At 43.6% G+C, this 60,948-nt stretch overlaps 5 protein-coding genes and 1 non-coding gene across 9 annotated transcripts in view; 4 read left to right on the top strand and 2 right to left on the bottom strand.

Moving 5' to 3' along the window:
• The first annotated feature begins 2,493 nt into the window (after window positions 1–2,493).
• ACAT2 (acetyl-CoA acetyltransferase 2) lies at window positions 2,494–9,989 on the top strand. The gene is made up of 9 exons (XM_048067897.2): window positions 2,494–2,652; window positions 2,768–2,902; window positions 3,942–4,123; window positions 5,102–5,219; window positions 6,028–6,171; window positions 6,832–6,954; window positions 7,199–7,353; window positions 9,109–9,219; window positions 9,758–9,989. The coding sequence occupies exons 1-9, from the start codon at window positions 2,604–2,606 to the stop codon at window positions 9,923–9,925; spliced, it is 1,185 nt and encodes a 394-aa protein (XP_047923854.1). The 5' UTR covers window positions 2,494–2,603; the 3' UTR covers window positions 9,926–9,989.
• Window positions 9,990–10,179: 190 nt separating this feature from the next.
• Window positions 10,180–18,372, bottom strand: TCP1 (t-complex 1). Its single transcript, XM_048067890.2, has 12 exons — window positions 18,184–18,372; window positions 17,064–17,149; window positions 16,190–16,318; window positions 15,724–15,821; window positions 15,314–15,424; window positions 14,483–14,664; window positions 13,725–13,851; window positions 13,368–13,543; window positions 12,530–12,653; window positions 11,178–11,370; window positions 10,713–10,876; window positions 10,180–10,478 (listed from the first exon to the last, which is right to left on the bottom strand). The coding sequence occupies exons 1-12, from the start codon at window positions 18,254–18,256 to the stop codon at window positions 10,265–10,267; spliced, it is 1,677 nt and encodes a 558-aa protein (XP_047923847.1). The 5' UTR covers window positions 18,257–18,372; the 3' UTR covers window positions 10,180–10,264.
• LOC125183223 (small nucleolar RNA SNORA29) lies at window positions 17,504–17,639 on the bottom strand. Its single transcript, XR_007164852.2, has one exon. It is a non-coding gene; the product is annotated as a small nucleolar RNA SNORA29 (small nucleolar RNA).
• A 238-nt stretch (window positions 18,373–18,610) lies between the features above and the next one.
• MRPL18 (mitochondrial ribosomal protein L18) lies at window positions 18,611–20,967 on the top strand. The gene is made up of 4 exons (XM_048067899.2): window positions 18,611–18,860; window positions 19,275–19,455; window positions 20,274–20,508; window positions 20,759–20,967. The coding sequence occupies exons 1-4, from the start codon at window positions 18,797–18,799 to the stop codon at window positions 20,828–20,830; spliced, it is 552 nt and encodes a 183-aa protein (XP_047923856.1). The 5' UTR covers window positions 18,611–18,796; the 3' UTR covers window positions 20,831–20,967.
• A 142-nt stretch (window positions 20,968–21,109) lies between these two features.
• PNLDC1 (PARN like ribonuclease domain containing exonuclease 1) lies at window positions 21,110–34,629 on the top strand. 4 transcript variants are annotated; one of them, XM_048067896.2, is made up of 19 exons: window positions 21,110–21,612; window positions 22,193–22,250; window positions 22,382–22,455; window positions 23,355–23,388; window positions 23,537–23,660; window positions 24,334–24,422; window positions 24,945–25,045; window positions 26,402–26,481; window positions 27,520–27,657; window positions 28,586–28,655; window positions 28,913–28,998; window positions 29,194–29,249; window positions 30,466–30,530; window positions 31,290–31,343; window positions 31,571–31,613; window positions 32,162–32,267; window positions 33,434–33,609; window positions 33,782–33,880; window positions 34,437–34,629. In XM_048067896.2, the coding sequence occupies exons 1-19, from the start codon at window positions 21,537–21,539 to the stop codon at window positions 34,504–34,506; spliced, it is 1,599 nt and encodes a 532-aa protein (XP_047923853.1). In that variant the 5' UTR covers window positions 21,110–21,536; the 3' UTR covers window positions 34,507–34,629. The 4 variants fall into 4 exon arrangements, 3 of the variants coding, with proteins under 3 accessions (XP_047923853.1, XP_066850259.1, XP_047923851.1); XM_066994158.1 differs by having other exon boundaries at window positions 30,463–30,530; window positions 32,162–32,234; XM_048067894.2 differs by having other exon boundaries at window positions 30,463–30,530.
• Window positions 34,630–55,544: 20,915 nt separating this feature from the next.
• MAS1 (MAS1 proto-oncogene, G protein-coupled receptor) overlaps window positions 55,545–60,948 on the top strand; it is a 5,552-nt gene continuing 148 nt past the window's right edge. The window contains exon 1 of the mRNA XM_013186754.3: window positions 55,545–60,948. This exon is cut by the window's right edge and continues 148 nt beyond it. Coding sequence (XP_013042208.1) covers window positions 57,575–58,564 — 990 coding nt within the window. The 5' untranslated portion in view covers window positions 55,545–57,574 and the 3' untranslated portion in view covers window positions 58,565–60,948.

The following is a 60,948-nucleotide window of genomic DNA, read 5'->3' as shown; positions in this document are numbered from 1 at the left end:
GGATGTCAATAACGCTACATCTCCACAGGTGACCAGAGGAGCACACCAGTTTCTTATCACTGTATAATACAGAATGATGCAAGACAACATGCATGGGGAAGGAGAGGAGACACATCTTCCCAGAGGAATCCCATATAGGTAAATAGGCATTTTTTTTCCTGTAAGGAACCCAGCAAAGTTAATATTAGCACCATTACTTGGGAAGGAGATTTTAAAAACTAGAGATCTTCATATAACAGTAAAGTTGTAAAATTATTAAAAAAGAAAAAAAAAAGTTTTTTCTATCCTCCTTTCAAGATTTACGAATTTAAATTATTTTTTTTTTCCTGTAAAAGATGTGGCTTTTTTTTTTTTTTTTAACTCACATCCTCAACAAAAGTATTGCTGTAAATATTCACCAACCAAATGTCAGATTTATGGTAGAAAGCAAAGGTTTCATATTTTGGTAACAACACTGATATCTGGACAGGCTAAATTTAGAAAACATTTTTTAGCAAAAGAGTAAATCAGTGAACACTGAACTGCTCTAAGTTTTAGCCTATTCCTAATAAAACTGAGCAACCATTACCAAAGGAAAATGCCCAAATCTTTGAGTATTTTACACAAGGCACGAGTCCATTTCATTGTGTTCATGGGAAGATAACACGTAAACTTTGTGCAACATAGCCTTACTTTTTGAATGTTAGTGGGTTAAGTTCATTGTTCCAAACTGATGTCCTAATTTTTCCTGACTGAATTTCCCAGAGCCTAGATTTCCAAGAAACGTGAAAATGTACCGGCATTGGGCAGTAGGTTGCTATTGGTTATTATGCTGCTCATTAACTACACTGCATTCAAAGCACAGCTGCCTACTAATGTTTAGTCATTTTTTGGTATGTTTAAATAACTTAACTTTGATCTGCACCATACAAGTTTCCTAATTATTTGTCTTGTGCAATTGCTGTTGTTTTGTTCCTTTACACATTCCTGTTATGCATTTGGATCTCATCCTGGACACTGTCCAAGCAGAGTTAAACAGTATAACGAAAGTCAGACAAAAATACCTGGATAAAACTTGTTTGATTCTGCCATTTTGGGCTGGCCCAGCATTACAGGCTGGTCCCTCACTCCTCTTGAGCTGGAAAACAATTCAGCTGTTTGTGGTTGAGGACAAAATAGCAGCAAGTCAGCTCATTGGCCTGAGCTGTCATGAATTCACTAGGCCCCCTTCAAATTCAAACTCTTTCCATCTGTTGGCAGATTAAAGATCAAGTGTGGAGAGGATGCTGATATTTGGAAAAAGCTTTAAATAAAAGGCAATCCTGTCTGTAAGACTTACTTCAGATGTACTGTCATTTTTGGACTTTGCACACCTGCTGACATTTAACGTTTTCTGGGCTCTTCTTACATTATTGATTTTGTATTTGCATTGATGACTTCAAACTGTAATCAGTCAAATATTGCATTAAGAATGACGTATAGGTATACAGGACAGTTGATAAACTAGGTTACTTGGTGCTGCCTCCGTATGAGTCAGTCTCTACTGAATTTTGAAAAGATGCAGAGACTACTTTCAGTCGTAGAGGGTTGCCCAGGAACTGCATGATGTTCTTCTAAAACAACCACTTTTTTATAGCTTAAAATCACATATTCGGGAGTTTTGCTTGTATGGTAGATCTACTAATTGCTTACTGATGAGTCTTTTGAAAAGGCTCCAGACATGGTTTTGTCACCCAGGTTTAATCTGAGGTCTCCGTTAGCATTACCAGCTGCCCTGGCCACACAGCATTGGTGAAGACAAGCTGTGGTGCATGCCTGTTGCTGTTTAATGCATCCTGAGGTGACTGGTAGATTAGTCCACCTAAGGATTTGGCTGCCCACAGGATTTACCACAGATTTCTGCGCCTGAAGACATCTGAGATAATTCTTTTTTCTGTTTCACTTATGCCAACGATGTTGTTGTAACGGTGAAATCTAGATTAACGGTCTTGCTTTCCGAAGTTGTGTTACTTTCCTACGTAGTAACGCTGTAGGTTTTTACATTTAAAGTAAGATTAGAGTCTGATGTGAATCCAGTTTGGGAATTGCACTGCTTCTGTCACTCGGCGTTTCCATACAGAGGACTCAAATGCATTTTATGCATGCAGATGTAACCCCAGCAGCTTCAGATCAGTCAGAACACGCGGGGTGTGATTACAGGTGCACTGTTGCTGCATACGCCGTCACGTACATTCGTCATCACACAGTATTTGCTTTTTTAGGACGTAATTTGTCCCTCGTTTTTTTTTTTTTTTTTCTAAAAGCCCTGCCAAACCGCGCTGCTGGCACTCAAGCTAATGTCAGGCTGCACCCTCGGGCACCGCCCGGGCTGGCGGGTCCCTTGGGCCGTGACTCAGCACAGGAGGGGCAGGCTGCAGGGCACCCCTCGGCTCCCCCCTGTTCTCCCCTCAGCGGGTCCCGCCCCGCCCGCGGCCCGGCCCCGCCCGGCACCACGCGAGGGGCGGCGCCGGCACCACGCGAGGGGCGGTCCCGGTGCCGGCCCCGCTCCCGTGCCGTGCCGTGCCGTGCCGTGCAGGATCCGGCTCCGGCTCCGCTCACCGGCCTCGGCTCGGCTCGGCTCAGCCATGAGCGCAGACCCCGTGGTGTTCGTGTCGGCCGTCAGGACCGCCGTCGGTGAGGGGCCGGGCGGCGGGCGGCCCCCAGCCCCCAGGGCGCGGTGTCGCAGGGGCTGCGGGCGGGCGGTGACCGCTCTCCTTCCTCCCTCTTCCCCTCCCTGTGTCTCCTCCAGGCTCCTTCAACGGCGCCCTGTCCGCGCTGCCGGCACACGAGCTGGGCGCCGCCGCCATCCGTGAGGCGCTGCGGCGGGCCGGGCTGGCCCCCGAGGAGGTGTCGGAGGTGGTCCTGGGCCAGGTGCTGGCCGCAGGTAGGGCCGGGGGCCCTGGGGCGGCGGGGGGGGACACCGCGGCTGGGTCCCCGCAGCGCTGTGCGTGCCGGGGGCTGCTTCTGAGGGGGTCTTGGGGCGGGGCGGGGACGGGGGGTGCTGGCATTCCGGGGGCTGGCAGCGTTCCCTTTGTCACAGCGCTTCTCTGACAGCGACAGGGCTCCAGGGCTTGGATGGAGACGCAGCCCGCTTCTCTGTTCGGCTGGGAGACCCACCTGCGGGGTCTGCCGTGCCGCTTGCTTACACACAACCGGCTCGGTTTCGTGGGAATGCGGATACAGGGAATTGTTCGCTTTGACACGGCCATGTGCTTTTTGCAGGGTAATGTTTGATCAGCAGAGCCGCAGGGCAGACCAGCCCCTCTTCTAAAGAGGGAGGAAGAAAATAAAAGAAATACTTTCATATTTAAAGCTGATTCAGATTTCTGTGAATCTAGCTCATGGTGAGAGAGCATGCTGTGCTCTCCTTATCTCCACCTTTACATACAAAAGAGCTGGCCTCGCTTTGGCCTGGGGAGATGCAGATGAAGAATATTGCCTTTGTATGTAGTGCTCCTATTCTCTCTACAGCAGATTGCAAGCAAGAATGAATGGAAGCTTTCATTTGCACAAATGTGCTTATGGTTTCCAGGGGAATTTTTGGGGAAAGTTGTCTATTCACAGTGTACAGAAGATATCAGAAATAAACCCTTCAGCTAGCAGCAATTTAAATCAACTCATATCTTATATATGTGCAACAGGTTAGTGCCAATTTGAAACTGAATAAATGGTGTTTAATCTCACCAGCAGTCAACAGCAGAGTTGCAAATACAAAATTATGAGTAGCAAGTGGCTGAAGTCACTGATCTTACTATTGATCAATAAACCATATGTATAAATGAGAGAGGTAACAGCTGCTGGGAATTTCTTTGTCTACCAACTAAAAACAGGAACAAGCTCTAAAGGTTGGTGGAATTGGAAAGTGACAAGGCCTGTTTTGCTTTTGGAGAGTAGACAAGGAAAACCCCTGTGTGTTCTTGCAGGTGCTGGTCAGAACCCTGTTCGGCAGGCAAGTGTTGGTGCAGGAATCCCTTACTCTGTGCCTGCATGGAGCTGCCAGATGATCTGTGGGTCTGGCTTGAAAGCGGTATGTCTGGGTGCCCAGTCCATAATGACAGAAGAGGCCAGCATTGTGGTTGCAGGAGGAATGGAAAGTATGAGCAAGGTAAATCAAAAGATTGCACTCTCATTTTCTGTCTTAAGGGGAACAAACAGCAATGAAGTTGAATGTTGAAACCATGTATTTCAAGGCTAATGCTTTGGAGGCAGTTTCTGCACTTGGAAATTAATTTACACATGCAAAAATGGTCTTTTATAGCTTTTTTTTTTTTTGATGATACTGTAGCTACTTAAAAAATGCTGTTGCAAACACACATCACATTTAAAATACGATTTTAATTCCTATCTAGCCCTCTGGTGATGAATTATTTGCTTGAGACAGCTGGCAATAGCAAGGGTTGCTTTTGTGCTGCAAGAGGCCCAAAGCATGAATAACTGGAAATGTTATTCTTTTGCAGAATAATTGTTCAGTAATTAGAGCCTGGAGAGGAAGCAAAGTGCTTTCATTTCAAGGTTTTCAGCCCAAGGCTGTGTCATGGGTTGGCACTGGGCAAATGGTCTGATGCCTGGCAAGGGTGGGGCCTTCTGCCAGGGCTCGCTGGCTGTCAGTGCCGAGGGTGGTGTTGGCGTTGCCTGGTAGTGCAGTGGGAACTGTTTGAAGGGACCCACGGGCTGCATCGCCCCACAGAACCATTTGATTCGATCTGTGCAGAGAAAACATTTGCTGCTTGGTGACCTGCTGCCTGGGAAGTGTGGAGGCCAAACAGCACGCCAGCTATCAGACCCTGGAGGGAGAGACAGATCAGACAGATGGAGAAACTCATGTTTTGACTGGCCAAGGACCCTAATTTTCCCCTTACCATGACGCTCATTCTATCCTGCAGTGGGGAAAAAGGAATTAGGGTGGTTGGGGCAAGAGGGGTATGTGTGTGAGGGGGGCTGCAAGAAAGAGAGGTGAGCTGGGATCTGGGGTTGCTACCTGCAGCCCCAAGGTAGGGATCTGCCTCGAGCTGTGCAGCTGTCTTGGCTGTATTGTGTACCACAGGTAGGAAAGGCATAACTCCTTTTGAAATACTTCCTGCAGGCACCTCATGTAATTCACATGCGAGCTGGGGTGAAAATGGGAGAGGCTTCCCTGCAAGATAGCATAATCCGTGATGGCCTCACAGATGCTTTTTATCAGTATCACATGGGTATAACAGGTAAGTGGTGGCAGTCCTGAAAATGACATGGTTAACTGTGAAGGGGGGAAGAACTCACTGTGAGTGCATTTCAGAAATCTGAATTTTCAAGTAAGATGTTTCAAGCCATCCCTAAGTTGTAGTCATGAAAAAGAGAGCAAACCCTAATATTGAAAGGTGTTGAAGGCATTTTCTGCTTTGTGTGTAAAACTTTATTTTTTCCCCTAACTGAGATAATGCAGTGTTGACCTGCAAAAAGAGGTGTTTGAACTCCTTGGCTTGGGCCTCTTTGTACCATGTCTCACTGCATCTTTTTTTCATTTGAGCAGTTTAAATTAATTTCAGGAAAAGTAACCAAAACAATTCCTATCTGTAACTGAAGTGTTCAGCAGCACAGATTTACGATGGGAAGGAGTTAGGTAAAGAGTAGCGTGGATGCACATGGTTCTGCGACCTCAGGTTATTGCATCCTAGATGGCATAGGCAACTGCTTTTTCAATTGCTGCGTATGAAACAGAGTAACTTCAGAATTGTTCTCTCCTCTTAAATAGCTGTTGGGAGATCTGAGCATCATAATTCAGAAAAGAAAATACAAAAGCTTGTTGATGTTTGTATTTAACTTGATATATCATCTGGAAGGAAATCATATACAGTGAAGTTCACTCTCAAAACAAAATCTTCTGGAGGATCACGAGCAAACAAAACAAGAAATCAGAATGAAAACTGTTCAATGAGCTTAGCTGCTTGCTGCAGCAAACATTAATGACTACCTTTGTACTTACAATTTTAGCAGTTATTTTTGTTAATTTGTGTGTTGTTCTCGTTTCAGCTGAAAATGTGGCCAATCAGTGGCAAATTAGCAGAGGGGAACAGGACCAGTTTGCTGTACAGTCACAAAACAGGGCAGAGGCAGCACAGAAAGCTGGCTATTTTACAAAAGAAATTGTTCCTGTTCTTGTACCTTCTAAAAAAGGTAGGTGTGAAAGGATAATGAGCCAATTTTAAATAGAAGCTTGTTTGCTACTACGACTCGTATCGTCAGGGCTTTCCCAGTTATGCAGCCTGTTATGTAAGCTGTTCTGTAAGTCTGTAACCTGTTGCTCTCTTTTTTGATTTCCAGTGGTTAATTTTGAATCACCCTCTTGTGATGTGGGTGCAAAACCTGAATTTTTCAAGAAGTCATACATCAGTTGTTTAGCGTTTGCATTGAATAGATCCTGTGGGAAAAGTTCTGGCATTAGGCCTTTGATGAACTAGTGGAGGGCTTTCCTGAAACCAATTTAGGTTTCATGTCACTTGACTACCAATTCCAATGACATTCCTACAACTAACTTGGAAGGTACCATTCTGCTTAGACGAGAAGCTGTTTTCTTAGGAAGAGCAAGAACAAGATCTGCTTTTGTACAACTAGACAGTATTTTATCTGTTAGTGTTTCAGAAAACCCAGCTGTCTGTTCTGCTAGAAGCTGCTGGAGGGAGCATTAATTCACACTGATTTGGCTCAGTCAGAATGGCTTGTTGGTAAAAAGAACATGGCATAGATTCCCAATCAACCTGTTGGTTGTGCCAGCTTTCTGTTCTAGACAAGCGTGTGCGATTAGACCCTCGGTGAGTTTAACGCTCCATTTTGCAGGTCCCATAGAAGTTAAAACAGACGAACACCCTCGGCATGGGAGCAACTTGGAAACAATGGCAAAGTTAAAGCCCTGTTTTCTGACAGATGGAACTGGGACGGTAACAGCAGCTAATGCTTCAGGTGGGTCAGTCAGGCTGAAAACAGAATGGAAAAGCTGAATGTTACTGCTGAGTACACCTTAAAGGAAGCAACAGCATGTCTGACAGCACAGATGTAACTCATAACATATAGGGGAGGAGGACTTTTTTGCAGATGAGATGTCTTTGCTTGCTTTCTGTGAAGCAATACAAGTATTTGGACAGTAGTAACAATAGTTGATTGCAGTTACCCAGCAAATACATAGCAGCTGTTTGTCATTCCACAGGTATAAACGACGGAGCTGCAGTTGTAATTCTAATGAAGAAATCAGAAGCTGCTAGGAGAGGTCTTATGCCTTTGGCTCGGGTTGTGTCCTGGGCTCAGACAGGTATAGATCCATCTGTAATGGGAGTAGGGCCCATTTCAGCAATAAGGAAAGCTGTAAGTAATTGTTTTTTTATGTATCTATTATTTAAAAAAAACTTTGTAATCTCTTTTCATTTTCTGGCCATATATTCTTTTTTCTGTGTTATAGGGAAAACTTAGTAGAAAAAAGGAAGTGAAAACAAGACTTAAAATAACGGAGAGTATATTAGATTTCTTGTGCTACCAGGCCAGTACCTACCTACTCACTGAAAAAGATTTTATAGTTGTAGGAACAGAGTTCAGAAAATACACTAGTCAAGTTTATAGATGGCCTCATAGATAACGTAGGTGGCTAAAGATCAAATTTAATGGAAGTGTATACTAACCGAATTTGGGGACGATCATGTGACTCTGATGCTCTGGTGAGGTTAATTTTCATATCAGTGCCTAATTGTATTTGCAATAACATAACAGTGAGAAGGGTCAGCACGTGCATCTGTGGCGGTGCCCTTTGTGTTTTTGTTTGCCCTGCAAAATGGTTGGCATGTACAAGCCTGACTCCTCTTAGTTGAAACTAAACAAGAAGGTGCACTCCAGAACCACAACCAGTGTGCTCATACTGGTACTGCATGCAGTGATGCACCGTGTCCAGTCCGCAGGACAAGATTTCCAACTAAAATGCCCTGAGGGCAAGTATTATGAGCAGCTCCTATGGTACCGTATTGCTTGCTAACACAGAAGTAGCCCATGGCAACTCCTCGTGATTTGCGTAAACTGCCACGAAGCTGTATGAAAAGAGCTCTTTTACAACAGGGACAGATCTGTTCTAGTATTCCTTTCTAGTTCTGTTTGCACCATGTAGACTTTAGTTTGTTCATCGCTGAAATGTCCCAGCAATGTAGAAGCGTAACGTGGTCACCCAACCTGTGGCTTTTAATGTGAAAACTGGAATCATAAAGCTGAAGCTTTTCCTAATCTGACCTCAAACTGTTCTTCTATATCAATACCATAAATATTCATTTTTGTACATAAAACACACATTTCTAGTTTAAATTGTGGAATAAACAATCAGTATCTAGCACTACCTAAAATCTTATAGGTACTCCGAAAAAGTTCACTTAGTATGAACTCTGTATGTGCATTATCACATACTTCACACCCTCCAGATCAGTTAATTGCTTCAGAATTTCGTAACAACAGTTTCTAGAGAGATTGACTAGACCATGCATTTTACTGTTGCAACATAACAAATCTTAGATACTTTTTCATATTGTTGTTAGAAACTGAGTGGAAGCAAAAACATGCCTAAGCCTGTACCTAAGCAGGCAACTGTACAAGTTTCTCATGTGAAAACATTAGCCAAATTGTCTTCTAAAATAACACTATGGAAAAGCTTTGTGACAACTTCCAAATAAATGCAGGAGAGACCAGAGCAATTCCATTCCACCTGTGACTACTGGTCACTTCACTACTTCCTGTACTAAAAATTGTATTAAGCATTCAGAATCTGTAACAAAATCTGACTTACGTCCTGACAAACTTCCTTTTAATCAGTTAAAACCTAGTTTTGAAAACTTTTGACTCCCTGGAATTTTAGCAGTACCAATAGGTATAAAAAAATTAACCTTGATATTATAAAAGCAGCCAGCACGTTTTAGCATGCTGTACTTACTTCTGCAGACACCATGAAATTCTTTGTTTTCAAAAGTTATCAACCATGGCTATGGGAAATGATGTGTTTTTTTTTTCATGTAATGTGTCTTATGAACAGCTGCCTTGGGTGCTGAGGAAAACATAAAAGCTAATAAAGCCTCTGTTTTGTTCCACCAGATTGACAAAGCTGGGTGGACTCTGGACCAAGTTGACTTGTTTGAAATTAACGAAGCCTTTGCATCACTGTCTGTTGCAATAGTAAAAGAATTGAAAGTAAACCCAGAAAAGGTAATGAATATACTTAAGGTGGTTCTGTGCAGCTGCATTGCATTCAGAGTAGGCAGAAATGATGCGAACCACATGAGGCATTTCCTTAAGTTACTCAGCTGTGGGCTTGCTTTGCTAGCAGGCAAATTGTTTCTTAACAGAACAAGCTGTAGCTTTATTATGGCAGATTTTTATGCAAATATAGGTAACTGCATGAGCATAGTTACAATTAGCTTGTTTGAACTTGTTCCTGGAAGCAGATTTGTAATTTACTTCTATTGATGGCAAAAAACAGACATTACTCTCCAGTCCCTAAATTCACCTCACCTACAGCTTTTAACAGCTGCAGAGAATAATAAAGGTACATGACTAGATGGCCCCCTTTGGAAAAGAATGCCCTTTCTAACAGCTTTTACAGATCCTGATCTAATTTTCCTTGAAGTGTCTGTAAAGGATTCAGGCTTATTCATATGCAGGGACTATACCCAGTAGTCATTCACATTGAATTTCAATGAAGTTAAATGACTTCATCTTCTGTATTGTCTTCTTTTCCCCTCAGGTCAACATCCATGGTGGAGCTATTGCTCTTGGCCACCCTCTTGGTGCCTCGGGTTGTCGCATCCTTGTTACTCTTCTACATGCCCTGGAAAGAACAGGTGGAAAGCGTGGCATTGCTGCTCTCTGTATAGGAGGAGGAATGGGAATAGCTATGTGCGTTGAGAGATGAATATAAGCTGTAGTATGCTGAGTGACGTTGAAAGAGTTCACTAATAAACTTGTCCTGCAGCTTACTTTTTTTAATTTTCCTTAAACAGTAAAGAAACTTCTACTGCTTTTTGCCGCTCATTAATATCATAGCCTTGACAACTAGCATTAATGTTAACTACAGGTGCTCTAGCTTTTAAAACACAGAGCCCAGAAGGACCAACCACTGGACCAGCCTCCCTCTCACTGCTGAAAATGAATTTGTTCACAAAAAAATAGCAGCATTCAACCACTTGTTTTATTAACATTGTACGTACAAGAGTGGGAAGTGTAATTTAGACAAACATAAATAAAACCTAAGTTATTCTTCAAGTGCTCCAGAGTGAACTGCATCCTCATAGCACCCTCTGTCTTCTTTAGTTTCAGGGTGCAGTTTGATAAGATCATCAATTCGAAGAATAGTAATTGCAGCTTCTGTTGCAAACTTTAGGCTCTTAGTTTTGACCATGGTTGGCTCAAAGACACCGGCTTGTTTGTTATCGCGAGGTTTTCCATTGACCAAGTCGAGACCAATCCTAGAAAGAAGAATTATCATCAGAAGGAGAGGTAGAAAGAGTGAAAATAAGTTTGGAGTGTCTCATTTAATTCTAGGTCTCAGTGACACACATGTAATACTGAAGGACAGAGGGGGAAGGTTTCAGAGTTAACCTACACCTTTTTCAGAAGCAAATCATGCCTCAGTAAGCCAGCACAACAATTTTACATCCAAGTCACCAACACATTTCACTTTGAAGACTTCTGATACTTGCCATTTCAGATTTTTGCGATCAGGGTTAACTTGAGCCTCATTATGGAATGCTCTTAACTTCGCCACAAGATCTGTTGCATCTTGAGCAGCGTTTACTGCCAATGTATTTGGAATTATTAAGAGGGATCTTGCAAATTCTGCTATTGCAAGTTGTTCACGCGATCCCTATAAAGAGAAAGAAGTTTAAAAACCAACTGCTGCACCACTAGATGAAGAAAAAACAGTTTCAATAGTATGTAGGAGTTTTCATAAGCAAAACATATTTAGGCCAAAAAAAAAAAGATGTAGTCTAATTATCAGAGAGAGTAATTCATACCCCCCCCCCCCCCCCCCCCCCAAAGAGCATCTTACAGTTCTGTAAGATCATTACAGTTCCACGAATCATGAAACTGACTTCTGGAAGAAGAAAAATACTTCAGAATTCACACTGTCCTAGTGAAATTGTTCCTTCTCTTGCAAGACTTACCATACTGGTTGCATAATTTTCAAGATATATGGAAAGTGCTGCCTCTACAGCACCACCACCTGGAACAACAGACTTGGATTCCAACACCCTCTTAACCACGCAGAGAGCATCATGTATAGACCGCTCCATTTCATCACACATGAAGTCATTAGCACCTCGTAAAATAATTGATGCTGAAGTACGAGCCTTTGTACTATGGAAAAAAGCAATCAGAAGTCAGTTCTGTTGGACAGAATATGAATTCAAATTCTTCTTGCTAAAAACTTTAAGAAAAGTTCAGTGGAGCCATGTTTCCAACATTTGAAAGAAGTATCTTAAGAATGTCACACTTCCTCAGAGGATACATCACTGTGACATAGGAAGTCAGTATTTATTTTAAATTCTATTATGTAAGAACCTAATTTGAGTTCTAGCCTTTTAGAGAAAGATACAAGAGAAAAGTATGACAGACGAGATATTTTTACATCATATTAGTTGGAGAATATATTTAAATACCAGGAAAAATAGAAAACTTTATCAATTTAGTTGTTTTAGTCTCAGGACAGTTGCGGAATGGAAGGGAGACAGCGAAGTGGCCATTGAGTGAACTCATGCCTGCTAGCAGTACAGTATGAGCCCTCATGTAAGGGATACCAGAAGCAGTGGAGAAGTTAATATGCAAGTATGTCCTTCTGAAAGAAACTATGATTCTCAAGTCTTCCAGTAGTTGACAGCAACAGTGTGCTAAAACTTGCAGGGAGAATAACCTGCAGACCAGGATTTTGCTCAGGTTTTTAACAGTTTTTGCTCCTCCTACCCTAGAACAACCCTAAATAACACCCTTTTAACTGTACTCCATTTGCTACTACCACCTGGATGACTGAATCAATGAAACCAGTGCAAATGAACACTGTCTTCCCTTATAAAGGATGAGATTCAGCTTGTACCTCCTTAATCAGATGAAATGACTCAGCCAGAACCTACTTGCCTTCACTGCCTGTAAAGGGAACCCAGGGTGACTATGCTGCTAAAACCTAGCTAAAGGAACACGATGTGAATGCTGTAATGCCTCCAGGAATTTCCTTAGATTTTAGCACACATTTTAGAGTGTTTTTTTTTTTTTTAATTTACCAACAATTTTCAGTAAGGCCTATCTAGCAATCTGACTGTTACAATCTAACTGATACATTATGGTTGATGAGACAGTTGTCCAGCCCCAGCAGGTGAGATGAAATACTAGTAGATTTGCAGTGGACTTATATGCTCTTTCCCATGTTTATAACTACTCATACCACTGACTTAGCATAGAAGCAAATAAATGGGATTTTATCTCAAATGTACACAAAACTGAGTATTTTAAATGGGGTACTTACTTCTTGATTAAGATCAACTCATCATCACAGATGCGCTCTTGAATCACCTCTTCTGCCTGTCCCAGCATTAATGCCTCAAAACTCTCCTCACCTTCAAGGTTTGCAAGGGTTGAACATACAGTTGCTTTAACAGACAAACAAAGAAGTGAAATTAGCATTCAGTTCCAACGTTCTTTGCAAACTTCCCAGAAGGGACATACAGTTAAAAAACCCAACATCAAACAAAAAAGCAGAATACGCAGATTAATTAATTCTCAGTTAGCAAACTCAATATTCTCCAGTTTATAATCAACATTACTGGTTTTACTCCATTTTCATACCACTTTTCCACAACTAGTTCAACTTCCTGTGCTTTACCACAATGAAAATGCTTTCTTGCAAATTTCAAGCTCAACAGATAAAATCTGTGTGGGAACAGATTTTATTTTCATTATGTATTTAAAACGTTTTAGTTTAAGACAAATGAAGAATTCCTATCCATGCAAGGTTATGTAACACAAAAATAACTCTCTAAACAGTGGATTTTGAAGGTATGCTTAACAAAGACCTCTAAATTAGTACTGATTCTGGTTTCCACTTGCAGAAAAAAAAATCTTTCCAATGCCAGGCAACATTTTTGCCACCCACTGTGAATTTTCAGCAGTCAACTCCTACAGTACTCAAATACTCTGACACAGTGCTCACTTAAAAGCAAAGTGAAGTTATAAACTAACAAGAGTGGCTCAACTCTACTCATCCTCTACTTGCATGGCCTGCACGTTAACAAGCTGTATTTTCAAAATCAGTTCCTAATACCTTAACAGCAGTTTTTATGTTAAAAAAATCCATATACACATACCTCCTGATGCCTTCGCAATCCGCTTAAGATCCTTTTTTACAACTCTTCGTACTGCCATGGCTCCAGCATCAACGAAGTATTTCAGACACATGTCATCAATACCTCCAGTGGTGAGAATAACATTGGCACCAGTGGCCAAAATCTTCTGGATCCTTTCTTTTGTAATATCTGATTCCCTGCAAGGAGAGAAGTTATGAAAGACTTTTACAATTAATATTTGGTATATTTGGGAAATGTTAACATTTAAAATGTTTTTGCTTCTTGCCTTCAGTCAAAATGACATCAAGCCACCCCACCTGAAGAGACCAAACAAGCCTATGAAACCCCGCTGGCTCAGTCAGTCAAGCTTCCACAAACCTCTGTCTTATCTGGTCCAGCTTCTCAGGGTCCGAGATAACAACCTGCACACCAAGCTTCATTTTTGCTTTCTGCAGGCTGAAGTCAAGGCACGCGATCTTTGCGTTAACTATTCTCTTGGTCATACCTGAGGAGAGGGAGTAAGCAAAAAAAAAAAAAAAAAAAGGATGTCAAACTGGGTTAGCAGATCCTCAAGCTAGCATTAGAGAATAAAATTTAATGCTTTCATTTTTCAGATACCTGTTTTTCAATACCAGTTTGTTTCTGCCTCCAGTTCTGCCCTAGTATTGGAAAATACTGATAAGACTTTCAACGAGATAAATACATTTTTAAGTCTCTACTATAACCCTGTTACCTTTTTATGGACTCACATCCCCAAAATGTTAATGACTGTGAAAAGCTGACCTACCAGTTTCACATTCTTCAAGTTACCTAATCACAAACAGAACAGTTCTCTGTAAAACTGACACTGGCGCCCCGTAAGGGAGGTGCTTATGGCCCAGAAGACTGCAGCGTTACCATGCCAATACTGATCAAGGTAAGCTACAGTTACTTACATTTGTGGGATCTCTACTAGTGAACAAGCCCCAGTCTGAGAACCACTGGTGAAATGCTTTTTTTTGTTGTTGTTCTTGCTTAATCATTCCACAGCTGGCTACCCCAATTTTTACAACTTACACACTCAGTAGTCACATCCATGCAAAAAGACTAAGAGGTGTGAGTTCACACAAGAACTTTATGAAACAGTGTGTTCTTACCCTGTGAGCCCACCACGCAGTTCAGAGCATAACCATTCACGAGAATGCTCTCTTTTTGGCTGCGGCCATGTGCCTTCAAAACATTAACCGAGTTGATTGGATACCGAGCCTGACCCTTCTGGTCTGTGTATTTAACTGCCTGTGCAGCATCCACCACCATATTGGCAAAGAAATCACCATCACTGAAGCGCTAAGTTAAGGTTAAAACCGAAAATGAAAACTAATATTATGTTTAAGGAACGGAGGGAGAAAAAACAAACACCACACTATGGAAGTGCTACCTTTCTTCTGTAAAACAGTTTACTATTCCTTTAAAGGAATTTGTCATTCTTAAAACTGAAACATTCATAAGAAAAAAAGGACAGGCTACTGAGATACTTGCATTTTACCCACCTTTGGAATAAAAACACCTACCCTATGGGCAGTCTGCATCCCCTCGTAAGCGCAAAGATGACTTTTTTTTTTCCTGTGGCTACCAAAATGCAACCTTCTTTCCTACAGTTTCACTCCCCTGGGTACTTGTCTGTAATGCATTCTTCCATTCACACAATTCCTTTTCCTGAATCACTAACGTGCGTTAGTGGTAAGGAAACAAACAAATACACTGATAAACCCGTTATGGTGTTCCTATCCAGGTTCAGGTAATTTGTGAAGGTCTGAACATATTTTCCATGCCAGACTGAAATGCTTCTCAAACCCTTGTTAAGAATGGGAGAAACAGTATTCAATCAGTCATTTTATAAGAAGTGCTGCAAAAGGAAACCAGCCTAGCTGCCCAAGCTGTGGAAAAAAACACTCTTACTCAAGTCCACTAATCAAGTTAAAGGATACATTCCTATAATCTTGGAGGACATTGATGTTTTAGCAGCATTAATTAGGCATTCCCTGCCCAATTCATCCGTGTTAATAGTAAGATTTTCATTGATGTAGCGAACTGCTTCCCTGTAGAATAAGACAAACACTAGTGAAGAATGCCACTCCCACAAAAGAGAAAAGTCACATTTCTCAGCCTTCCAAATGTGAACATAGGAACCAGATAAATTCATCTTCCAGGACATTAAGATGACATTTTTATGCAACACTGTATGAGTTCCAAATTAAAACTACAAACAAAAACAAACTTATCTACTTGGCACCTAAGAAATCTTTATTAATGCAGTCATAAACACAGAAATAAACAAAAAGCATGCAGTTATTGTACCTTGAAAATGCAAAATACTTCAATTGTATCAGTTTCTTACTTGCAAGCAAGTCGGTATCCACCAATAATGGAGGTAGGATGAATTTTCTGTTTGACTAGTTCATCTGCATTTTTTAGAAGTTCTGCAGCAATGATTACCTGTTTGAAAATACAAATATCAAATACGGATATCCCACATGAGCAAAACAACTACTTATTGTATTCAAAAGCAGAATCACTGGCTTTCAGAAAGGAAAAAAAAAAGATGAAAAAACGGCAGTGAGTGAATTCTGCTCCAGAGCCCCAGATGCGTATGGACACTGGTATCTCTTAACACAAACAAACCACACACCCCATCTTATTATATAACCTACTGTAAGAAAACTCTGTTTGGACATCTCCAGGTTTTTTCATTCTGTATACTTAATCCACACTGCATCAAGATTCGTAACAGATAAATCAAAAGCTGCATTGTCAACATGAAACACTGCCTTTTGGTGTATCTGTGTGTAAAACTTTTTACATACCACTGAGGTTGTCCCGTCACCAACTTCTTTGTCTTGTAGGTCTGCCAGCTCACAAAGGACTTTTGCAGCAGGATGTTCCACTTCCAGCAGTTTCAGAATGGTTGCACCATCATTAGTAATGGTCACATCCTGGTTTTTAGAAAGCAAACGTTATAACAAAGTACACATCTATAGCTTTTACTGTTGTTTTTCACTGTATTTATGAAATAGAAGAGTAATTATTCTTTGCAACTATCCATAAAATAATTATTTACAAAAAAATACTGCTTCTTGGTTAAAAAGAGCGCCAGTGACACCACTGCAATATCTGTACTTTATTTTCATCAGTAAATTCTTTGTTAAAGAAACTCATTAAATGTTTTGCACACACCACGCTCGTAGTAAGGTAGTGAATAGCTTCTAATATAATAGTTGATTACAGCAGTCCGTAAATAAACTTTCCTTGATTTGCTCTAAGTATTAACGCAAAATACGGATTATTATTTAAAAACTGCTGCAGCGTTACTTGAATTTGTTTTTATGTTATTTCTCATAATGTAGAGATCATGATAAACAAGTCAAGACCATCATGAGGCCTGACTATAATGGTGTTATTCATTCCCTTACTTCAACCAATGCTTAAGTGGTGACAAAAATTTACATGGAGAAAGGAGACAACTGTGCTAGATAAACTATGACAAAAGCAACATAGTATGAAACACCTAACAGCTAGCATGCTCAATTTTCCCCAAGTTCTGCTCCCATTCCCTCTCACCATCGCACAAAACCCAAGCAGGTACATGCATTATCAACCAGACCAGTAAAACACACTAGCTGGAAACACTTAATAATACAAATCGTCCTGGCACTTTACAATTCACGAAAGCTTGCTTACCCCAATATCATCCACCAGCATCTTATCCAGACCAACTGGCCCAAGAGAACTTTTCACAATGTTGGCAATAGCAGATGCTGCAGTAACTGTGTAAGTGAAAGAAAAAAAAACAAAAACCTTTCTGATGATTCAGGTTTACAGAAGACGTGCCAAGAACCTGTGTTTCAAAGACTTTTTTTAAACTAAAGTGACCTTATTTAGAATTATGCTTTAGCCTAGCTAAGCTGTGAAATGGCTTCCTGCTATCAGAAGTACAAAATGCAAGTATAGAAGCATGTATCAAGGCAAACACAGACGAATGGTACCACCATGTAACAACTAATAACAAGTCTTTTTACTTCAATTAGGTCTGTGACTAAAGCAAAATCCTTAGTTTTTAACTAAATTCTCTAAGTTAAAAATGAGTGCTCTTTAGTGGCCAAAACATGACCTGCTAATGTAGCACCTTGTTCTGCCAACTTCATATAGGAAAAAGATACAGTCAACCTTTTCCTTCAGACCGTGGCATATTTTTCTCTATCCCACAAGCATAGCCACTTCATCTGGAAATTGAAAAAGTGGTAGTATAATGGGAAGAGCTAACACGTAGACCCTCACTTTGAACTTCAAATGATGCAGCTATTTCTTTCCTTTTAGGGTAGCAGCAGCTTTCTGAAAGGAACCACCCTTTGTATCGCCAAAATCGTTATTATCAACCATGAATTAAGGTAATCCTGATTTTAAGTGTCCTGAATATGGCATTAGAATTGAATGACTATCACAATCATCAGAAGTCTTCAACTTCTTCCTTTTATTTTTACCCTAGAAACACAGAACCATCTCGGAATGCGCAGCCTTCCCCCCAGATTTCGGATAGAGCACAAAAGAACGTGCGATGCCTTTGAGAACCGTATCTGGGGCCGGTCCCCTCTCTCCAATACTAGTCACTTCCCTGCGCTGCGGACCCCGAGCTCCCCCCGCCCCTTCCCCAGCCAGGCCCACCGGCCACGAAGCCGCAGCGGGGCCCAGCCCGCCCTGAGGGCCCGCGGAAGGCGGTGAAGCACATGGCGGCCGCACCATGCCGCCTCCCCGCGGCTCCCCGCCGCTGTGCTCCCCGCGCCGAGCAGGCGGCGGCCGTTACCGTTCTGCGTGCGGATGGTGTCGCCGCTGGTCCGCTCTCCGAAGACCGCCAGGGGCCCGTCCATGGCCGCCATGTTCGCGCCGTGCCGCGGCGCCAGACGCACAGCCAGCACGGGGCGCGCCGAGCCGCGGAATGGCCGCCGGGCCGCGGGGCACGCTGGGTACCCCCCCCGCGGCGGGCGGCGGCGGGGAAGGGGGCGGGCCCTCTCGCCAGAGGGGCGGGGCCACGCCCCGGCTGCCCAATCGCAGGGCGCGGCGCGGCGCAGCCTCGAGCCGCGATTGGGCCGCGCGGTGGAACAAAGGCGGCGGGCCGAGGGCGGGGCGGAGGGGCTTCTAGGACGTTCTAGAAGATGGGGGGAGGGGCGGGCCGCTCGCGCATGCGCGCTGGCTCCTCGCAGCGGCTCCCGGTAGGGGCAGGTTTGCAGCCGCTGAGGAGGAGGTGTAGCCCCGCGTGACGTCACCAAGTGCGGGCGGAAGTGTTCCCTTGGGCTTCCGGAGACAGGTGCCGGCCTCACCCAAGATGGCGGTGCCCAGGCGCCCCTGAGCGGAGCAGAGCAGAGGGGAGGGGAGGGGAGCGGAGCGCTGCCCGAGGCCGCGGCGGGCACCGCGTCCCCATGGCGCTGAGCGGCCGCTGCTGCCTGTTGCTGCCGGCCGGCAGGCTCCGGGCACACGGAGCGGGTAAGCTCGGGCCTTCTGCGCCTCGTCAGGCCGGGATTTCCCCACGGGGGGCGCTCCTAGGGCGGCGTGCCCCGGGCTGTGGGCGCTGCAAGCCTAATGCCAAATCGGTGATAGCGTAATTGGCAATTAGCTAGGCAGGATCAACACTTATATCTTACTTGGGAGTGCTGTTCCTGGTTTCTTGTGCAGTTCACTTTCAGCGTTCTGTAAAGGATTAACGGTAGGGATGTTGTAGGTATGCTTGAATTTGTATTGTCATGCATGGGTCTTAAAACACGTTTGAAATGTCATGTACCGTTAATTTTTAGTTTACAATCCACAAGTTGGAGAATGAGGTTGAGCTCTGATCATCATTTTGTATTGTATTGGTTCTACCGTTTGTGCTATATCTATTTTTTTTTAATTTTCCTCAAGGTTTTCGTTTCGCGTCAACTACAGCAAGTCTCAAAACAGAGACTGAAGTAGACACAAGGGAAAATGATGTCGTTGCCTCAGACTTCACTAACAGGAACCCTCGGAACCTGGAGCAGTTGGCACTCGCTAGGAAGGAGCGTGGCTGGAAGACAACGTGGCCAAAGCGTGAGTTCTGGCACAGGTGAGTCAGAAGGTCACTAGCAGGAATTAAGACTCCAAAAGAAATAATAATTAAAAAAAATGTACCATGTGAAATTTCTACAAAATGTACTTTTTGGGTTATTGAATCAGTTGACCCCTTCCCAGTTAACAGATCCTTTATGTTCAGTGAGTTACATGAAAGTTAGCATCACTTGAAAGTTAGTGTATGTTTAAGGATCTTTCCATCTGTTGTTAAGATAGTAACATTGCTTGAGCAACTGCTGTGTAATTTAGGATTCTGCTAGTCTTGTGCTGGCCATGCATTGCTTTCTACTTGTGATACTTGACTCTGTTGTGTGTGGGAGTTTTTTTGGGTTTTGCTTGTTTTTTGTTGTTGTTTTAAGAAAACGATGCACGCATCTTCTGGAAAATAACTACACTTAAAGCTGGGGATTCAAAATCAGAGCATTAGACTTTAAAAGACTACATGACAAACCTAAAGTTATTTTTTGACTGGAGCAGTTTGCCTGCACAATCACCAGTACTACCCTGTACAGGCGCACAGTGCTTGTTTTTGGTGTGAGTGATGGTGGTGTGTAGGAGTGTCAGGCTGGGCGTGTAATTGCTCAAAAGTCACTCTCGGAATTTCCCTCTGGTTAACTGGTAAAATGGTTCCTATTTTATGTCTTAATGAAGTAAGAAAAAAATAGATAAAAAAGCGATATTAAGAAATTATATTAATAGTTCCATTACATTCAATTTTATTTCATAAAACTAGTAACTTAAGAATTTCAGTGCGTTCTCTTTGTAGACCTGGAAAGGACGTCATATCCCATGTCGCTTCTTTCCTGCACCCAGATTACGGCTGGAGCGGACGCAGCATTACGTAGAGGCCTTTGTTGAGCGCTGTAACGGAGATGTCGTAGTGTCTGCCTCTACTCGAGAGTGGGCTATAAAGAGACACCTGTACAGTCCTAAGGGGGTAACAGCGTGCAAAAACCTTGGCCGTGTAATGGCGCAGCGCTGCTTGGAAGCGGGAATCAACTTTGTGAACTTTAAAGCTGTTATTCCCTGGGAACGTCGTTGTGACTCGGCAAGTACCCATCTCCTTACACTTGTTTTGCCTTTTTTACCTTTTAAAGCATTAATTTACTCTTCTCACTATTAGTTTTTTTATGTGGCTTGACTGTATCTTCTTGCAACAGTCAAAATGGTAACCCTGACGAGCTCTAATTCGTGGCATTATGCTTCAGTGAGGCTGTTAGCCTCTGACCCACCGCTGATATTTTGGTGCTGACTGCTTTTCTCTGTATTTATTCATGTCTCTCTCTCTTTCCAACAAGATTCAAGAGTTTGAAAAAGCTATGAAAGAGGGTGGTGTTGTTCTGCAAGAGCCACGAAGAATTTATCTGTAAAATGGAGATCATCGGGAAAACTTTCCAAGGAAAAAAAAATCACTTCTTTAGGTGTGTGTACAGGCACAATGAAGGTCCAGAAATGGAGAAAGCTGGACCGTAGCATCTACTAATAAAACATTTTTAAATGGATAGAACTGTGTCATATTCTTGGTTCCAAAACTATCAACACCTTTCTTCTAAGGCTAGGATAAACCCTTTTCATAGTTCAACCTTACTGCCGGTCACTCAAATACCAGATTTTATTTTGGAATTCAGTAACTTCTGAACAAATTTTCAATACTTCATTTTTGTCGTTTCAACCTGGACGCTGGAAATGTTAAATATGTGGTCCTTGTATGCTGTCAGCCTAATTTAGCAGACAGGCAGCAGGTGAGCGTTTAGTACAGTAACAAAGTTACATGCTAAACTTGGTAAAAAAACAAACAAGAAAACAACAACAACAAGAACACAGAGTTTGCATTCCCCTTACTCATCTTCGCAGCTTTCTTGCAACCCTTGCCTAGGCCTAGGGTAAGTAAGACGCCCGTTGCCCCTCATCCCGTCGGCTCCCTGGCCCCCAGGTGTGTCGGGTGTCGCGACCCGCCCCTTATATCGCAGCCCATTGCCCCTTTCCCGCTCAGCCCCGGGGCCGGCGGCGCGCAGGCGCTGGGGCAGCGGGGCGGAGCAGAGCCGGGTCCCGGTGTCCCGGAGCGTCCCGGGGGCGATGGACGTGGGGGCTGCGGGCTTCGGGCGGCTCCTGCCCGGCCTGCGGGACCGTGTCCGCCGCGCCGCCTTCCTGGGTGAGCGCCGGGGCTGCGGGGGGCCCGGCCCGGCCCGCTGGGCGCAGCCCCCCCGGTGCCCCCCCCCCGAAGCTTGTCCCCCTGTCGCTGGTGTGGGAGAGGGGAGCCGCGGCTGCTGATGCAGAGCAGCGCGAGAGGGGAGCTCGGTGGAGCAAGCGTGCTTGTGCTCGCTGAGAGCGAGCCCCGCGGGGGTGCTTCTCAGAATGAGGGCCTTGGGAGACTTCTGGAAGGAAAATGGGAATAGGCAGGGGGCGGCATTAAAACAGCCTTTGCTTTGTCGTGACCCCCGAGGAAAGAGGAGAGTGAAGGCTGCTGCTCTCATTTGTTATGTTACATACAAGCGGTGAGGCAGGCTTCTCCCAGAAGGGTGCTTCCCTTCGCTCCTCTTGAGAAATCGGTCAGGGAGGGAGAGGGTTCCCTCTTGCAGCAGTTGATCCCTTTTTTCTTCTGAACCTGCTGTTGGGTTTAACAAAGAGGTTGGGGTGAAGAGAGGTCCTTCAGAGATCCTTGGCCAGGTGCTGGTGAAATGCATGCTTCATATTTCGTTTGTTTTGCTTTGTTTTGGTATTCTTTCTAACAGGCATTGACATGGAGTTCACTGGCTTATACTCAGCTTTCCCACAAAATAACCAGCCCAGGTAAAGCTGCTGGACTTTAAACATGAGGAAGAATTGCAGTTCAGGCTTTGTGAAAGCCAGCTTGTGCATCGCCACGGTTCTCACTTTCGTTCCCCTTCCCCCACCCCGCGCTTTGGGTTTTATTTTAATAGCCTGTTTGATTCCCCCGCCGGGCGGTACCTGAAGGTCAGGCAGAGCGTTCAGCGCTTCACAGTCACCCAGCTCGGTAAGTGCTGCTCAGCAGAGCGCAGTCTCCTGAGGGCCACCTTGTAACTGGCCTCTTGCTGGCTGGTGAGCCCTTGAAGCCCTGCGTTTGAATTCTCTTTACAGAGCCATTTGTTTGCAATGGTAGGTTGGTTGGTTGGTTTTTTCTCTGATGTTTCTGCTATTAGCTTGTTAATACTTTAAATAAGTTAAAGTCAGGTGGGCCATATACTTCTTACTGGTCTAAAGTTATCATATTTTAAAATTACAGATAAAATACAGAGCTATAAAAACCAAGGGTGCAAGCAAGAGCTAAGTGATAGCAGCTCCTATTCAAGGCTGTCGTTGATATGATGTACGTGTAAGGGGGCTATGAGAGAGAAAGACAAAGGATGGTATTTCTGATGTTCCTAAAATGGAGGGGAAAAAACAGTCAACAAGAGAAGGGGGTAGTGGTGGAGGGCTATTAATAGTTTTCTTAAGAGCTAGTTAAAGGTCAAGAGCTAAACTCCAGAAGTGTTTTAAACTTCTTCAAACCCTTAATCTATGTAAGATCTTAATGTGCTTTTTAGGGATTAATAGGAAAATGAGGACCTAAATACCCAGCTCCTTCCACGTGCTTTTGTAGTGTAGCTGGACCCACTGGCCTACGTGTGCATAGTTGGAGACTTCTGTCACTGACTCCCCTCTTCTCACCCCTTGCTCAGTCTATTTACTGCTTAACTGAACAGTGAAGAGCTTTTAGGGCTGTCAAGGAGCTGGAGAGTGGCCTGACAGTTTCTGTAAAGATTGCAGTGTGGTGTTAGTGAATGAGAAACATGCGCTCCTTCAGGGACCCTCACATCACTGATTTCATTTTCATGGTATTTGTAGACATGAGCTCAACATCACCATTTCAATTCAGGTCTCCCTCTCTTGCAGGGCTGGCAATATTCTCAAAAGAAAATTCAAACAAGTAAGTAAAAAGCATCGTTTCCAAGTAGACTTATGCTTTTCTGCTTAAATGAAGACAGCACAGTTGAGCTTTTATGCAGAAATCTCTTGGGAAGGGCTATGTCATTTCTTGTAATCATCTTCTAGAGAGATTTTTCTTTTCATTGTAGGTATGTGGTGCATTCATACAACTTTTTTCTCTTTCCCTCAACATTGGGAGTTACGGATGTTGAATTCACCCTCTCTGCATCTAGCATTCAATTCCTGTCTCATTATGGCTTTGACTTTAATAAGGTATGTAGTCTCTATGCCAGGAATCTAGAACAGAGGAGGTTTGTGCAATTCTAGGAGAAACTGATTAATATCCCTAAATGATACGTTCTTGGGGTAGGCAGCTTCTTCCTAATGTATGAATCCATTGTGTGGTTCATTATCAACAGGGAGCATGAGCACTGGTTTTCTGAAGCGCCTGAGAGGCAATATCCACATCTTTGTCAGCCTAAGACAGATTCCCAAAGATGAAAACACTACTCCGTTGAGCTTAGAAGTCACTAAACAGACCCCAGTGGGAGTTTTTACTTGCCACGAAGGTGGAGAAGTCTCAGTTTACCTGTATCTTATGTATTGCCACACTTCCCATAAAACTGAGACTGTTGTTACATAAGAGCACTGTTTAGCAATTTTGGATAGGTCGCATCATATGTTGGTATCTTGATGTTTGAAGTATCTCAGTAAAGGAATGGAGAGAGCATTAAAGGAAAGAGCAGAGCAAAAAAAGTGTCTTCCTTTATGTACAAATACACCTTGGATTACCTACAGCTGGTATTTCTGGAGAAGATATTTTGAGAACGAGAAACACCAGCATTTCCTAAATACATGTCAGTTTTGGAACTGGCTAACCTGCTATTCTTTAATTTGGTGCAAGAAAGTCCAGGGGAGAGTAGCTAAACAATTTTTTCCCCTTCAGTTCCTGAAAGATGGAATCCCGTACATGAACGAGTTACAGGAGAAGAGCCTTAACCAGCGTCTCTCAGAGGGTAGCTGGAGAGCCTGCAGGTGAGCCTTATCCAGAGAGGTGGCTCCCGTACTGATGCTGTTGACAGCTCACCTTCACCCAGATCATGTTCTGTACATCAGTAAGATGTGTTGATCTGAATGCCTCACTGCCAGCTCTTCCCGCATGCTGTGGTCTGCCCAGAGGAGGACTGAGATCACAGAACCATGGACTGGCTGAGGTTGGCAGGGGCCTCTGGAGGCCACCTGGTCCAACCCCCTCTGCAAGCAGGGCCACCCAGAGCTGCTTGCCCAGGCCCATATGTCCAGGTGTCTTTTGAGGGTCTCCAAGGAGGGAGACCCCACAACCTCTCTGGGCAACCTGTGCTCAGTCACCCACACGGTACAGAAGCGCGTTCCTTGATGTTTAGATAGAAAAGATCACAGGGCACAATTTGGAGAAGTGCATATTTGGGAAATGCTTCCACATTCCTACAGCAAGGCATGAGTCGCATCTATAAAACGAACAAATAAACAAAAAATAATTTCTCTCACTCTCCCTCTTTCTCTCTGATCCTGCTTTAGTGCTGTGGACAGGGATGTGATGAAGAAGGCTATTGATGAAGTGACCAGTTGGATAGTAGCAGCAGAGGAAGGGGAGACTATGATTCTGAAGGACCTGAGCGGTATGAAACAGGGCGCCTCCATTAGGTACCTGCGGGCTCTGAGTGGCTTCATCACTTCTCGTGAACATCTGGGGCTGCTCGTGTCCTTTGCTGCCTGTTCTCTTAAACAAGTCTCTTGAGAATGAAAGCACACGTGCCCATGCTGCCTTTACAGCTCTTTGCCTCTGTCTGTGCCCCTGTTCTTGTCAGGAATTCATCTCTGAGCTCTGCTTTTCTGCACTCTTGTGGCATTGGGTCTTCCTGTGGTGGAGGTGATGTCTAGGTGCTGGGATGAGGAGAGCTTGCTTTGTGGTAATTGGCTTCTATTTTGTGCTTCTTCAGAGTAGCAACTGGAGAATTTGTAGTTGATCTGAATCAGGAGAACTTCGGACTTGTTTGCAATGGACTTGTTTTCAGCCCTGGGTGATCTGTGTTTGTTTGTTTGTTTGTTTTTTTGTTGTTTTGTGGTGTTTCCTTCCCCTCAGAGAAGGGAAAGGTGCATCTCCTTCCAGAGTTTGCCGTCTCCCTTGTGCAGTAACAAGCACGTGGAGCCACAGGAAGAAATAATGCCAGTGGTGATGAGAGGCCACTTGCAGCATGGGTTAGCTTTTAGGAGGCACAGCAGCAGAGCTGAGAAGTCTCTGTGCTATTCTGGGGGAGCAGAAGTACATGGAATTGTAGCAGAGGCTAATTTGTAGTTTGTTCATGGAGACCAAACCTTAATCCTCTAGGTCACAGGGTGAAACACAGGAAAAGGTTAGGAAGGACTGAAAGTATTTAAGGCCTTGTCTGTTGATACTTTTGTTATTTTTCCCCTCAGTCCAAAAGTGTGGAATACAGAGGGTAGAGAGTGTGCTCAGTTTCGTATCTACTACAACTGCTGTAGTAGATATGATAATGAAACTTCAATAGGATCTGGCAACAGCAAGCACCAGTGACTGGAAAAAAAAGATTTATTTAAGCACTGAGACTGATTAAAGGGTCTCTTAGTATGCTGTTTGTAAAATGACAGGTTAATTCGTTATCAGCTACCTCTCATCTGTGCTTGGCTTCTGAGTGTGTTGCTCTGACACCTTTCACAAACACAGATGGTCTTTTTCAGAGTGCACATGGCTACCTTCCTTCCTCTTCTTGTTTTCAGTTGGTCTTCTGCTTTCCTCTATGTCCTCACAGAGGCTTATTTGACAGAAATTCTCACTGTGACTTTTTTTTTGCTGTCATCATGTGAACAGGAATGTACCAAAATCATATATTCAGGACTATTTTTTGTACACTGGAGGAGAAACATCTGGTCAGTCCTTCTGTTTAGAAAAGAAGTGTTTTCCAAATAGGCTTCTCTGCACCTCTGAAATTTTTACTATTTCTTTTCTGCCTTAGGCTCTCAGATGCTTGAAGTTCAGCTGGTTCTGAGAGAAGCTCTCCAAAATGTTTGGACGCAGCCTCTTGAAGACAGTGAGGTGAGCTGGAAACTTGGACCTTTTGAAAAGAGGGTTTCTATCTAGATAGATAGAGCTGGCATTCTCATAGAGGCACCAAAATGCTGCTTCTACTTTTCATGATAAGGGTCCAGGAGGAGAAAACAATAAATAAATAAATAAAAAGAATGTTCTGGGCAGTGTTGATTCTGGATCCCTTTCCTTGGGATATTACAAAATTGAATAACTTTGGGTTTTGTTTCACATGTAGCCACAAAATACACTGAGCTGGAACTGCTTGTCCTTGGAGGGGTTCTGCAGGGACTTTCTTCCTGTCTTTAGACTTTGATAGATTGCTCTTTCGATACAAGAATGTGCAGTTTTTAGCTTTTTTAGTGGTGTATTTTTTTTCCTTTGCTGACCTTTTGCCATATAGTTGCTTTGAATACTTTCACTCTTAATATGGCTTGTTTTAGTGGGGTATGCCTCTTTCATCTTTTTTTAATATTTGGTGCAGTATTTTCTGAATTAAACTTAAGGCTGTGGACTTCTCAAAACATGGCACAAGAATCTTAACACTCAGTTGCTTAGACATAGATTACAAAAGTTTTTTTTTTTTTTTTTTACATTAGTACTCTTTTGGCTTGATAGCAAGTGTCAGCAGAGTGACAGATTTACTCATCCCACTCACCTGAAGCACAGCCTTTGAGGATTCAGTTTGTGTGATTGCTCTTTTTTTCTGTTTTTCAGAGCCACAAACTTACAATATCAGCATAAAGTTAAATTGAATTATGTTTATTTGTGGTCCAAAATACCTGTGGTAGGAGCCATCCTGTTGTAACATGCTGTTATAAAGAGAAGAAGAGAAGACACCATTAGAACAGGACTTCTTTTTATTACTGGAGCACTGACCTCAGTAGAAGAGAAGTGAGGCTGTTTTGAGGTCCCAGGAACGTGCTATTTCTCTATCCCTCATAGCCTAGAAGCTGAACATGAGTCCTCAGCGTTACTGAAGCCCAGTAAGCAATGCACATGCAACTAGTGTGGGAGGCTGAGGTATCCAATATGTATTCTTTTCAGGTAGTGGTGAAAAAAGTGAGTCCACAACAGCGTAGGCTTCTGGAAAACTCTTCTTATGACTACTGCCGGAAGGAGCTGATTCTCATGTCTGCCCGGGGCTTTACCAACCTTTTCCAGATACTTGTTAAAGCTAAAAAGGTAAAAAGCCTCGTCTCTCCTTTAATTTTTCATCTCTTTTTAGTTTGCTACACTGGATATAGAGGTAAAAGATAAAGAAGTAGTTTGTGTTGAGTCACTCAGCTCATTCAGTGTGATCATCCCATTTAGCTGTCAGGAAAACTGAGATGAATTCTTAGATTGCAATCATGGTTAGAAAAAATGCATGTTAAACATAACATGATCTTACTGACCAGGTTTCTCTCCCAAAGCATACTGAGAATTATTGATCCAAATGCTGGATTTCCCTGTATTACTCTTCTGTTACTCTTGCAGACCAAATGAGACTGGGGAGAATGAGTCAGAAACCATTCTGCAATGTGTTTCTTAAACTACTTGAGAAAAAGCAGAGTCTGCAACGCTGAAAATCCTTGCGTTACACAGCATGAGTCACCATCTAAGAAAGCTGAGCAGATTCTTGCCTTTGGGGCAAGATACTGTGCTTTTCAGCATGTGGCAGACGCGTTTATTGGGCCACATAGGCTGTCGGTGTGATTGTATGTGGCAATTCTTATGTTCTGTATGCAGATTATTGAATGAATTTCAGCCTCAGAAGAGTTTAGGCCTGAAAACTGTCCTTCCCCTTCTGAGTGGGCCTACAAATGCGATCACTGAAAGATGCTAGCACTGTTCACCTGAACTGAGAATCTAGCCCATCGTTTCTTAGATCTATTCAAAATAGGATACTACTGAAAAATACCCTGTTCAGAAAGTCCACAAGTCAGATTTCCTGAAAGCACGAGTCCTTCTGTGACCTTTGCAACCTGAACGACTTCTGTATGAGTGCGTGTGGATGCTGTCCGTGGGAGGAAAGAGTTAGAGCTGTTGAGTAGGCCTGAGGTGGGTTACATCTGAGTCCTTATGCAGAAATGTGCTCCAACAGGCTGTTATGTTTATGTTCTTCCAATAGCCGCTGGTGGGACATAACATGTTCATAGACCTCTGTCATCTTCATGACAAGTTCTACAAGCCCCTTCCAGGTAATGCTGTACGTATCTGCTGTCCCGTTGTCTGTGCCGCAGGCAGCTGCCTTTGCGGCAGGGATGGGAGGGTTAGCACAGTGGGCATTCACCGCCCCAGCCACCTGCAGTGCTTGGTGCTAGTCACCTCTTCTGCACTCCAACTGCTGGAGCAGGGCATCGTTCCTCTGACTGCACCTCCCTTTCTTATTCAGGTGAAAATACCATTGGCTTTTCCTCAGTTTCATGATGTTTTTATCCATGCGTTTTGCTTTCAGAAAGCTATGAGGAGTTTAAAAGGAATATTCACAACCTGTTCCCTGTCCTCATAGACACCAAGACCATAACAAAATCCATCTGGAAGGTAGGATGCAAAGGTGCTTCTGTGTGGCGTTAAAGCTTGTCTTTCACCCAGAAGAGAAAACACCTTTCCTGAGTGCACTGTGGTTACAGAACTGTGACCAGTCCATGAGACACTCTGATCTGAGATCTCATTTAATGAATCAGCAGTACCAGTAAATGAGCTCATGCGGTTTTCTAATGCGTTCTTCTTTTACAGAATTATCAGTTTCCTCGAGTATCTACTCTTTTGGATGTGTATGAGGTTTTGTGCAGGTCAGTGGTGGGCTATAGAAGCTTCTGCAATCGCTTTGTTTTCTTGGGAAAGGTACTTTGTGTGTTCATTATTTCCCTTCTCCAGGATATTTTCCAGATGGTTTCTTGTCTTTCTAAATTTAAGAGCAAAAGATTTTCTCATCTTTCTTATAAAGTTATTGTGGAGTGAAGTATTTGTTCTAAAAGTCACTTGTCATATCAGAGCTTTATGGGCCTAGAGTCCATAAAATATATTCTAGTCTATATCATGTAACTGAAATGTTTCATGTTAGTTATGTGGTTGTAGTGATGCCTACATTCCTGAATATCAAGCAGGGTTACAGAGCTTTGTAGGAGCTTTCCACCTTCATTTTATTGGTCTCAAGGTTGGCTTGCAGATAGCCTTACACACAATTTTGCATTTGTGTGTTGTGTATGGCATGTTATGAAATGAACGAGTTTAAGTTCAGTGAAAACATACCCTAATTTCAAATGCTAGCTCCCAGGAAAGACCTGTTCTTAGCACTGAGCCCAAAGCAGTAATTAAACACAGTGATCAAGTGGAGCATCGATAGATACCCTATTTCATGATCTTAACCATGATGTGGTAGAAGACTTCTCTCTTTTACACTTGCTCTTTGGATAAATTGTTTGTGCATGTGTATTAAACACTTAGTAAGAAAAGCAAAACTTCCTCTTCTGCCTCACCCTTACTCCCAAGAAGTAGATGCCAAATTAGAGCTTGTAAAAACAGTACTGTTCCTTGTTTTGTAGCATTTTCAGACTGCAGATTCTCAGAGTTTCGATGCTTTTTTGTTCTTTTATTTCAATCATTCCATGGGTATCTGTTTAATCTATCCCCCTGAGTCCCCCATTCAAATAGCATTCAAAGAGAGCCATCTAAACAACCTCTCTCCTTGAAGTTGTCCATTGAATTTTTTAGTGTAATTCGCATTTTTAATTGCAATTAGAGCAGATTTGCTGCTTAGAAGTTATGACTGGGGGAGGAGACTGAGGTAGTATTTAGGAGTTAGTTTTCAGGAAAACTGTTAGTGTTCAGCAAAGAATCTCACCATTTAATAGGATACTACCAAAGTTCCTTTTGAAGTCTTCAATAGCTTTTTCTAAAATGAAGCCACAGGTCTCTAGAGAACAGGAAAGCCTGGCATATAACTTGTCTTGTCTCTAACATACCGAGGAAGGACAAAAATCTCACGCATCCATTTGTCTTCAGCAGCAACCTGAACCCCACGGATCCAACGGGCCCAGTGATTGCTCTCGCAAGTGACTGTTCACGATACGGTATGTTCTTAAGCATGTCTTCAAAGTTGGGTAGCTTAAGGGGTTTGTTTTATCACATGGATGTCCATGTGCAAAGCATGAGTGAATGTTGGTAGGACTGTTGAATTTACGCAGGGCTTCTCTTGCGTGTCTGTCCTGGCCCAAGGCCTGGGCTCACAGAAAGTTACATGCTCTGCTGCTCCCTGGTAGCTGCTGGGGGTAACGCAGGGCAGGACGCAGAGGTTTACACCGAGCTGCTAGCACAAATGGCATTTACACTCAGATGGGCTGAACTGAGCCCGACTTGGTGCAGTGAAGAGTCAGCAGCCCTTGGGCAAGGGGAGGTAGGAAGCAGCAATCCTAGAAGGGGAAGTAGAGGGAGCTAGTGGCAGGGAGGTCCCAGAAAACAGCTGAGCTAGGTGGCTCACAGAACTTTCACACCTCTCCTGGTGTCCTGCAGCCCATGGCCTCCTGTGTTTTGAAGCGGTTCTCATGCCATCAGTAGCACAAAACACAATTTGTTTTAGGTTTTCATGAATGTTCATTTTATTTTTTATGTGCATCTTACTAAGCTCTTCAGCTGTTGTTGTAACTGCTGCATTTCTGTTGGTTAGACTTTAAAATGCCTCGTAGAATTGTAGATGTGCTGTCGGATGTAGAGGCGTTAAGGGAAGGAAGGAAACTGCTGAGGGATGGGAAAAAAAAGGATTCTGTGCCCAAGCAGTTTCCACAGTGTGCTGCAGGTTTTTACTTCTTTTTAATTTTGTTGGACGCTTACAGCTGAGAAGAAATCTCCTCATGAAGCAGGCTATGATGCATTTCTCTGTGGTTCAGGTAAAATGCTTCTCAAACGCTTTTTGAACACTTTTGTTGGGGCTTGGCAATCCATTTCCTGCTCTGTAGCTCTGTTTACTTCATGCTAAGTAATATTTGTTTATACACAGTCTTGTTCTTAGTTACTTACCTGCACTTTGGTGAGTTTTTTTTTACTTTCCATAGTTCCATTTATTTAGTTATGTTTCTATATTTTTGTTCTAAAGTATCATTGTTTCTCCTTCTAGTTCTTCTGAAGTCAGCTCATTTACTACTACGCAGAGTGACAAAGTGAGTGGTGTTTAAATGTTTATCAAAAATCTTGTTACACAGATGAGTCTTACAGAAAACAGTCCTGAGTTTGCTCTGGCTGACTTCTTGTTTTTCAGTCAGACCTTCCTTTTGGATAAGAGAAAGTGTTATTGAAAATGTCACTGTTCTAATTAGATTGTTATTTTATAAATCTGAAAGTAGTAGATTTATGTCAAAGCTGACATTTTGAAAATGTAATCAGGGGCCATGAGATGGCTCAGAGGTTGGGAAATGGCATAGTGAATCCTTTATCCTTGAACAAGCTCTCTCAAGTTCAGTTCACTTGGGTAAGGGTCAAATCATTTTCCATTACTTTCCATTTTTGAAATCTGTGTGATTCAGTGACTTTCAGCCAGTTAAGTTTCTATTCAAATCCCTTCCCCCTGCTTGCAGTTTTTTGGTATCTTCTGCAGAAGCCAAGACTTGATACACCTCTTCCCTCACTAGTTTGCAGGTTCTGTGTTCCAGAGACCTTGTGTGGCACTGCAGTACTGAAGAGACAAAACATTGTTCCTTTTTGTTTTCAGATGTAGTGATACAGTGGAGGCTGATCCTTCTTTCTCTCAGTATCTCACTGTGTTAGCCGAGTACCTGAACAAGGTGAATTTCATCCGAGGTGGTGCCTCAAGCATTGTGCGTATGAATTGCAGGTCTGTAACCACTTTGTGGGGTACGTAGGTCAGTAGCCTAGCTGATGGCTTCATTAGAGGACAAAAATCCACCAGTGGCTGAGCCCACCTTGACAGAAGCTGTCTCCGTGCAAGTGACACAAATGACCTTTCAAAATGGCAAATGAGTTGAAATTCTGCCTCGTGAAATAGGATCTTAGAGCCATTTTGGTTGGAAAAGACCTCTAAGGTTATCAAGTCTAGCTATTAACTTAGCACTGTCAAGTCTACCACCAAGCCGTGTCCCCATCTACACGTCTTCTGAATACCTCCAGGGGTGCTGACTCAACCACTTCCCTGGGCAGCCTGTCCCAATGCATCACAACCCTTTCAGTGAAGAAATTGTTCCTAATATATCCAACCTTAACCTTCCCTGGTGCAACTTGAGGCCATTTCCTCTTGTTTCATCACTTGTTGCCTGGGAGAAAAGACTAACCCCCACCTTGCTACAACTACTTTGAGGTAGTTGTAGAGCATGATAAGGTTTCCCTGAGCCTCCTTTTCTGTAGGCTAAATAAGCCCAGCTCCCTCAGCTGCTCCTTGTGAGCCTTGTTCTCTAGATCCTACATCAGCTTTGTTGTGCTGCTTTGGATGTGCTCCTCGATGCCCTTCTTGTAGCGAGGGGCCCAAAACTGAACACCGTATTCAAGGTATGGCCTCACCAGAGCCGAGTACTGGGGGATAATCACTTCCCTAGTCCTGCTGCCCACACTACATACAAGCCAGGATGGTGTTTGCGTTCTTGGCTACCTGAGCACACTGCTGGCTCATGTTCAGATGGCTGTCAAACAGTGCCCCCAGGCCCCTTCCCACCAAGCAGTTTTCCCGCCTCAGTGTATTAATAGTGTTATTTTATAGGATGGCATTAGTCACTTTACACTGTCCTAACTCTCTGTGCTCTGTAAGAGAGCTTGCTGTTTCTCTGTTTTTCTATGTGGCAATAGTTTGCCTTTATGACTCATATTTAGAAAAATCCTGGGACAAAAGAAAAATAACCTTGCACCAACAGTTGTACAGTATGCTGTCCTATTTTTTTGTGTCATGTTTTGCATGTTTTCTGATTCTGTTGTAGTTCTATAGTTCTGTACTATTTCTGAACGCGGATATGTCTCAGTATTGCATGTTTTCCAGAATTTTTCTGGGGAAGATGTTCCCAGCCAGCATCCCCCTCTCTTGGTTGTCCGTGTCCGAGGCTGGCCACAGATGAATGAAAGGCAGATTTACCAGGAGTTAAAAGCTCTTTGTCGCTTTGATGTCAGAAGGCTATCAGGGAACCAGTTCATTTTGCTCTCCAATAAATTTAAGCAGTAAGTGACTGGAAAATCCTATCTTTCTGTCCCTTGATCCTCTTTGATCCAAGTTTTCATCCCCTTCTCTCTCTGTTATGACAACTCTTAGATAAAGAGATTTTTGTCCTGATCTGTGGGATGCTGTAAGCAGCCTGCAAGTCATGGTTAATGACATCTGCTTTCATTACAGCGTCAGGCTTGTTTTACGCGATTATAAACACCACCCTAATCTGCAGATTTCTGTCTATCGCCACTGGAGGCACTCTCCGCATGTGAACTGCTTGTTGCAGTGAGTTACAAAAATCACATGAATGGGGAGGAGGGAGGGAAAGATTCTGTACATAGTGCCCGGGCCCTGTCACAGAAGCAGTGTGCTGCTCTTTCTCAGTGTCCTTCTCGAGATCAAGGAGTTGAGAAGAAGGTTCCCATGCTGACTGCTGGTTTGCTTGTGATCTTTCATCCCTGGGCAGCAGGACTTTAAACTTGATCTCGATTAACCAGAGAACATTTCCCCATGGAGAGCACAAAATCATGTGCTATCATAACAGACAGAGGATTACCTTAATGAGCTGCAGTGCTAGCTCTAATAAGCTTGAGGAGAGACAGGCAGAGTCTCCCAGGTGTGGGAGGGCTGGGGGTTTTTCTGGAGCAGAGTTGAAAGCTCAGTAGCAGGAGAGAATTCCAGATTCAAAATGCATCCCTCTGGAAGGAATGGCAGCAGTGCTCATGAATGGTGAACTTCTGGCCTGACACAGTTAGAAAAAGAATCTCAGTTTTTAATAAGAACAAAATTATGCCCTAAATATAAGTAGCCTTAACAATGTTTTATCATTCTTGTCCTTTAGAGTCTCTGGTATCGTGGCACTGTGGTCTCTCTTGGCCTTTGTACTCGGAGGACCTCCTTGCTCTTCATAGTAAACAACTCTCTCTCAGATGAGACATGAGGAACGCTGATTTTTTTTTTGAACGTTTATGTTCTGTTTTGTTTCTTTTTCACTTCATTCAATAAAGTATGAAAAAAATAGTTTTTAAAATCTATTTCTTAGAAATGAGCTTTTGAAGAGGATGTGTTGGTTTCTGGTTTGTGTTATTCTGTAATCTGTTCAAAGCATAGCCCCCTCTTGAAGAGATAGAGGTGGTTCTTTTGATGACTAATTTACTTTGATCTTCTATTGGTTCTTCACAGCTATTCATAACCCCAGTTTGTTCTCAGTGCTTATGTTGCTGCATAAAACACATTTGTGCTGAAGTTCTGGAAGTTACGAAATGAAAGAGACTATTTTTAACATCAATTGTAAAGCAGGGGAAATGTCACTGTTTACCAACCGAAAATGGGCAGAGCTGATGGAGAAACCACTCTTGAGGCTCATGAGGGATTATGGGGAATGGAAAATAATTTGCAGTGCTGTGAGTGTTGTGCATTTCAGTGGTAGTGGAGCTGAAGATAGTTGCAGATGAGTGGAATTTGTCAGCTTGCAGTTTGTAGAACATACACAGGTCAGATGAGTTGGCATATATTTGTATTTGCTTCTAGTGCACAGCATGTGAGTGCTCCTTTATCCAAAAATATGATGAGACATGCACTCTGAGAAACTGAGATCAGTTTCTATGATATAGCTAGAGTATTTGTCAGTCCAGGGACTGCCATCTTCAGAAATCTTTCTTACAAATGACCTTCTTAAAAACAATCTGCCCATCCATGATTTCCAAATAATGGTCCCTAGATTTCATCACTCCCCATATAATTTAATGGGGCTCATGGTCATATAATATGTAGAATCTGCCTTTATTTTACTCTAAAGTGGGAATTGCTGCAGCGGACCGTAAAGCAACAACACAGTATTGCAGTGTGTGAAGATCACGTGCGCACTGCTGCTAACGGTTAGCTGCGTTGCTGGTCTGTAGGGCATTGTGTCTTCAGATGTGGTTCGTGAGTTCTGCACAGCTTGTGGTTTACACCTCTCATTTCATAAGATAAGTCAGTTATTTGTCTGCATAGAAGCTGAGGTTTTTTTGTAACCCCTTCAGGGATGGGGTTTTCTGTCACAGTGTCAATGTTCCTTTAAATACCAGTGCAAATAAGGTGTTTTTTTTTTTTTGTCTTCTAACATCACTACAGACCTCATGTGCAGGCACTCTGTGTTGTGTAGATTGGGGAAAGTTTTCACTAAGAGTGACATGCAGTACCATTCATTTTCCTATAAAAACACTTCTTGGGATGTGAGCTAGGACATGATGCTCTTGTTCTATGGGTCCCCCATTCAGCTAGTTAGCTAAATGTGGGGAGATGCAGTCATCCTTGCATCTAATCTTTACAATCTGGGGATCACAAGGTGCTGTTACCTTTGAGGAACACTGCAGTTTTTAAGGGAGTATGCACTTTGATTTCAGGAATAAAGAAATCAATTGTTCTGTCTTTAAATTTTTGATCCCTTTCTCCCATTTTCTTTTCCCAATGACAAGCAGACAACTAATGAATTGGCTCACAGCAGTACTATGGCAGTAGTTTATCCTCTAAAGAAACATGCTTCTATTTGGAAGAAAGCAGAGGTCCTTTCACCCCTTTTTCAAGAACAGCCCATAGGTCTGACCCTGCCTTCTCTGTTTCCAACGCACAGACATACCTCACCCAGCCAAATACTGTACTGAATCAAGACTTGGGTTTTCCGCGTTAGCTCTGGGAGAACTTATAAATAATAGTTACTCTAGATCTACTAGATACTCCTTTAAGTCGGTTAAGTTTACATTCAGATTGCATACATGAAGAAGAAATATGAGCAGGTTTCTGATCTTTGGGAGAATTTTCAGATATGAGTTGCCAGTGTGTAATAACCTAGGGTCACTCGCTTCTGAGAGTATTTTAAAGACATCAGTCAGATGCGGTATCAGTCAATTCCCATGAAATGGGTTAGCTGGGGGCTAGTCTGACAAATCAGATCAGCAGTTTTTATCTGTGGGAACAGGTTTACAAGTTCTGAGCAGCTTTAGATTGAGATAAAATCTCTGAACGTGCCAATATGGCCATTCTGACCTCAGCTGTTGCTTTTGCTCCAGACTCGGGGGGGGGAATTCTTACTAATCCAGCTGGGAAGTATCAACAGTAGTTCTGGTTACGCCCATTCCTACACGCCTTCTGCAAGGAGGGGAAGGTACTTCAGAGTCTTGTGAAATCAGCTCAAGGTGGTGCAACCTGCCTTGTAACTCCAGCTCTGAAGAGGTGCATGTCGAAGTTGCTGGGTGGCTCTGAGGGCTGGCAGCTCAGAAATCAAACCTGCCTCCTGAAATAAGTGGACCACAGCAAAGTCCCCAGCAGCAGTTGTACACCTGCTTCTCAGCACTGTTAGGAAATTGCACTTTAGCTTGTAAGGTTGGAAAGAATAATTCCAACACTCACTGAAACAATTGTAAAGGTCCCTGTTAAGTATCTTACCCTGCAGTGGAGCATTGCAGGTCAGAATGTATCTACTTCTAAGAACAATTTGATTTTTGGTACTTTTTTTTTTTTTTTAAACCTTCTTGATTAGATACCTATTTTCTGAGTTAACCTTTCTGCCTCTGGCGGGTAACCTCTCAGGGCATCTCCTGCTGCAGAACACCCAGAGCAGAAGTCTTGCAGCAGAGGAGCTCAGCACTGCCTCAGATTAAAAGAAATACCATCCTGCCAGACCATTGTTGAGGAATTTTATCATTACCATTAGCTTTGAAAAAAGAAACTGACACCAAAACAGTGTTCATTTTATCAATTATGCAAAAAAGTCTATGGTGCCATAAATGTAAGCGTCTACGCTATCCCTAATTATTTTTTAAAACAACGTTGTCCTCATCGCTTCAGTGTCAATACTCCAGATACTGGCATTGGAGGAGAGAATTTACTTCTTGGTTAAAGTCAATGTATAGTTTTCATATAGAAGAAAGCTTTATATAGCCCTCTGTTTCATAGTGGTGTGAATTAATGTTTCTTAGTAATATTATACATTCAATCAAAATACATCATAGCTGAAAACCTTGATGCATATTGGAAGGGCAAGGTTACGGATGCTTTGCTGGAAGAATCAAGAGGAACAGCGCCGTGCTAAGCGCCAGTGTCACTCACCCTCTTGATGCTACGTAGCCCAACAAGCCAAGGCCGCTCTGGCCGTGCTGCAGCACCATGGCTGAGTCTGAACTTTGTATGCTGATCAAGCTACTGAGGAAATTTGTGTATGCCTTTGAGCTTGACAACATGGGAAAACCCTTCTGGGCAACTGCTCTGTTAATGTGTTTGTTTTTCTCCATACAGAGTGCCAGGTCTGACTGATTTTCTTTTATCTTCCTTTTTCCTGATAGCTCCTGTAGTCTCCATTCTTCAGAAAACCTATTGACGGGGCAGTGGATCAAACGCTGTGGACATACGTGTTCCAGCATCCCTTCTGCTTAACTGGAGGGCATGATGGAAGGGAAGGCAGCGCTCCCTTCTCGGACAGGAAGCGTTGTGTTGGTCAGGTCCCCTGTAAGGCAAGTGTCCGAAGGAGAAAACAGACCAGCCGTGCTGGGGAGAGCACAACTCTCTGTATCTCTTGGTTTGCCCTGCAATAACAATAATTACTCCTGAGTAACGCTGAGCCAGCTGGAGGTGCTGTGTGTCCTGTGGTAGGAGGCTGGTTCCAGCGTCTGGCAGCGGCGGTGGCTGCCGTCAGAGCCACCACTGGGGCTAGGCCGCATGTCCCCAGTGAGCACTGGTGGAGAGCTGTCCTGGTGTGGATGCCTGAGCCCTACCTATTCGGTTAAAATGGCTGTGAGTGAGCAGCGAGGAGGGAGGGAGGTTGCTGCCTGCTGCACCGGAGACCTGGGGATCGTGGGGCAGAAGGTGAATGAGGGTGGCTGTGGGACACAGGCCAGGGCAGGCAGAAAGGGGCCTCAGCGAGGATGAAGACTGGAAGAAGAGCATAGGCAGGCAGGGGTGACAGAAAGATTTTCTTCTGTAGGGGCTGTGAGTTTGTTTCAAGGCAGGAGGCCATGAAAAGTGATGAAGAATCGCACTGTAGAGATGCCTGAGGGAGGAGGGAGAGCTTATGCTGAGTGTCTCGCAGAGCTCATGCATGTTTTCTCTTGCTGCAATAATTGCCTTGTTCTGGTTTGTGGCTTAAACTGGTTTTAACAAAACCAGTACTCCAAGTGCTGTGTGAGCACTTTCAGGTCACCTTCGGGTACAGAGTGTGGGGCAGTCCCAACCCCAAGGGGTAACTGGTCAGGAGCTGCTGGCCTTTAGGCAGGGGCACCACATGCAGGAACGCCCCTGGCTGCCATTCAAGCACCTGCCCTGCAGCTCGGGCAGGGGAACGAGAGACCTGGATCCTCACAATGGGGGCATTGAAGCATGCCTTTCCATCAGCGTCCTACCAAACAGTCTTCTTGTGACTCCTCCTCGGCCAGGTGAGCATACAGAGATGAACAGAGCAATGTTTCCCCAGCAGTGCTGTTTCAGGGGTGAGATGAAGGTAAGGTCTTGTGGCCTCCCCCCCCCCCCCATGTTGGACAGCTGAGGTCCTCTTCTGGACACAGGACCAGTTGATGGTGGACTTGCTATTTCTGGAGTGTATATATACAGGTATCATACAGAGACCTGTAAAAGATCCTCTCTATACAGATTTTAAAAGAAAATAGCAGCAGCAACTCAGTTGGTAAAAAACAAACAAATAAAAAAACAACAACAACAACAACAAAAAAAACAATTCCAGTGCTATAAGTTAGGCTTGCTTTTAAAACATCTATGGGGTGAAAATCTACAAAGGGTAATGGTTACTATACAGGAGAAATGCATGATGCCCTGCAAAACACATCCATGCTAAAAAAAAAAAAAAAAAAAAAAGAGGGAAAACAGGCTATTTAAAACATGAAAATAAGTTGTTTAACACCACCCAAGACACACACAAATTGAGGAGACCCTGAAGTAATTCTAAGTCTGGACCTGGTCCCACCCACTGACACCCTTGAGGTTCATCTGGGTTTCTAAGCAGTGAAAACTGGAAGAATAATCAACAACTCTCATACTGTACTTTGAACTAATACAGAATATTTTATTTGTTCCATAAGACTTGGAACAAAGTGATACTTGTGATTGGATGCAGCTGTGGCACGTTCTCTCTAGAAGATGCTGCTAGAAACTTCTGCTTTGCCTCCAGCTCTTGATTACCAAAGGTCGTGCTGGCTATAAATTTCTCATTATTTAACAAACTGCTTGCAGCCAGCGTAACCAAACAGGCTATGTTCACTCGCCCACCGGAACTGATCAGTCCTGAAACACGCACAGCAGACTTGGCCGTTCCTACACAAAGAAGAGGATTTGCAAACCCACAAGCTCCCACAGCCGCCTGCAGTGCTCAAAATTTGCCCCCTCCCCTGGGATGCGGTAGCGGAGCGGCTTGATGTAATTGTTCCATAGGGCCGCTGGGTCATGGGAACTGGTGTCACTGGAGACGTGCTGGGCTCCAGGGGCTGGGCTGGGGCTGGCGGCTGAGCTGGGGTGCCTGGGGGCTGTCTGCAGACGGAGGCATCCCCGTAGAGGGGGGATGCTCATGCTTCTCAGCTTGCATTGATGAACATCCTGTGTGTACCATGACTTGGCATGACAGAAGAGCATGGTGATGGGGGACAGAAAGGCAGCTGGAGCTCTTCCCTAATCCCATAGGCACCTGTCACCATCTTTAGACTGTTAGTCTCCTTTACCTTTGTGCTTCCAGTGGTGTCGCTGCTGGGAGGGGCACCTGGAGGAACAAATGGTTTCTGTCGGTGGCTGCTGGGTCACTGCTGAAGGACACCGCATGGAGCAGGAGGCAGGGCTGCTGCAGCGCGAGGCACTGCTCCATACCCTTGCTGCAGGCAGTTCCCAGGCAGGACAAGCTTGCCCGTGGGCTATTTTTATTAATAGTATTTGTGCTGTGGCAATGCTCACAAACTGGTGGTACACGTGCCAGGGCATGTGCCTTGCTGCAGGCAAAGACAAGCATACAGGAGGACTCTGGTCCCATCCCTTCCTCCCAGTTGTTGGCTCCCACCAGCTGCCAGGGTCAGCGAGGGCAGGAGACTGGCTTTGCCTCTTGTGAGCAGGGGAGAGGGGCTGTGAGAAGAAGTAGGATTTGGAGAGGAAGGCAGCAACCTGAGGTGATGTGAAGGGGTTAGCTACTGCTGACCTTTGGGGTGAAACTGGGCGGCCTCACCTGCACATCACTTCCTCCTCATTGAAGGTCATCGCTTCTCTCGGGTTTTTGCAGGTTCACCCTCTAATTTGCTTCAGGCTAACAGAGCCCCAGCAGCACGAAGCCCACCCAACCCCTTTTAGCAGAGGGGCCGGAGCAGCCTGGGAGAGGAGCTGGCAGCCTGCAGCAAGGAGCAGTGCTTCTGTCCTGCTGCTCGCTTTCCTTCCCACCCTCCTGCTGGGCACCATGCTCGGTTTCTGTGGTCCAGCTTTGGAACACGTCTTTCTGGTTTGTGCGTGTGGGTGGCTTTTCCCTATGGTTATCCTCCAGAGCCTTTGCTGCACGGAATGGGCTTTGCACCAGCACTTTGGCCCCCCTGAGCCCAAAGGCTCAGCTGGGGACCCATCCTGCCTCCCCCTCTTAGGGAGGTGCTGCTGGCAGGGTGCACCCACAGCACTGCTCCAGCCCCCAAAACAAGGCAGAGAGCCTTCATGTCTGCTTACACTGAAGACCCACAAATCTTCCTAGGCAATCTTGCCTAGTGACTCAATGTCTTTATAATTGTCTAAATGACACTGATTTAGGAGTCCCACATTTCAAAACACTTGTGAATTTGACAGGCACAGCAAAGATGAGGAATACCATCATGGTGACAACGATGGTGATGGAAAGCCTCACATGGGGCCTCTGCTGCGGAGACCTCTTTTGGACAGTGATGAACAAGGTCAGACTGGAGAGAACCCTGTGTGTGTGTGTGTAAAATTAGGAAATTTATGTTGGAAGTGGAGATAATGATTGCATTGCTTATCCCAGAGCCCTGAGAGCAGAGCCTGCGAGTCCTTCGCTTGGTGGAACGCTTCATCCCCCTGGCCAGGCAGGAGAGGCAGCACACACACAGGCTGAGAGAGGCTCAGGCCGCCCGTGCGGGCGCTGTAAGGGGAACAGGATGCTCGGGCACTGCTCTGTACTGATGGCCGTCAAGGGAAAGAGACTGGTGTTGTCCCCAGTGGAGAAAACAATGCCCAGAATAGAGATAGCTGAGGAACTTCTCTGAACAGGTGACTGCAGGCCTGTTAGTGCCAGCCTGTGTGTCACAAGGCATCTGAAGGGAAAGAGAAAATCAATGACCGTATTTAAGACATGTGCAGCACATTTCCTCCTCTTCATCTTGAAGCAAATAAACCAGAGGATGATACCATGCCCATCTCATCCCAACATGGTGCTGGGAAGCACTAAAGTGGCACAGACTGCCTTCAGAAATTACGTGCTGTCTTCTAAGCCGTTGGATTTGATCTCGTTCAGCCTTGCTGGTCATTTGCTGGCAAGGGACAACATGGTGTTTTACTGTGTCATGGCATCACTTGAAGCATGCGCTGTTTTCTGTCAGCAGGAGGGGAATGTTCTGCCATTGGTTTGCATTACTGCAGCTGATGGAAACATATCAGCGTCTAATCAAGTAATTTTTACCTTCCTGGGTATTATAATTCAGAGTGACTGCAAAGAACTTGATTTCTCATGAGTCCCACATACTAGGAACAGAATAGAGTCTCTGAATGTTACTTTAATTAAATCACTTCACCAAAGGAGAGACAGGTTTATTGAACACCCTAGAGTCAAAAGCTGATATGCATTTTTGTTCTGCATATTCTGTTACAGATATTTTGCTGAGTGACTCTCAATTCCCCATTACAGCTGGGTTGCAAAGATCTCATCTCAGATAGGAAAGAGGGAAGGTAAAAATAATTTCTTGCAGGGAGAAAGTTACTCATTAGAGAGGACTGCTTCAAAGGCTAAAAATGAAATTCTGAAAATTGTGCAAATGTCTAAACTGACAGTATTCATCTGGTGGCACAGCAGATATTCTCATTTAAATAGCAGTGTTTGCAAAGAAATAACTAGAAAAAAAAATATTATGTGGACCTACTGATCTTACTTTTGTGCATGGGTATTAATAACCTAGAACCCTGACGCAATGAAGCATACTTCTTCTCTTGTGGATCCAGCAAATGTGAAAATGTTAGCAAATTATCTGTATAATAAGGTGTTTGGTCAGCTAGTAAGTATTATTCATAGAAACCAAACAGATAAAATCATAACTGTCACCAACGAAAAAAATCACAACAGCTTGCTAAAGTCATGTTTATTTAACCTGAAAGTTTGTGGATTTTTTAGAGCACACAAAGGCATAAATCAAAATGATTTGTGTCCCTCTTTGTTAAAATGGCAGTTAATGCATTGTGTTAACACATAAACATACACATATATAAATACGTAACTCACAGTCTCATTTGATCTTGCACTATTTGTTATTTAGTGTATTTTGCTCATATTTACATAGAACTGAAAAAAAAAACAAACACTACAAACAAACACTGTAATACAAAACAGATTCTAGAAAGCACTAAACATCTTTTACTGCTTTTATGGTGATAACAGCTGATAATGTTCGTTGCTTTGCAGGACTGAGACCTATATTTTCCATGAAAGTTATGAATTCTTTGTTGTAATTTGTCTCCAAGGATCTAGCTGGGGTGCAAAAAATGATTCCTTCAGTTCTGGGTGTGCTGATTTCAGTTCTCAGTATTCAACAGAAAATAGAATAGACATGTGCAAGCTCATCTTCTTCACAGGCTTGTGCTCACTGAATTATTTTCATTCCTGTTACAACGTAAAGGGAGAAAAGATTTACTTGGAAGAAGGCAATTTCTGCAAGAATTGTTGCACTTTGGTGTTAATTAAAATAACTGAAAATATTTACAAAGTGAGCGGAACCAAGTCGTGATGAGGAGTGAAGAAAACTCGTGTTCATGGAGCTGCTTTGCTTTGCAAATGCCTTTCAATGCCATATGTGTCTATACACAGCACAAAGAGGCATTGGGAAAGCAAACAAGGCACCTTCCTCCTTCTGGTCACTTCTCTTCTGTTGCCTTTCCTTTGCACACACAGGGCCTTGCACTGTGTGGTCCTTCTGTATTTTCCATTTCAAGTAAATGCTGCTCTGAAATAAGTCAGGCAGACCTCAGTGCATCTCACCTACACTTGCTCTTCAGGTGGAGGGCTCAAAGTCTAACTCACCCAGGCCTCCCCTGGAGCTGATGTAGGGAAACAAGCCGAGGGAGAGCACAGTGCCTGTGCCGGCACCTGGACAAGCTCAGCCTGGGCTCTGCCCACACTTCTATTGTTTTCTCCTGTGGGATTTGCTTGCCTGACCTGCAGAGCACACACGTCAGTCAGAAATAGCTGAGGTAATGGTAATGGTAGCGTCACAGGATAAAAGTTGTGAGGGAAATGAGGATTGGATGTTTTTCCTCTGAAGAAGGTGCTTTGGCCCTGCCTTGTCAGGCCGTGAAGAACGCTTGCACATCCCTTTCTCCTGTGTCCTCTGCTGAAGCAATTGGATGGGCTTCTCCTGCTGCTGATGCCTGTCCAAGAGGCATTGCCATGCCCCTGCATCAGCTTTGGAGAAACAGTGGTGATACAGGAGGCTGGGGGCTGGCTGAGAGCATCCTGATGGCTGCGACACCGCGCTGGAGGCTTTGTTGGTAGTTGTTCTGGACTGGGGCAGCTGGCTGACACCGGACAAGAGTAAGACAGAGAAAATGAGGAAGCATAAGGTGCTTGAAATACAGCACCAGCATCACATGCTGTGACCGTGGTGGAAAAAAATGAATTCACTCAAGCGAGCGGACTGTCCTCCCTGGACCCCAGCCAGGAGAAGGCCGCAGAGGAGAAGCTCTGGAAATTCTGAGTGTTCCGTGTCTCCAGGACAGAAAAGACAGGAAAGATCTGCACCAACCCAACGAGAGAGTATTTCTGCAGAGGGAAAAACTATGTCCACTAAAGAGACAGGTTATGTGAAAAAATGAAGATCAGGCCAGTGACAAGCTCTAGGATATCAGCATGGCTGCAGAAGGCAGAGGAAAAGATAACAATGGCCCTTTTAAGCAAATCTTTAAAATGCTTGCTTCTTTTGGTCACAAAGCAGAAAGCAAGAAGGCATTTCTGTTTCTGCCTGGACCTGAGGTGGTGCCATGACATAAAGTCCAGTCAGTGGTATTGCTATATGACATTTATCTCCTTCAGGAGCAGTCGCTGTATCTCAATGCGCCTGCTGAGAGGAAAGTACACAGCGCTGTCACCACAAGCTTTCCCAGCACGTCCTGGGTTATCTCCTGTCAGCAATGGTGAAGCACCACCATCAGTCTGCGTTCAGACAGCCCACAGGGAGTTCTTAAAGTAAATAAATACAAATAAAATTCGGCCATCAGTCTTTAAAAGTTATACTATGTAAACTGAAAAAAGAAAAAAAATAGATATCTTAAGTCCGAGATTAAATCTTTATTTTGGTGCATTTGATCTCCGAATTTTGAATGAAACAGGAAGAACTCTTTATACTGCTTAAATACTTCTTTGTATACTCCATTAATTAAAAAGACTCAGAAAAAATGAGTATTTGATGGCATTGATTTAAAACAGTAAACGAACCAGTATTACAATTCAAATTTCTTTTTGTAAGCTAAGTGGCCAGGAGGCATTTGCTATAGCTTATGCTATATGCTCGTAGTGCCCACACCTGCTGTCCCTGCAGAGGCAGGATGTGGGTCTCTCAGAAGCCTCACGTGCTTTTTCAGCTCCCGTGAAGAGGAACTGAGGGCAGAAAGGCGTACATTTGCTTTTGCAAAAGTTTAAGGCAGCTCCAGTCCCCAGGCAGCGACAGGAGATGGTCCTTTTCTTCCTCAGACAACTCGCCTTCTTGTAAGACACACAAAATTAAACACACGGGACACTGAAGGCTGCGCTGGTCTTACAGGAATGGAAAGTCCCGGACATACCCGTGAACCAGCTGAAAGTTAAATAAGCAGATCTTTACCAGTGCTACAGATACAGTACTTGACTCTGGAGTTCCCAAGAGCAGCGATTTCTCTCTGGAACAAAAAGGAGAATATACTTTTTTTTTTTGATTTTTCCACGAAACTGGGGTGAGATCACTAACGTATTGAAGTAATTGGGAACAAGGACCAGAAGGGAGATCTTATATTTCAAAGTCCAATTTCTTATTATATCAAAAAATCCAATGTTCAAGCTCATCATACTCCCTCCTAAAGGTGGTCAGGATTTTATGCCCGTTCTTCTCCCAGCTTGTCCCAAAACAGCGCTCCTCTGACAATCAGTTCAGTTTCCAGCCTAGACACAGTATCATGTTAGAGGTGACAGAAGCTTGTCAGCCAGGATAATGTGCTCTGACACTTTTAGATAACGTCTGATAAAAGTGACTGTGTCATTTCCAAGCCAGAAAAAAAAAATGTGCTTTATGGGCAGTCTTTCTCCGTTTTACAGAGCAAAAGGGTAAGTCAAGATCCAAGAAAGTTTCAGGCTGGGCCCTGTTCCCAGCCAAGCCGAGGGGCAAGCTTTGCTGGAGATTTCAGTGCAAGCAGGATCAGACAAGCCATCTTCTCATAATTTTGCTTGCGGTTGCCTCGGGAAGAAAGAAGGAGAACTGGCTGTGCATATGGATGTCACTGAGTAAGTGGATCCTGAGAGTCCAGGTACATGACACAATGTCTCCGTGGTCACTGCCAGGAGGCAAGCACCTGATTTTGGTCAGTACTGAGGAAAATTCTCTCATAATCACCTCAGAAAGTATTCCTTGTCAGAGTTTACCCAATGCACCCATTACAGAAAACATTCATGGAGCCTGGCTGCTACATTTGGAAAACAAGAAGCTGTTTTATTCTCAGGCCCTTCTGGCTCTCCAGGAGGTTGTGGTTTTGCTGAGGACTGCTCAGTGGTGGAACCTCACTGCACCTGAGCAGGGCTAGAGGAACACCAACAGCCTTTGCTGTGCTGGCTGCTGCAGTAATTATTATGTTGAAGATACACCTTGAAAATAACTTATTTTCTCTTGAATAATGCCAGCATGCTTTTAGGGTTCTGTCTGCACTGAGGTAACGGAGATAGCACATGACTTTTTTTCCTTAGAAAAAAAAGGTGTTTTTTTCTCCCCCACCCCATCGTTCTTTTATATATATATATATATATATATATATATATATATTTCCCTTTCCTTCATTCTTCCCTTTTTATTTTCCCAGTCTTTCAAGCCTTGTATAGCAATTCAGGTGGTCAGAAGAAGGAAATTAACATTTGGAAAGAACTGCAGCACATGGCTTTGGAGAACAAGGACAGAGCGAAAAGTCAAGAAAGAGATAAAATGGTGAAGAAGGAGAAGAAGAGAAGAAGAAGAAGGAGAAGGAGAAGGAGAAGGAGAAGAAGAGAAGAAGAAGAAGAAGCAGAAGCAGCAGCAGCTGTGGACATAGGAGTAAAATGACGGACAAAGGAGACACAACTGTCATTTTAGAACTGCTTATTCTGCCCATTTTGCCTGGTGTAATCAACACAGGGCTGAAAGTTTGAAGCCAATGCAATGGCAGAAATACTATTTTAGGGTCTGTTTGTTTTCAAATCATCTGTCAAAGGGAAGATTTGGCAGCCCAGGCCTTTGCATAGCCCCAGGAGGGCATCTCTGGCTTCTACATCTATCAGCTTGTGAAGTTTGAGCAGAGGCTCAAAAAGGAAATGGTTTCCCTCCTTGCCCCAGAAGTGTTTCCAAATCCTCATCTGAGAAAGAGCTTGGCTTTGGCATATGAGAAAGATATGACCCTAGAAGGGAGGGGCCACCTGTGCCTGTTCCAGGAGAATTTTGATTCTTATACAACATTTTCTATGGAAAGCAAGGCTTTTCAAAACACTAACACATAATTTTCCTTGTGGTGCTACAACATGCATGTCTGAGAGTGATACAAGAGGCTGATCTGCTTGTGATACATGAATGTTTTTGAGATGTGTGAGTAACAAGTGAAAAAAAAGAGTACTGTCACTCAAAGATAGTGCAGGTTACTTGTAGTTGAGAGTGCTCTTGGCTGTGAATTAGGGCAGGGCATGTGCCTCCTTTATTTTAATGTTGCATTAAAATAAAGGCTTGTTCTTTGAAGCCAGGAGGTATAATTAGGCTTACTCAATCACATGTTTCCACTGGGGAAGTCTGTTTCACCACTGACACAATGGGCTGAATGCTTGAAAAGCCTGGCCTTGTTTTGCCTGGCACAACATGTCTTCAGGAAACCTGCACCTGTAATTTAACCATCATCAAGAAGAAGATTTACATTTGGTGGTATGGGACAGACAGTGCCACCCTCTCAGATGTTTCTTCCCAGCTGATGAAAATGTGAAGACCGAAACATTAAAGCCTTGTTTGAACAAAGTGCCTGAACACAAGTGAATTTAGGCGATGCGATTTAAGCCATGTGCTTACACCACGCTGAACTCAGCTTGCCTTTCAGAAGAGTTAGTGGTTTGTACACCATACAAAGTCATTGCGTTCAGAGGCTCCACCTTGATCCCACACTCAGGTATGCTTACCAGCTTCTCAAGCAGCTAAGAAGATGCAAGAACCCCCTGTAAAACTAGTTAGCTGGGATCACCAAGCTGGTGAGGAAGCATCATGTAGCCTGGGGTTCATTCCCTGTTGGGCTAGCAAATTCTGTCCTGCAGTTTAGCTTTGCCAAAACCACATTAATAGATACATATGGAGACTACCACAGGTGACAGGTAAAACACATGCGTGTTCACATGTGGTTACAGCACTCTCCTGTATCACCTCCTCTGTCACAAGGCAGCCATCAAACTGGAGGACATCGTCCGGTAGACATGGGCTCTGAGGACTTGTCCGCCACAGGAAGAGATGAGCCCCACTGCCTTGTCCTGCCGGTACAGGGCCGTGTGTGGCTCTTGAGGCAGCTGGCCGGAGTTCCCTGTCACACACACAGACCGTCTCACCAGCTCTCTGTGGCAGGGAGAGTGTCAGTGAGCATCTGTGCTTGCCACAGCCTCCCTCACCACCACTGCGCAGGGTGGCTGCTGTAGCACCAGCTTCAGAAGTTCACCCATCTGCACAGTCCCTCGATGAGGAGGCCCCATCTAGCTGTGTGACTGACACCTCGTTATCTCCTTCAGTCAATCGATATTTGGAGGAGCACGAAGGAAGTATCTTAGATCAGGCTCTGATCTCTTTGTACCACAGCAGAACAGTCCGCATGACAGCTTAGGTGGAGAAAACTCAATCTGTTATGGGTATTAAGTGTGCCTTGAGTCATGCTTGCAAACTTTGTTCCTAAATGAGAATATATATTCCTATCAGTGGGAACATGGGTGCGTGTAAACCACAACGAAGTATCAAATGATTAGGCCAGGGACTGGGAGAAAGAAATGTAGGTCAGAGAGACAGAAAAACAGACACGATAATAGAGAGTTGCCAGCCTTCTAGCTTTTTAACCAAAGTGCCTTGTGACCAGTAAAAAGTGCAGCTTTCTTTCTGGGGCTGTACCCTGTAATTTTTGCTGGGGCAGTATTGGTGAGGGGGCTAGTGGCAATCCAGAGATTTCTGTGCTACCCTGGCTCTCAGCTGCACGGCCAGCTCAGCTCTGCTCTGTCGCGCTGTGGGCTGCACGTGGAGAAATTGGTGCCCACCTGGGGTATGCCCTGAGCCCCTTCCTGCGGCTGGCCCCATTGTGGTCGGTGGCATGTATTGCATGGCCAAGAGCCAAACAAAAAATTCTGGCATCATTCTCGGGGAAAGAACATTGCGTGTCCTTGACATAGAAAGATAAAGGGAAAGCATGCCAAGGAATTAAAAATGTAGTCCTAGTACATGTGTTCAGCAGGAAACAGAGGCAACAACAGTACTTGGAGCATATACTTCTGAGGAAAATAATTTTTATTAACAAAAGACTCAGATTTTAAAATAGTTCAAGTGAGTCTCATCACTTTTTAGTTGCTGGGAATCCCTATTACAGGGAGGGAGACTGCTGTGGTATCTTTAGTCTATCCACCTCAGAGGAACCTGAGGTTTTAATGCAGGAAGAAGAAGTGAAGTCTTTTAAAAATGCAGAACTTCAATATCTTTATTTCCAGCTTCAATTGAGTTTGTTGATGTCCATTACCTAACATATTTTGTGTTATCTCAAATCTGCAGAGCAAATTCTGTTACCAAACTAATCTATGAATAGAAGAGGACAAGTCAATCCTGTTTCTGGAAGTAAGCTGACGACACAGCCGATTGATGCTCATGCTGAAGCTTTGACAGGATGTGCCACCATGTCACTGTGGGAGACAGAAGCTCTGAGCCTGGAATCCTATAAGGGAGAAAATTGTAAAAGGTGGAAAAATAAGTAAAAAAGCCAAGACCACTTGATTCTATTGTAATAGAATCAAACTTCATTACTGCATTAGTGATGTCAAAGTAGTAGGTGAATTCCTTGTATTTTTTATATTTATATTAGTGTGTTAGTGAAACACCTCACAAACTTGAAGGCATCCTCCCAGTGCTCCCATATTACTACCATTTTGTAGAGGAGGAATTTTGATAAAAAAGTCTGACAGAGTAAACATAGGTCCCATGGTGTCTACCCTACCTACACTTGCAATGCTTTATAAATATCATTTTGCAAAAATTATAATGTCTTTTTGATATTTTAGGATTCTAGATCCACTCTAAGTACATACCCTTGTTAGAAGAGAGAGACGGTTCAGTGTTTTCATTTAGTAACTTTCTGGCTTTATGTAGTAAACCTACTGCATGAGCTTGTTTTACTCGATCACCTTGAAAATACTAATCAAGTCTATATTTTGTCTTTGAAAAGAGGTCAGTATTAGAAGCAGCTTAAAAATAATAGAAAAAAATGCGAATATGAAAATTTTGTCTACTTGAGCCTTTCTCCTTTTTAAAAGTTCAAGATTTTGTGAAAAATTCTCAAGTAGGAAGAAGTATTTTACTTCTGGAATGATGTTTTGACATGTTGTGCTCCAGTTCATCTCTTTTAGTCAAGCTCTCAACCAGGAAGAGAAAAGAGAGCTATATTACAAAGTCCCATTCCATGCTGAATCGTGGGGAATGCCATCTGGTAAAGAAGCGTGACATAAGAAAACTGAGTTACATTTTTCCTCCAATATAACCATAATGGGATATCCACAATGAAATTTTGATTTTAGAGTATTCTGATTGGGAAATTAATCCATTGACTTTTAGACCACTTTCACAGGTGAGATGAAAATTGCTTTATTAAATCCCAGCATCATATAACATAAAGCTCTTCCAGTCATGTCACTACTAAGCTTCAGTTTCTTGCAGCTTATTACCTAATTAACATCCATACACAGTAATAACATTTACAAGCATGCCATTAGATGACTCGCAAAGATGTTGCCCTGAGGAATCATAGACCTATCCTGGTTGCGTCTAAATGGTGTTCAGAAAAGTCTGTCAACAATTCCTATTTCATCTACGTTGATTTTTTGAAGTGCTGACACCTCCACACAGCAGTTACCATCCCTTTTAATATTTTTTCAGTACAAGAGCTATTTCTCTTGCGAGTAGGAGCAGAGTTCAGGGACATAGGTGGACCACCAGACTTCAGCTGAAAAATCATGGGTGTTCAGTGAATCCAGCCAAAGGCACTGAATTTTCACAGTAATGGGTATCAAGGATTTTACCTAACTGAAATACAGACATTTCACATTACAGACTATTTCTGAAATACAGACAGCAAATAAATAATAATGGCTAATTCTGTCACAGGTTGGAAATACATGTATGTGATGACTATGTGATACAAAATAAAAATAAAAAGAAGGGTAGGAGAAAAATGACAAGCAGATTAGTACAATCGGGAGTGAAGATTATTTCAGGGCACTCCTCATTACTAGGGCAGGCACTTCTCTTAACTCAGTCTGATCAGCACCTCTGTTTCAAGAAAGCTTCAAACATCTTTAGATGGGAACCTCCAGAAACAACACAGGTTGAATGACAGAGCACCAGGGTACCAGGGCATTTGTTCAGTATTTTTGACCAGTAATACAAAATGTCTTTGTCTATATAAGGTCACTGGGCATGACCATCTTGTCTCAACCTAAACAAAGTAAAAGCTCAGTTTATTGGTTGCTTGGCACTCAGACTACTTCTTCCAACCTTTTATCATGGAAAGCTCTGACTCATCTCTCATGTGTCTCAGATATTTTCTAATCCTGTAACTTCTGCTTTGCACAACTGAAGCTGAAGTGGTCTAAGCTGCCCATACTAGTTACTCATATATGCCAAGCTATTACTAGCTTTCTTATAGCATTGTCTCCCCTGAGGTTATCACAAAGCGTTTCCTGTAACTCCTTACACTACATAGCAGCAGTGGCCCTCGCGCTTGGTAGCTGGTGGGGCTGTCAGCAGGCAGGTGCAGTGTATTTTCCCTTCTGATGTGTCATGGTACTAGGCTTGGTGTTAGCATTTGGGCCACCAGTGACTGGTCAATTTTATCAAAATTGTGACTTGATTTTAGCAAAGGCGTGATTTCTGCTGTGGACAGACTACAGCGTCCCCACAACAAGAGCTGCCACCACTGTACTTTAGCACTGAAGGGTAGGTCTACAGAGAGGCTTGTGCAGCCTTTGAAACCCAGGCCTGCTGCAAGGAGGCTCCTCACATTCAGGGCAGGATAGGAGATACGTGAAGATAGGAGCTATCTGAATTAGCAAGCTTTTGTGAAAGGATCATGTGGATTTCTTCTGAAGAGGGAAACAGGGAAGAAAATGTTGTTGAGGCTTTGCAGGGGACTGACTGATAGTGACCAAAGATTGAGACAGGCAAAGAGCAACCTGCAGTAGATTAAAGTACAGAAGGGAGTGAGCCTGGTTTGAGAAGAAAGGAGACAGCTGTTTTGTACTTTATTAAGGTCAGAGAGAAAAACTGAAGGGATGCCCAGATTCCCTCTCTGTGTGACTTGTTGGGAGACTGGGAGAGAGCAGGAACATATTTCCACTTACAAAGAACTCTTCTTCTAAACCAACAGATCAGAAATATGTCACAAGGATTCTTTGAGAGGTAAATCATTGAGGGTTTTAGTAGAGGTATGCCTTGCTTTCTTTGTCCAATAATACCTTTTTTATAACTTTTAGAATTGTATTTCATATTTTTTCTTTCCTCTTCTAAAAAAAAAAAAAAAGAATGGGCAATAGGAAACCTTGTTCATTTACATTAGTTTCTTTCAAGCTCACAGCACCACTAAGAGCTCCTCACTTTGTCCTAATCTCCTGCATCTCCTTACCCCTCTCTGATGTGGGAAACTCCTTGCAACTTCCCTCTGCCTGCTTCCTCACCAGCACTGACGGGTGCAGAGGCACAAGCTCAGATCCTGAACATCATGTGTGATGCACTCAAGGTGATGAACTCCGCCACCTGGTATCACATGAATGCGACCATCTAGCTTCCAAATCCCAGCTGGCTGATTTCACCTCTGGTTGTGGGGTTGCACAAGTGGTGTCAGCCTGGAGCTGTCCTGCCCCGCTGGCAGAAGCATGCCCAGGCAGCACTCACTTAAAACAGGGACTGTGGAGCTGGAGCTCTGCTCCTGCTGCACATGGCATCAGACCATGAATGCTGCCCCGTGCTGTGCTGCTGGAAAAAAAGGAAGGTTCAGCTCAAGTCTGGAGCAGGACTATCTCCTGATCCTTCCATGTTCAGGGGAAAGTCAGCCACTGAATTTAAATATTCAAGCTAAACACTTCCACCAGCCTGCCACTAGTCTAGGCAATTCTGTCATGAGCCAAATATCACACTTATTTTCCAGAGATTCACAGAGCTCTGCACATCATTTTAAGCCTGTCTATCCCTAGTTCTCTATCTGCTCTGAAGACTTGCTCAGGAGAAGAGGACGAAGTTGCTGCCACACTTTGAAGGCTGGACGAGACTGTCTGACAGTGCCTGTTGACTGAATGACCATCAAAAAAAAATGCACCACCTGAAGGCGCTGGCAAAGCTCATCCCTTAGGGGTTTTTTACATGGTTCATATAAGTATGTAATTAGGAGATCTGACTCCAAGGTATACGGAGGATCCTTTATATACTGGCACCTGTAAAATAAATACTGGCACTCCGTAAAACCCTGTGATTTGGTTTACTGCTCCTAATTTTGTCCTAGGTTGTTGTCATTATTATCATTATTTTAATGAAAGAATTTCAAGTTCTTTTCAGTTTGCCTTCTGCTTCCTGTAACTGAAGACACAAGAACGTGAAATTATTCAAAGGCTCAAAGCAAAACGATAAAAAGGCAACACTGCCAGCTTTGTACGTACAGGATATTGGAAAGTGTACATTTAATTTACATCTATGGCAAGGCTGCTCTGTCCCACCAAGTCAGTGTCTAATGGAAAAGCTTGGGGATAGATTATCATTCATGCCATATCTTACTCTATAATCAGTTTAGACTGAAATGAATAGAATGCCTGTATTGGCAATCATGACTTTACTGTTGATACTCATTTCTAGTACCAAGATCCATTGGGGTTCCAGGCCTTATTATCACAATCCCCTTCTTCAATATCTGAATAGTTAAACTGATTCAGAAGTAACCACTCCATCTCTTGGCAGCACCTGATGCGAATACTCCATCAGTTAGCAGGCGCAGGGTCCCCCTGCCCTATTCAATCCTCCTGTTGCTCCTGAGCTCCGCAGGGCAGGTTGGGTTTGTGATCTATTCCCCTCCAGATCAGGTTTCACACCGCCTCCCTGGCCATGTTGGCGATGACTGTCGGTACCAGTCATGAAGGAACTGTACGTTTATGTGTGCGTATGAAAGAGTTACCAGAAACCACTGGCCCCAGTGGAGGGATGGATGCTAGGGCATTCCTGGTTTTGGAAAGCGTTTGCACAGCAGACCGAATAGGCCACGAACACAGGTAACTAACGCATTCCAATAATGATCATTCTCATTGCTCACATGCATGTCTCACTTTACGGGTTGGGAACAATATTTTTTTTCTTTCATGGAGGCACCTTGAAATTTTTGGTCCTATAGCTGTTGAATGTAAGGTAGATTGCAATTTAAACCAACCAAAAGCAATTAGAAGTTGTTTTCACTTCAGTCTGTTTCTTTCCTAACTTTATTTTGACCCTCCCTTTGGGGTCATTTACTTCTCATGTTAGTTCGTAGCTTTTCCCGTTTGGGGATTTGGTAGTTTTAGTGAAACATCTAAAGGAGAAGACCAAGAAAACTCTCTCCTTTTTTGGCTAAGAATGTTTGTTCTGCTAATATCTGAATATAAAAACAACCTAATACTTGGGGCAAATGCAGGGGACATCCTCAAGGGACTTTTATCTGCTCCTAGGCTTGTTTGAACTTTTCAGGGGAGACTGTTTAAAACTCAAGAACAGACTTTTGCTTCATATTTCTTTTTATTAACTAATTTATTTTATTTTAGAATAATCTCAGGGTATGGTTTTTACCAAGAGGAATGTATATATGAGACTAACTCAAAGGACTAGTCTATTTTCTTTTCTTTGTGCCTTGGTTTTCCTTCCTTCCTCCCTTCCTTCCTTCCTCCCTTCCTTCCTTCCCTCTCTCACCCTCACCTCCTCCCTCTCCCTCTCTCACATTCTCTCACTTTCTTGCTTATATTAAAAAGCTATATAAGACAAATTTACAAATCAACTTGTATTGTTTAAGATGGCATTTAGTGAAGTTCTAAGCTGATATTTTTCCTTCAGATTTTATTATCCCCAAATAGATTTCCTGCTCACTTCGTGTTTGTTTATTTAAACTGTGCCTCTTGGTATTGTAGGAGCTCAGGACAACTTTCCATGTACTGCCATTCAGTTCCCACAATAGTTAACTCCCAGGCTCTCAGACAGATGACTTGCCAGATACTGAGTGATGCCATTTGAAGCACAGCCTCAGATGAAGAGCCTGGGGCTCTTTGCTTGGCATGCCTCAGTCATTTTGAGCAATGGGACAACTGCATTCTTATTTTTGAGGGAGTCATGGTCAAAGTGATTATTTGCTCTCCCTCTCACCGAAGGCAAATGGTTGGAGAAAGTAACCTTCAGCTTCTTCAAGGACATTCTTCAACAACTTCAGGGAAATCTGAACTCACCATGGATGTATCTGGAAGGAGAAGATGCTTTCCAAGCTTATCTCTGATTGCTTTCATGTGGGAATGACCTTAGTAAGTCCAGAACTTTTTCCTCTTCATTTTACTCTTCAGAGGCAGAGACTTGGGTCTTTTCATATTTTTTTTTCATTTTTTCTTTTTCTATTTCCTTTAACCCTTGAAATAGATAGATGCTCCTCTCCTTTTCTCCTATGAAGTTTTACTACACTTCCAGCAGCACAGCTTTTGAGCACCCTCCCTCTGTAGCGTTTCCAGAGCACTGCTTTTGGGACTCTTCCCACTCACTTCACTTACCTGTTGCATTCACACTCACTTCTCTACCACATTTCCAGCTATGTTGTTTGTTCCCTCCGACTGAGTATCAGACGGTGGCACAGTCAACATACAGGTGAGATCATCATTACCATTTTTGTGCGGGTTTAAATGCCGGCAAGCCCTGAGGCTCCCCAGATTATTTACTGAAGGCTCTTTTTTTAGGGTGTGATATCTTTTCTTAAGAAGCTGCAAATGAACACAGGAAAGCCACGGCTCATGAGTGAAAATTTATGATTGGGGTTAACAACTCTGTTTAAATAATCATTGCAAAAGTTAACCCCAGTAAAACTTCTTCCCCTAGCATTTGATGTTCTTGACTGCTTGAGGATATAGGTGAATTCCCAGCATGGCATGTTAAAAACCAGGGCTGCATATATGGATGAGTCAAGGCAGCCGGACAAGCTTATTGCCAGCAGTTAGTCCCTGTTAACACCACTGAATCTACAAGTGCCCCAAACCTGACTGGGGCAGGTAGGAAGTTAACAGGGAAGCAGGCATGACATGTTCCTACATACCAATGAAAATCGTCTGAAGCCAGTGCTGTTTATTCTCTCTTGTGGGGTAAAAGGAGACATAGAAAAGGAAAACTTCATCCAAAACAGCTTTTATAAACATTATAACAATGTCAGGGAACCTGAACAACTACTTCACCTTGTGATGGGTTGGATTTGTAATGTTTGCAGGATATTTGCACTTTTGTTAAGTGGATCAGTGTGTTTAAACATGGTTAAATTTTGTTATAGTGAGTTGGACTCGATGATCCTTGTGGGTCCCTTCCAACCTGGGATATTCTACGATTCTATGGTTGCATACTTTTGACAATTAAAGCTGGTCAAATACAACTGTCTCAAAACGGTGTCATTTTGTATACCCTCTACCTCCACACCTGGAGGGAATAGAGTGATGAGTAACTGCATATTAATTTAATCATTTAATTAAAACCTTCCTGGAAAAGGTATTAGTATAAATTTTTTCATACACAAAATTTTGTAGTACACAAATACGTATGAGACAAATTCACTTGAAATACATATGTATAACTTCAAACTAATGCCATTAGCTTCAAAGGGAGCTTAATAGCCCTGTCTGGGAACAATCCAGCGCTGTACTAAGAAACACCAATAAAACCTCTGACCAGTACAACAAGAAACTTCACAATGGGATAGAGAGGTTGCTTGTCCAAGAGCTCTTCAAGGATATCTCTTTAGCTCTGGTTTAGCATCCACATGCTGAACCTCACAGAGAAAAAGCTCAGTATTTCTCCTAGAATGATGGGCTTAGCAATCTTTAATACTTGCTGAGAATAGTTCCAGCTGGGTTTCAGCTAGCATTAGTATATCAAAGATGGTTTTCCTTTTGCTAAGACTTTCAGATATGACCAGAAAACCAGGGTCCACAAGGTAGAAAGAACAAGGGGAGGGAGGAGCACACAATATTCACAGTATATTTTTATACATATTTGCAGAAGGAAGAGCTGTGCTATCCAAACTTGAGCTTTCCCCATGGATGAGTCAAACATAACGTTTCATCCCAGCGAAGGCACAGAGAACATCTCAATGCACAGAAACATTTCTGCACAGGAAAGGGTCTGGGAGATATTGACCCCACTTTGGGTAATTATGATCATCTCCTTCCTGGGTTTTTGTGAAAATGGAATTGTCCTCTGGTGCCTCTGCTTCCAGATCAAAAGAAACCCATTCACTGCGTACATCACACACCTGTCCATTGCTGACATCTCCTTACTGTTTTGTACATTTATTCTGTCAATTGAGTACATTGCTGGTTTTGGATTCGCATATGGTTTTTACTACTATGTAACCACCACACTGTCTATTGTCTTCCTTCTTGGATATAATACTGGTCTCTATCTCCTGACAGCCATCAGTATTGAGAGGTGTCTGTCTATTGTTTACCCCATCTGGTACCGATGCCACCGGTCACAGCACCAGTCAGCAATTGTGTGCGCAATTCTGTGGACTCTGTCTTTTCTGATGACAATAGCCGAATATTTAACATGCAAAGATGATTCAACAAAGGAACAGTTTGATGATGCCAACCATTGCCAAGCAATGCTCATCTTCACATGGATCCTGACTTTCATGATCTTCATTCCTCTAATGATTCTGTCCAGCCTGATCTTGGTTATCAGGATTCATCGTAACTCCCTGAGACCTCACTCGTCAAAGCTCTACATCATCATTGTGGCCACAGTCATTGTCTTCCTCATCTTTGCCATGCCTATGAGGCTGTTGTATCTCCTGAATTACCACCACTGGTCGTCTTTGCTCAGCCAGCAGAACCACGTCACCATTGTTCTCTCCACCGTTAACAGTAGCATCAACCCCCTTGTTTACTTCTTTGTAGGAAGCAGCAAGAAGAAGAGGTTCAAGGAGAGTCTCAAAGTGGTTCTTAGCAGAGCACTCACGGACGGGTTGCGGCCGAGAAGCCAGGAAGTTGGCATGAGTTTGGATATAGCTGAAACGATTTTCTGAGGCTTAGGGGGGAAGTTCTGGGGGCAAATAATTGGACTTGCAAGATTTAATAAACCACTGCAAAACTAAGAGCATTTTTCTTCCCTAGAATGTAAAAGGAAGTAGTGAAATGGTACTGTTATCTTTGGTGGTTGAGTAATGGAAAAATATGGACTAGAATAAAGATAATTTTTATTTGTATTTTCTTAATTATTCAAACACATGCTACATCCTTATGTGACTATGTCAGTCAAGGATACCACAGTGGAAAAGAGACAGGCCAACAGAGAATATAAAAAAAGGACACAAATATGTTATAAATAGTGTGACATTTATAAAAGCACTGAGCACCCATAAATGCTATTGAAGTCATCAGGGCCTGTGTGTGTTCGCATTTTTAAAAGTCAAACCCACTAAACACGGGATTTACGTTACATACTGGGATCTATTACAGCTGTTTCCAGCTTGTTCAAGTTCACAGAAGAGCTGCTCCCCATGGGGAGCAGAGGAAGAAATCCACATATGGTCCCCGTATGTACCCACAAACATATAGCGTAGCTTTGGTCTAGCAAGACATGCAAGTATATGCTAATGATCCAGTTCTTCTGTGGTTAAGGGGCTGCTTCAGATCCTGCTTTCAAGGTATGTGCTGCATAATTTCCAGTGGCATCAGCATTCCTATGGATCCTTGGATAGTTTGGTACCTGACACACAGGAGTAGCTGGCAACATATGGATGTTGTCAACTCACGCAGGGCTTTTGCCCTAATTGTGAAAGGTGGGGCTGGCTTATCCTCAAAATGCCAGTGTTCCTGTAGGTTTAGTTACTTGAGGAGTCTATGAGAAAATCATCCAAACGCTTGCTGTCCCGGCCATGTCTTCAGTATTTAGCTGTTCCCCGAAGAATATATATTCCCCTTGTGATCTCAGGTTTTATAATAAACATCTTTTCATAGGAAGAAAAAAAGAGAGGTGCCTCAAGCAATGTATGCCTGGGGCTCGACCTCAGCAAAACCATTCCAGCTGACTGCCTCTGACTGTATGGCAGGGCACCTGTGCTGGTATGTGGTTAAGTGTAATTCCTAGGGCCGCTTGCCCACTTACAGCCAAGCTGCAGAGAGCAGAGGAAGACAACAGCAAGGGAAAGATGGGGCTAGGTCACATTTATCAAACAGGCACGGAGTAAGGGGAGTCTTGGCAGCCAGAGAGCTGTGGCACTTTCAAAGAGACGTCTGGGAGACGCATTTGCCTCTAGCCCCCACGGGGCTCCAAATTCAGCAGGAACGGAGAGCTCCTGCCACGGGCAGCAGCAGCATCTTCAGCTCCCCGCCAAGTTTCCATTGGCACACTTAATAGCTGACTGGGGAAAGAAAAATACAACCTACCCTTCCTTTGTTGAAAGATTGCCAGCCCTGGAATAAGGAAGATGGTAGGTTAAGGCCTAGGATTGGATGGGAATTAACACAGAGAAGAGCTCTCAGAAGGATAAATATTTCTTCTACGCACATTCCCCTTTTTCCTTACGTTAAAGTGTTGCACTGTGTCATTGCAGAAAAGACTCAGGGAAAGGAAAAGGTTACCTCTATTATCTTTCCAGTTCCCTCACTCCATTAAACCCTCCCCTGTGACAGCCCCTCTGCTTGTCCAAGTTCTTCTTTTTGAGGCTGTAGTCCCAGGCTTGCCACCTCTACAGATTTAGGTAGCAGATGAGGGCAGGCTGCTTCTCTTTGGGTACTGATCTACCGAACTGCTGGAATGACACGTCAGCAGAGCAGCTTCCCATTGCCAGGGGTGGGTGCAGGACATGGCAAGTAGGTCTGTGGGCACCCTGGGGGGCAGTGGAAATGAGTGTGTGTGGTGTCCACACACGCGTAGCAGTGTGTGCGTGCACCTGCTGGGGGTCTGCTGTCCACACATAACCCAGATCTCTCAAAGTGATTCAGGTGAGACGAGATACGTTATTTACTGTGCTTAAACATACCTTGTTTACTACGACAGGTCTTGGTTAATGATCGCTATGCATGCAGCTAGGTCAGTAGATCTGAAAGGTAAATTTTATACAACAGGGCAATATTGGTGCTCATAAGCTGCACAAGGTGCTCTGGGGTGTCTAACTTCCTACCCCATTACATCTGTGTCTGTCCGTGCCCCCAAACATTTCAGAATTTGGACAAATGTCCAGAGATCAGCTTACAGGGCAGACAAAATTAACATTCATCATGAGACGAACATCCAGAAGTATGAATAAGAGTGAAGAGCTGGCAGTTGAAAAATGATTAATGCTTCCCAGTCCACTGATAAAAATATCTTAGGGATGCTCTTTCTTCTTTATCACAGCGACTGATGACTCTTGCCTGTGCAGACAGGCTGCAGTACAAGGGAAACTGATAAGCACATTATTCCACC

This window comes from Anser cygnoides, chromosome 3 (assembly GCF_040182565.1).
Source record: "Anser cygnoides isolate HZ-2024a breed goose chromosome 3, Taihu_goose_T2T_genome, whole genome shotgun sequence".
Lineage (NCBI taxonomy): Eukaryota > Metazoa > Chordata > Aves > Anseriformes > Anatidae > Anser > Anser cygnoides.
The sequence above is the reverse complement of the archived record's forward strand: the minus strand, read 5'-3'. Positions and strand labels throughout refer to the sequence as shown.

What these genes read in the sequence shown, in the direction of transcription:
- MRPL18 (XM_048067899.2), top strand. Translation starts at nt 18,797, where the DNA reads ATGGCGCTGAGCGGCCGCTGCTGCCTGTTGCTGCCGGCCGGCAGGCTC. An exon ending in GCTCCGGGCACACGGAGCGG is followed by an intron (nt 18,861 to 19,274) that starts GTAAGCTCGGGC and finishes ATTTTCCTCAAG; the next exon opens with GTTTTCGTTTCGCGTCAACT. An exon ending in GGGAACGTCGTTGTGACTCG is followed by an intron (nt 20,509 to 20,758) that starts GCAAGTACCCAT and finishes CTTTCCAACAAG; the next exon opens with ATTCAAGAGTTTGAAAAAGC.
- ACAT2 (XM_048067897.2), top strand. Translation starts at nt 2,604, where the DNA reads ATGAGCGCAGACCCCGTGGTGTTCGTGTCGGCCGTCAGGACCGCCGTC. An exon ending in GTATCACATGGGTATAACAG is followed by an intron (nt 5,220 to 6,027) that starts GTAAGTGGTGGC and finishes TTCTCGTTTCAG; the next exon opens with CTGAAAATGTGGCCAATCAG. An exon ending in TCTTGTACCTTCTAAAAAAG is followed by an intron (nt 6,172 to 6,831) that starts GTAGGTGTGAAA and finishes TCCATTTTGCAG; the next exon opens with GTCCCATAGAAGTTAAAACA.
- PNLDC1 (XM_048067894.2), top strand. Translation starts at nt 21,537, where the DNA reads ATGGACGTGGGGGCTGCGGGCTTCGGGCGGCTCCTGCCCGGCCTGCGG. An exon ending in CCACAAAATAACCAGCCCAG is followed by an intron (nt 22,251 to 22,381) that starts GTAAAGCTGCTG and finishes TTATTTTAATAG; the next exon opens with CCTGTTTGATTCCCCCGCCG. An exon ending in CTTCACAGTCACCCAGCTCG is followed by an intron (nt 22,456 to 23,354) that starts GTAAGTGCTGCT and finishes CCTCTCTTGCAG; the next exon opens with GGCTGGCAATATTCTCAAAA.
- TCP1 (XM_048067890.2), bottom strand. Translation starts at nt 18,256, where the DNA reads ATGGCGGCCATGGACGGGCCCCTGGCGGTCTTCGGAGAGCGGACCAGC. An exon ending in GTGACGGGACAACCTCAGTG is followed by an intron (nt 15,822 to 16,189) that starts GTATGTAAAAAG and finishes ATTTTCAAACAG; the next exon opens with GTAATCATTGCTGCAGAACT. An exon ending in GAGTTGATCTTAATCAAGAA is followed by an intron (nt 11,371 to 12,529) that starts GTAAGTACCCCA and finishes TTTTTTCCATAG; the next exon opens with TACAAAGGCTCGTACTTCAG.